Raw genomic sequence first — 72,089 nt, forward strand, 5'->3', positions numbered from 1 at the left:
TACTGGTTCTGTGAATTGAAACATCTCATTTGAAAAGCTAGATTGAGAGAACTCCAGTTTATCCTGGGTTGGCTGGATTTAAAATAAATATACCAGCTACAGTTAAAGTCGTTTCTGTTGTTTACTGTTTATTTTTAATATAAGCTGTGTTTTATTTTGTTAAATCTATTACAGAGTCACATATTGGACGGTTTTAAGTTTTATATACTAGTCACACAAGTTAAGTATAATTCTGGCAGAGGTTAGGTTTTACACATAGAGTTCAACGTGATAACATTTAGTAGTAATTAATTCCATACTATATAAACATAGTCTAACAGCTCATTAATTATATTATAGAGCACGTACCCACCTAACTCATATAGCATAGCCTAGAGTTTAGGGGCGCTACATATGTAAAGATATTATCCCAACATAAATGATCATAAAAACTCACTACACTGCACATTAAATCACAGAGCTGACGGACGGCCATTATAACATCTTAATTACCGTGTGTGCCTCATTAAAGGTTCATTAGGGGAATATGCATGCATGCTAATTCATGTGAGCCAATCAGATCTGTTTGTTGTTGGTAGGGAGGGTCTAATTAGACTGATTTGGATGGATGCCAGTATTTCAGTTTTGGACTGGAGGATTTAAATATATGTAATTTCAGCAGCCATTAATGGGCAAACGAATCAAGATATTTATAACATAACCAAACTGTTCTTAACCTAACCTAACTAATCTGATGCAATTAAAACAATACTGTTTATCCACCTACATAACTTCTAGCTGTTATTTTAGTATTTAAGTATTGATTTACAACATTAAAAATAAATAAATAACAACTTGTTATATCATTTGTAACATTGCAGTTGATTTGTTCTGCATTTTAAATGTACTAAAAGCATTGCCTCGGGCTGAAAGCGCTCCTGTCTATCCCACACTTTCCAGTCTCTAGACTTCGATACCCAGAATGCACCTCACACTGATATCACTCCTTCACACAGTCACCTGACACTGCACAAGGCACTTCCAGGACAACAATCACCTGAATATTGAATTCACCTGTTAACCTCAGTATATATATATATATATATATATATATATATATATATATATATATATATATATATATATATATATATATATACTTGTACTCCTTGTATAATAAAGTATTCATCCAGCCTCATCATTCATTTCTGTCCAGCCATGCAAAATAAACACATTTATTTCCATTACTGATATATTTTACGTTATTGAATTGTATTTTGTTAATTGTACTGTATTTACTGTTTCTTGAGTTGTATTTACAGTTGACTGTATTGAAATTATGAATTTTATACTGTTTTTTTTTTTACTTAATTCTGTGATATTAACTGTGGTTCTGCTGGATTTGCTGAAGAATGTATTCTATTCACTGTTTGTTGTATTATTGTTGATTATTGTTGATTATATTGCATTGCTGTCAATTACATTGTATTGCTGTTGACTATACGATATTTACTGTTTACTACATTGTATTTTCTGTTGATTACACTATATTTACTGTTGATTATATCATATTTACTGTTAATTATACTATGTGTATGTAGTGATGAGGCAAAGAGCACCATCTACCCACTCATAGAGAGCTTGGCCAGTTATGCTCTCTCGGGCCTCCGGCTGCTGTTGGCAAGCTGCATGACCGGGATTCAAACCATTGATCTCCCAGATAGACTGCTGAATGACTTGGAATCCCCTCATACTGCAGATTTGCTGGTGATTGTGCTATATTTAACTTATTTGTAATGTATTTACTGTTTATTGTACTGCATTTACAGGTGACTGTTGTATTTAGAGTATTTGTACTGTATTAACAGTTGATTATTGTTGAAAGTATTGTGTCTCATTGATCGTCGGTTGTACTGTACATACTGTACAATACATGGTTTCCCCCAAATAACTAAAACAAGCTTACCCAGGCTTTCTGGGAGATATTAGGAAGATGGCTTTTTCTGTAAAAGCTCAGCTATTGACAGGTTGTTTGTGAAAGCTCTGGTCCATAACAGCAAAAAATTGCACCGAAGCTGCAGACAGTGCTGTATTAATTATATTTGATGTGGCACAAAGAGAGAGCCCTGCGCTATGAAAGAGAAGATTTATTGTTTTAGCTATAGTTCAATAGCCCATTCTCATCAACCTACATCGAGTCTGGGCAAGCTCCTGCTCCAAATGGTCTAATTCATCATAATTAAGAAGATTTTACAAATCCAAGGAATACCATTTAAAGTTCTATTGAACATTACATTGAGCTATTGTGGGCTTCTGGGTCAAAGCTGAAGAAAAGAGAACAGCTTTAGTCCTTTATGTTCATTTTATTTTTGGGGGGGGTTCATGGACAGTAGTGGGGGGATTTGGGGGGGGATTGTGTACTTTTCTGAACACTATATACATAAGTGTAGAACCTTTACATTACGTGCAGGTCTGTAAACTTTTAAGTCTTTTTAAGACATTTTAAGTCTTTAGGATAACTTATCATGTTATAGAAGGTGTGCATTGTATAAATGTCATATATAATATGCATATTAAGAGAGAGTTGCTATCGCCTCCATTATTAGGAAATTAAGGAATGAATTTTGAAGATTTACAATTGTGCTGCAGGGAAATGCTAGATTATGATTTAGATATTAGAAATTCAAATAAAAAAAAAAGTCAGCACACAGTAAAACTACTGTTATTTTATTGCAGATGGCATGAACCCAATATATTCCATGCAAAGTTTAGCAAAGGGTCTCCAATTAATAATTCAAACTATTCTCTGCTGGTGTTGGTCCACTGCAGTGTTTTACAGAACTTTATGCTTCCCTCTGCTGAGAACTTTTATGGAGATGTGGATTTCATTTTCCAGCAGGACTTGGCACACTGCCCACACTGCCAAAAGTACCAATTGGTCTTATATAATATTCTCATTTCCTGAGACAATGATTTTTTTTCATTTTCATTTTTATGGAAGCCATAATTATCAATGATAAAATAAATTAATGTTTTTTTTTCCATTTTAAACTGAATTACTGAAATAAAGTAACTTTACAATGATATTCAATTTTTTCGAGATGAACTATTTTATTTAATTTTTAGTTTTTTATGTTTTATTTAACAACTGCTATTGTAAAAGAACCATACACCCCAGAGGTACAAGGCATTTTGTTATCTGCCCTTATAAGAGAATAATGCCCAAAGAAGTGTAAGCATTTCCATTTTTCTCCATCTGATGGGCTAAAGCTGGTGTTTTGTAAATGCTCCAGCGTCTGATTGGCTGATTTGAGACGCACTTACCAGAGTCTGCAGCAGATAACAAACCCAAAACAAGCCCCCGATCAGAAAGCATTGTTCTTGTTTCCAGCGTCTGAAAGCCTGTCTCTCTTCTAACAGTGTCGCGCTTTGAGCTGGCAGTCAAGCAGCAATTTCATTTCAATTGTGCCAACTTTACTGGCCACTCCTGGTCAGCTGGGCAATCTCCCGCGCTGGCGACGACGGCTTATTTTCAAAACCTTCTGAAATACCATCGAGCCCTGGCCACATGCCTTTCAGAAAATTGCTCTGAAATGAGTTGCTAATGGCTCTATACACCAGTTACGGTACACATCACTAGCGAAAGTCCGGGCCGTGAAAGAAAAGGCGGGAAAAAGGTGAATCTGCTTCAGCTTTGACCATACACCACTACAACAAATCAATGCTGTGCAGGAAAAACGGGCTCTTACCGTCCAAATTACACTCTGCATGTTCTGTGACTGAAGTGTGGGTGAACTGGGCAACAAACACATTTGGCTCCAGAATGTAGAATAACATAAATTAATATTTAAAAGGGCTTCAAAAGAGTTTGAAACCCAGATCACGGTGCCACTGCTTCGGCATCAGCAGCCGGAGTCAGAGAGAACACCACTGACCATGCTTTCTCTGAGTAGGTAAATGATTCACTCTCCCCACATTACTCCCATTGGCTATCGCTACCATGTGATTCACTGGTACATACTTATTTTTTAAACTCTTCTTGGGTTGCATCCTAATTAACTATGTTAATTAATTATATATTGAAATTGGATAATTTTAATTCCGTTTTTTCCCCATTTTTTTACCCAATTTACATAGCCAATTACCCAACCCACTCATTAGGACTCCCCTTCTATCACTTGTGATGCCCCAACACCAGGAGGGTGAAGGCTAGCTCATGCCTCTTCCGATACTTGTGAAGTCAGACTCCACCTCATGCCTCTTTTCGAACTGTTGCGGATGAAGCATTGCATCAGTAGCATCACAGTGCGATCGGAGGAAAGCGCAGCAACTCAGCGACTGATACATCAGCTCACAGATGCAACCTTGTGCTGATCGACATCACCCTAGGTGTGATGAGGAGAGGAAGAGCACCATCTACTGTACCAACCCAGAGAGAGAGCAAGGCCAATTGTGCTCTCTCATGGCTCTGGTAGCCGATGGCGAGCTGCATGAACAGGATTCGAACCGGCATTCTCCTGATCATAGTGGCAGCATAGCATAGCCGGAGCTGGAATTTAAGAACTCGATCAGAGAAATGTTCTGTTTTTCAATAGTCTTTTTGCCTCTTTTTCTCTCTTGTATGACTTTCCTGATTAAATATAAAATTAATTCATTAATTAATTGATAAATATATTGGTGGCTAAGGCTGGTGCCTTTCTTTATTCTATGTTGGCTATCTAAACATGGATTTGTAGAGGTTCCTAATGGCTTCGTGCAATTTCATCCATCCCATTCAGCTCAAATATTTACAGATGCTGCAGATTTTGTTTAGTGTTGATAGCTTGTCCGATAGCTTCTCAAGCATTTTCAATCAATTAAATAGGTCTGGCGTTACTGTTCACCACCAGGGCTTCTGAATCTGAATGTGTGATGAAGCATGACTAAAAAAGCTTTGATTTTGACCACAGTGCCTCCACACACAGATATGTATTCATATTCTCAGCCGACAATTTCTGATTAGAGAAAGATATAAATGATATAATGGTTACCCTGTAAAATAAATGTGATTTTTTATAGTTTAATGATAATTTGGTGTAAATGAATAAAGCATTTTTTTTAACACACACATACTGCTCGCACACAATTAGCACATTCAACAGTCTGTGAGATAAATGGTTATTCAGATATGTGTGGGTGTGTGGAAGTACCTGTGTAAAGAAAGTATAATGGCTTTTTGTGTTCTTGAAAAAAGGTAATTATCTCAATTTTATATATGTTATGTTTCCTATTTTAAATACAATATGGGTGTGTGAGATTTGCAAATCCTTTCAATCTGTTTTTATTGTTATTTGCTTGTATTTTACACAGGGTGCCAACATATTTGCAATTGAAGATTTTTTTTTTAATGATGAGTTTGGGCCTCCTGTTCATTTTTCACTACCACATACTGAGTTCAGAAGGTACATTTTATAAGGTAGACATATTTATATAAAAATTATGGATTAAAATCTAATAACTAACTGTGGTTTACCCTCTGCCCTCTTCTCATTCTGCTGTGCTCTCTCTCTCTCTCTCTCTCTCTCTCTCTCTCTCTCTCTCTCTCTCTCTCTCTCTTTCTCTCTATTTATATGTTTCTAATTATTTGCTTTTTAGGTTATTACAATTGTGAAAGTTACGGTAACTCTATTTTAAGTTTCCTTCGTAAATGTGTAATAAGTACTTAATAAGTACTAAGTATCAGAAAGTTGGGTTTGTGCTGCTGCATGTCCTTGTGTGTATAACGTCTGATAGTTGACTGTTGTCTAGGCTGTTTCAGTCAGTGGTGCACCTGTTTCTGTTTCTGTAGCCAAGATAGCAATATACCAGAAATTTACCTGAACACACCTCACTTCCAAACCATTACGTCTATCAGTGTAGATATATTCACAAGCACCATTGCTATTTAAAAGATGCAGTCGCGTAGAATAAAATCAGACTGTTGGCAGGGTGTAAGGTAGCAATGAGCATGGTGACACACCTTGGGCACGGTATTAGGCAGAGACCTGTGTGTAATGTATTCTGCAAATTTTCAGATTAAAATCTGCAGATATCGAATCCTGTTCATGTAGCTTGCCCTCGGCTACTGGAGCCCTGAGAGATTGGCGCAATCAGCTTTGCTCTCTCTGAGTGGGTACAGTAGATGTCGCTCTTTCCCCACATCACTCCAAAAGGGTGATGTCGATCAGCACAAGGCATCTGTGAGCTGATGTATCGGAACCGAGTCGCTGCGTTTTCCTCCGAGAGTGCAATGCTGCATCAGCAGCAGTAAAAAAAGAGATGGTGGCTGACTTCACATGTATCGGAGGAGGCATGTGCTAGTCTTCACTCTCCTGGTGTTGGGGTATCACTAGTGATAGGGGGAGTCCTAATGAGTGGGTTGGGTAATTGGCCATGTAAATTGGGGAGAAAAATGGGACAAAATAAATAGAAATAAAATGATAAAAAAATGCACAGATGTTAATTGAGTTCAATAGATGTCTTCAGTAAAAGACTGTTGAGAATCTACTGAATATTTAAAAACAGTAAAATCACTGATATGGTGTTGATAAGTTATTGAAAGCCATCAATCATTTTTAATTTAATTAAAAAAAAGACCACTTCCAATAAATTGGAATCAAAGTGACTTTAGATGTTTCCATAATGTAAGTTTTTTTTTTTTTTAATATAATTAGAAATGTTGTGACAAAAACAACAAGTTATAATGATATTGTTATAACAATGCAATATTATGTCCCATTTTTTTAGAATATCCCTGAATTAGTATTTCTGTAGCGTTACAGGCTAACCCTCCTGAAACCATTTGAACATTGCTAATTGTTCCTAGAACATCATGTGCTCTGCTAGGAATGCTTTAAGCTTTACCGTTTTGTGGAGAGAGAATATTTTAAATACAAGACAGTTTTTACCCTTCAGCAAATCAATTAACCGTGATTTAAGTTGCGACATGGCAGGATTTTCGTATGGCTGTGGGTAAAAGCAGCTCTATAAATTCCTGCTGTCTGTGTCTTCTAGCTGCGAGGAGACTGCTCTACCTTCAGCACTAAACTGACAGTTATTATCAGGGTCTGTGTTCCAGAGGCCAGCGGATTATTGCTGGAGTTCCTGCAGCTGTGATATTGCATAAAAATATTCATTTAATTGTGTCACATATTTCCATTCAGCATATAAACAGAGTGTCTTAACTTAACATAAAATACAGTTCTACAGAAAAGTCAGTACAGCCTGAGATCATTTGATTTATTGAAAGAGAGAGAAAAATTCACATTGGGAGCTTTTCCTCTCTTTCAGCTGATCTATCTAGCTATAGCCATAAAACATATTTTAGTCATTTTAGTGTGGGAGGTTTCATGGCTAAATTGGAGCAGCCTAGTGACAAATCTTCATTAATTGCACATTATTGCACCAGTAAGAGCAGAGTGTGAAGGTTCAATTAGCAGAGTAAGAGTAACAGTAACAGTTTTGCTCAAAATATTGCAATGCACACAACATTATGGGTGACATAACAGAGTTCAAAAGAGGACAAATTGTTGGTGCGCGTCTTGCTGGTGCATCTGTGACCAAGACAGCAAGACTTTGTGATGCATCAAGAGCCACGGTATCCAGGGTAATGTCAGCATAAATTGTAATTTTAACAGCGCAGCCCTTCTGCACTTCTCAGCAGAGGAAACGGATTTATTCTGCTTTATGTCTGACTGTTGTCTAGGTTCTAATCAGTCAGTGGTGCAACTGTGTTTTCTGTTTTTGATAATGGAGTTGTGCAATCAATCCACATTTTGGAATTAAATCTTCGGTGTAAAAACAAACCTTGAGTTGGCAGCTTGAGGCGTTTTACAAACATCCAAGAAGCAGGTAATTCTGCACAGAGTGAACAAGTGTGAAATGTTAGGATAGTGATAGTTATACACATAGTCATACTCATTGGTTACACTGTGATTTAGGCTATTCATTTCCCAACATCTAACCCCATTACTAATTATTCCATCAATATAAAGAGGTAATAGTTCAATTAGGATAATTCAATCATTTTTTAAAAACGTGGTTTTACTACTTCACTACTTTTGAAAGACACTATCATTTTGCATAACATTGAAACATAATATTATAGTTTTTACAAGTTTTAGTTTTTTTTTATATAATTTTATATAATATGTAGATTACAGTAATTAAGGGAAACAGAAGAAGTTTCATACTAAAAAAGATACAATACTTTTAAATATCTTCAAACTTTTAAAACAGGTCAATCTGACCCAGAACATAATAGAAGGGTTGATATTATTATTAAAATTATTATTATTTAATATTTTTTTCATATTATATTGAAACTTTTGCAGTTTTTCTGTGAGGTTAGGAACATGTACAGCTCAGTTTAAAGCGTATACCTACATGTGGGTCTATAGAGTCAAATATGACCTCAATATCACTGGAAACACACCCACCCACACACACACACACACACACACACACACACACACACAAAAACACACACACATATACACACACAAGCACTTTCTCTCTTCAGACAGACTGGGGGACATTCATTGTGATGAAAAATCTCATGGGACCCTCAGCCAATCACACTCACTCTTATGCCTTTACAATTCGGCATATATAATTTGATCCCTCAGAGCATGTCCTCTCCCACACACACACACACACACACACACACCTCAGCAGTGCACTGGCCCGTCCTGGCCTTCACTACGATACTAATGTTCGCTCTGCGGCTCCTCAGAGCCAAAAGCCATTCAGCACCTTCCTGCATTCAGTCATTCAGAGACACTTTAAAAGCAGAGAAATTGGCCAGCTTTTGCTTCTAGCCTCAGGAACTCTGTGAACAACCACACATTTCCTACAATTTCCTCCCAATATATAAAAGTACAGCTGAACGCCAACAATTTCCAACATGGAAGTAGGTCTCCCCTGTCACAAAACATCAACACCAATTATCAGCAGTAAACACAAATCCTCCAGCACCTCTCAAACCCAAAACTAGCTGACTACAGGCTGCAAAACTCCACTGACAAAATATTGACAATTCAAGCATCAGCATGACTGATGCTACCCTTTTTATGCATTTGTTGGGAAATTTGGAATTTTCCCCTTACTGAACTACTGCTTTATAACTCAGCTGGCTGTCAGCATTTATAGAGTTGAAATTGAATATGTTTGGGAATCTTTATTTATCCATTTCAACCTACTAAAAGGAAGGAAACATGGACGACCCTCATTTCTTCTAAATCTACGCACCGCAAAACGTGATTTAGGATGTGTTAGTGTGTCTTTGCTATCGTAACGATGGGAAAAGTACACCTCGCATGGCTCGAAACACGCAAAAGCATCTACTAATTCTCACAATTAATAATGGGTGTGTTGTGTAACATGAAATAAACCAATGACCAACCAAGTGTGTCACTTGCCATTCCCTTTAACCCTAGAACACTAACGTTAAAATTAGTTACACCATAACTAACATTGGGTATACAAATTTTGTAACCCTTTTTTGATTTTACAACATACAAGATAAATCACATAAAAAAAAACATCCATCATTCATTCTGTGCCCGTGTTGCTCTCTGTGTTTCTTTACCTTTCCCTTCCGTGCCTGTGTTACTGTATTTTCCACCTGTGTTTACTTCCGTGTCTCCACCCCAGTCCTGTGTTCCTCTGTGTGCCCTACATGTAGCTCCGCCCCTTTGTTACCTATCCCCAGGTGTTTCCTGTTTAGTCCATGTAGATAAATAATCCCAGTGGGGGTGCCTGCTTCATACCTGACAAGTATATTCACAAGCACTGTTGCTATTGCTATTTAAACAATGCAGGCGAAAGTCTAGAAAATAGACGGTTGGTAGGGTACCAGAGCAGTATGCAGTAAGAAGGAAACCCAAATGTTTTCAAACGATTTATTTATTTATTTTTTTTTAAGAACTTTTGAAGATGAACAGCCGCAAAACATATCAAGATGTAGGCATATTGCATGATTTTATCAATTCGAGCCTTTGGTGATTTGCCATTAATTCACCCGTACAGCAGAAATCCCTTCGACGTCATGAACCGCTTGGCGGCAGGTGTATAAAACTCCCTCCAGCCTCCGGTTCTTACTGCAGCTTTTCCTAGCAAACTTAATTCAGTCCCATGTCAGTGTTTGTAAGCTTTTAACTTCAGCCGCGCTCTGGAGAGAAAGGCGAGTGGGAGCTGTAAGAGGATAACAACTTTCAGCAAATTCGCCGTACACTCTTACCACAGGGCGCCGCGGCGCTGCTTAGCTACGTTAGGCCAGCAGGGAGACAAATATTGAGTGTTTTTTTTTTTTTTTTTATCCTGTGTGTGTGTGTGTGTGGAGCAGGGATGGAGCTAGGAGAGCTTGTGTGTATTTTTTAATTACCTATTTTTCTACACTATTTGAGTCAAAGCGGAGGCGCCATTAGTCCGGCTGCAGATGAATGGCTGCTTTCCACATTAGCTTATATGAGGAAGCGGCACAGAATAATTATATTTTCATATCATTTACTGCAGCGGGTTCAAGCAGATGCATTTGCACAGCGTCTCCCTCTCTCTATCTCTCTCTCTCTCTTTTTATTTTCTCTACTCTCTCTCTTTTCCTCTATCTCTACCTCTCTTGCTCAGTCCTTCAAGTTAAAGGGGGGTCATTCTCATTCCCTTGTTGTTCGTTTTTTCCGTCGTCTGCCCGTAATGTGCTTTGCATTTTCAGCAGGGAAACAGGCTTTCCAGCAAATCTGCATAACTTACAGAGGTAACTGTACTTTCCTTCCTCGGTGGGAAATAATTAGACATGAAACAGAATGCTACTTGACCCCGCCCGTTTGGCGGAGACGCCACGCATTTAAGTGCTAAAGTCCCCTTTGTGGGCGTGTAATTAAATTCATATTGTACGCCACTTTGATGGCAGAATAAGCAGGTGACCACCGGCTTTCTGTCCCTTTGTGAGCATTAGCATTTATATTACACAGAGACGTTATTTTTTTTTTTTAAAGGATTAAAACCACGTTTGATGATCCTCTCACAGGAAACACCTTCCTTTTTTCGTTACACATCGAAAAGTAACCTGCAAGCGCATGCCAGGCTTTGTCATGTAGGAAAAGTAGAGCAGCTCAGGGCCTTCAGTTCAACCTATGCACAATCTTTATTAACCCTTTTAATTCTAGGCTGTTTTGGTGTGTTTTTTCTCTGTTTTTTTTTTTTTTTTGGTAGTTCCTCTTTCAGGTCTTATAACATAGTAATTATATCAGACAACCACATGCCCTGATCTCTTTTACTCCAGAAGACCTATGGCTGCACAAAAAATATATATAATTTAAAATGTAAAAGGAAGCAGAATTGTTATATTTTCCTGGAACTGATGAAGTTTTGGTCAAAATTTTACCAATTTCTTTTTTATTTATTTTTGAAAGGTTTCCAATTTGGTAAAATTAAAGAAACTCATCGTTTTTAAGTGGTCGCTTATTTTTTTCTAGAGCTGTAGATTATAGGATTTCACATATTTGCTGAATTCTGCACTGTTAACAAGGCAAAAGTGAAAACCCTGATAAATCTTCTTCCGTTCAGGAAACTATTCAACTATTCATTTCCAGCGGTTCCATCTAACTGCACAGTCACTCCGCACGTCTCAGTGTGGCTCTTCTATTTTTCGCTAAGTGTTAAGTGCTAAAGGGCTTATGGGAAATGTCAGCAGTGTGACAGGACGTCCGTCCGTAATCCAGCGGCTGCCCCTGCATTCTCCACACCTCTAAAAAAAAAGAAAAATAATCCGCTGACAAATGACACAGTGACATTTTAAGTGCTTTAGTGGGATGTGTCAGGAACAGCACGTCTCTCTGATGGATATGTGATCTGATTTGCCATTTATTGTACAAGAGGCATAAATATTCAGAAAAACGCACCTGACTAAACTCATATTTCTCCCGTTCTGATAATCCGCTCTGTATGACTTCCTGCAGCACCTTTTTTTTGCATTATTAATTGACTGGAACATTCGTGTCCTCTGTTGGCATGTTCACTTTATCACAGGGAACATGGGGAGCCTGGGTAATGGTGAGGCAATACGCGGACAAACACACAAAGACACACACAGACAAAAACACACACACACGAGCGCACACACACTCACTCAAACAAACACACTTCCTATCATGCTGTCCAGGAGGAGCACAGAGACTGTCTGCCTCTGCAGTCTCTGTCAGTTCGAGGACATGTGGAGATGGGCGCTGCCCTCTGATGTCGCTGAATCTTTGTCAGGAACTTTCTGTCCCTTTCACAGTTCTGGAAGCTTTTATCCTCAACCATTTCTAAAAGTGTCTATTCCGACCCGGTCTCTGCTCCAAAAAGCTTTGGTTAAAGCCCATTCTGGGACCCTCTGTTCTTCTGACTTGATAACATCATCAGTGCTGCATTTATACAGTGTGATTTTAAACCAATGCAGAAGTTTAAGGTAAGATTATTACCTTTAAAAATATTGTGGTAACACTTTCTATGAATGTCATCTTTATCAGACGTTATAACCACATTTATAACATATTATAATGCATTCATAAGGCTTTATAAACAAAGCATAACCCATTATAGCCATGTTTGTTAAGCATTATGACCTGTGATCATAATACATTACAAGCTCTGCATCTGCTTTATATGTTAAAATAGTATATCTCTATCATTAATAATCTAGTCCTACAATGAAAGTCTGGCACTTTACTTAGAGCGCACAAAGACCTGTTATAAAACATTATAATTGACTATAACTAATATTATATTCAAGACAAGTATAATTCATGACTGGTAAAAATATATTTATAGGATTACTGAGGATGTGTTTATAAGTTGGAAGCTGTTTTAGTCATGATAAAGTCTACAAGCAGGGACTGAGTTTCTTGGTATTGATGTATAACATGTTATAAACACTACAGCTATTAATGCATTATAATCACAGTTCATGATGCATAATAAACCTGGCTATAATGAATTATACATTTTTATAAATATGTATAGCCATGTTTATAATGCCTTGTGAATGCTTTATAAAGTGTTATGAGTATGTTTATAGATTCTTATAGAGATGACATTTAAAGAAAGTGTTACCAGTATTGTTTCAATAATGTATCATTAAAAATTATAATCAGTTTTTTAAAAAAAGTATATGTTACATTGTGCTTTTCATTAAAACGAATTATTAAACGAGTAGAGATGGGAATTTTGGACACTGACACTTATTGCAAATGTTCTCTGTTTTCTTTGTTTCTCAACTCAACTCAACTCAACTTTATTTATAGAGCACTTTAAAAAAATCAACAGCTGCAACAAAGTGCTGTACATAGCAAATTATAGGATAAAAACAAAATACTAGAAACAATGAGTTAAATTAAAATTAAAATATAGTTATCAATAAAAATAGTTTTAGATATAATAAATAAATAAAATTCTCCAATTTATGTGGCCAATTGTCCTACCCATTTAGCTGTGTATTCCTCATCACCAGTGATGCCTCAACACGAGGAGGGTGAAGACCAGCACATGCCTCCTCCAACACCAACACATGTGAAGCCAATCACTGCCTCTTTTAGAACTGCTGCTAATAAGCATTGCCGAGTAGCATCACAGCGAGCTAGAAGGAAAGTGCAGCAATTCGGTTCTGATACATCAGCTCACAGATGCATTGTGCTGAGCGACATCACCTTTTGGAGTGATGAGGGGAAGGAGCGCCATCTATCCACCCAGAGAGAACAAGGCCAATTGTGCTCTCTCAGGGCTTTGGCAGCTGATGGCAAGCTGCATGGCATGGATTCGAACCAGTAAACTTACAATTATACTGTCCTCATTAGTCTCTCTCTCTTTTTCTGTCTGCTTATCAGCTATATTTCTCTTTGAAAGGCTTATGTCTGATTTATTTTTTATGAATTGTTCAGGCTGATAAAACCTATGCATTCTCACTGACATCTCTGCCTCTGTCTCAGGTACAAATGCGCCATGTCTCTGGATGTTCTCCGCATGTCTCTATCAGCCTGAAACCTCAGAACACACAGCTTCCCCCTCCGTTTCGCTCTCTCTCATTTGCTCAGCGTCAAACTCCAGCTGCAACTTTTATGGAAAGCCGACGTTCCGTACGCCGAAAGTGCTGCCTCCCGTTCTCTCTCACATTTTACATGCACAATGACTCCTCCGGGTTTTGCCACTAAAACCCATTACAGCTCTCAGCTCTGTAAAACTTGCATGATCTCATAAATCTTTCAGAGGAGCTGGTTTGAATTTGCGCTCGTGAAAATAAGGGGAAAAAAGAAAAAGGTCAGTCGCAGATGAGCGAGCATCACCTCTGCGGTTCGGGCGTGGAAGGACCCGGCGTTTAGTTTAGCGGTAGCTAGGAACAGCGTGTCCTCGGAGGCCTTGTTATTCTAATAGCGTCTCGCCGCGAAGCTCCCTGAATGAATCCATTTTTAACAGGTGCGTGAAATTATCTGATGTTCTCTTCAAATATTTAGCAGCGTTCGCCTCCTCGATTGCACAAACTAGAGTCCGATCTGCCCACAAGGACTGTCCACTAACATCGCTCTGAAGGATGGTTGGTCTTAACGGGTTCTTAACCTGTTGGTTCTCAAGTGGTTCTCAACTCTTGCCCTGTAGAATCACAAGCTACCTGCTTCAGATATTGATTCATCAGACCTGCATAACTCACCTGATTCCTCCTAATCTCATTAGTTTTAGTCATTAGTTGTATTATTTACACTGACTTTAACTGAGGTGAGTGAAACCTACAGTTCTTTAAATTAAGTTCTTTTGTGACCTCCTGGATGAGTTGTCCATGCCATTTTGGAATTATTTCCTTTGGCCGGCCACTCCTGGTAAGGTTCACCAGTGTTCTATGTTTTCTTCATTTGTGACTAATAGCTTTAACTGTGATTCACTGGAGTCCCAAAGTTTAAGAAAAACTTAAAAACCTTAAAAACCTTTTCCAGACTGACAGATTTCAATGACTTTTAAATTTCTTCAAATCAGGGCATGATGTGTTGCTTTTTGAGATAGTTTATCTGCTTCATGTTGTCAGACAGATTCTATCTATTTATGTGATTAAGTCTTGATTCTACAGTAAAACTGGTAGTAATCAGGTCTGGTTGTGGTTAGAAGTGAAATTAAACTCAGCTTTTCAAAAAGTGTGATAAATCACAGTTCATTTATGGGGGGAGGGCAAACACATTTTTCCACACAGGGCTAGATTGGTTTGTATATATATATGTTTTGCCTTAAATAAATTAAATCATAATTTAAAAAGTGTTTTTTATACAGTATTTTATCTTTGTCTGATATTAAAACATGCAAAACCTAAGAAATGTGTAGGGGCAAATACTTTTTCATGGCACTATACAAAGTTCCTGTATTTTATATTTGGATGTTTCTTAAAATGCGTTTATTATAAGGATTGTTCAAATGCTATGATGGACTTATATAGTTCATATCAGTACCTAGATTTCCGAGCTGCTGGGCTTTCTTTTCTCAGTTTCTTTCTCTTCTGTTTCTTCCAGTTTCACTGCTTAAATTATAATGCTTTTACACATCTGACCTTCAGCTGCAGTTGGGTGTGGGATTATAACTACAGAAGCAGTCTGCAGTCTAACAAAAGCCTCGGCGCTCTCTGTGCCCACCGCCACGCTAACAATGTTCATAAGGCCATGTCTGCCTTTCACTCACGACTGACTGCATAATGTTCTCTCCATTCTACTGAATGCAGCGTAAAAAAAAAAACTTTCCTCGGAGTATAATGTGGCCTACATCAACTTAAACCTTACTTACCTGTGAATCGCGGCCAAGGATATGAACATCTCGGAGATGTGGGCTGTTGCCAGTGGAAACAAACAACGTACGCAAGAAAAAGGCTTACGTGGACAAGAGACAATAGCAACAATAGCGAAGAGAGCGAGAGCGAGGAAGAGTGTGAGAGTTTACAGCGAGAGAGTTCAGCACTGTTCTCTGAAGGACGAGGACAAGGGGCGGGATCAAGTGGGGGAGAGAGAAAAAAAAACAACAACAACAACAACAACAGGAGCTTATCTGACCGAGCCGCGATGCATCAAGCCGCCGCAGCGCTAATTGATAAGAGTCTTCTATCTTTAACTCAGAGGACAAAAGCTCTGCTCTTGATGTCAAAACACTCTGGATTTGTTTTTCCTTAACCTTCCTGAACTAGACCCTCTCATCACAGCACTGCCATCAGGAATTCTATCTATTTTAAACTATTTATCTGCTTTCTTTGATACAGTATTTTTTTTATATAATATTAAACAATGGTATTTTTAAGTTTTTTTATTTTTTTATTTAGTAAATAAAAAAAAAAGTAATAGTTTTCGTGAGTGGACAGTAGACAAACACATACATATACGGCAAACTGTGCATCATATCCAATATGTCCAATAGAAGCTTTACAGCAGGGTCAGCAATTAAGTTTGGCCGTGGACCAGATATTTTCCAAGCCAAACAAATCAGTTTTGGAAAATGAAGTGTAATGGGATGGAGTGCTGCTACAGACTAGTAGCTCTCCAGCCCAGAGGGCTGTTGAACCCAATTGCAGAACAGATGAACTCAAAGCAGGTAAAACCAAGAAGAAAATACAAAATAAATAATAAACACACAGCTGTATTGGACAGGGTTGCGTTCCAATACACTACAGCTGCCCCGGCTAGTGAATGAAGACATGGTCAGGAAAAAACGCCCTTATAAGGGTACAACGAATCAGAGTCTGTTTAACCCGATCAAACCGGTGCTGGTGTGAAAACGCCCAGTGCATAATTGGCGTCGTTTCTCATCCCTTAGTTAGTTTAACGAAATAAAACCACCAGTCTGCTTCAAGATCACTAAGATCAGTTCAATCCCACTGTGCTAGTTGCAGATGCAATGGAGTAGAAATAACCATTTTAAGTACACATATTTCAGAAAGCATCATATTTATTTTAAATAGCTCTGACACAAACAGACAGACTCTCTGGATCTGCATTGCTCTGTACCGAACTATCTTTTTTTTTACCTAGTTCTTACTTCAAAGTTCTGTTTATTCACAGCCCAGCAGTGTGTCTGCCTCTGTGAGACAGATGTAATGAACTCCGGTCAGCTAGAGGTCAGATTACCCCTCCTGTCTCTTTTCCTGGTCTTCTCTCTCTCTGTGTTTAGTAACAGCTCAGTGCTGCCTCTTTTGTTGTGACATTCAGTTGTTAGGAACCTGAAACCTGAAAAAAAAAAAAAAACCCTCCCACATGACTCTCAAACTTTTATACACCACCTTATCCAGGTGTTGTATAAGACACATTTAAAATTAGTGCATTTAGTTATATTATATTGACAAATATAATATACATTGATTCCATGATAAAATACAAATTGATACACCTGCTCATTCCAGTCTGTCTGTCTGTATTATAAATATATTCCTAGTAAATTGAAATATCCATCCATCCATTCATCTCTCCATCCATCCAACCATTCATCCTTTCCTTATTCCACCCCTCCAACCGTTCTTTCATCCAACCATTGATGCATCTATCCATTCATCCATTCATGCATCCAAGAAATCAACCAAGCAAACCAACTGAGCATTAGTCCATCCTTCACTACTTATACCAACCATCCATTCCACCATTTATTTTTCCATCCATTCATCAATCCATCAGACCATCTGTCCATCCAAGTATATAATATTTCATCCATCCATCCATCCATCCCTATATGTCCTACTGAAAAACACTGAAGTATTTCTAGCCTAATATTTCTATCATGCTAAAAATGGTCATTTTATTCCTCTAACAATCTATACATCTTATCACTCCATCAAATCCATCAATCCATCCTTGCAGCCATCAATCTATCGATCCATTCAACCATCCAACCACCCATCATCCATTTATTCATTCTTTCATCTCAGTCTCTGCATTTCCTAAAAAACATTAATTAATTCCACCAACATTAACCAAACAACCATCCATACATCCAATCATCCGTCCATTCAACTATATCTCCAGCTATACATCCATTCACCATTCATTCATCCATGCATCCATCCATCCCAGTCTTCTGCTGTCTAAAAAACACTAAAGTATTTTTAATCTCTATCATGCTGAGAATCCTGTGTCCATTCATTCCTCCACCCACCTATACATCTAACCAATGACCCATCCATTCATCCATCCATCCATCCATCCATCCATCCATCTATCTATTATCCATCCATACATTTAACTCCATACAATTTAATACAGAATGTCCCTGTATCTCCTGCTGTCTGAACTTACGGTACATTTGACTTCTTTAGACTTCTTCTTGTCTTCCCTGGTTATGATGCGCTTTTTGACACTTTGCTGAAAAACACTGAAGTATTTTTAGCCTCTGTCGTGCTGAGAAGTGTGTGTGTGTGTGTGTTAGTGTGTATGTGTGTGTGAGAGAGAGGGAATGTGTGTACACACAAAGTCACCGGCACTCTTTACACACAGCGGCAGATTCCTGATGGAAACAGAAGACGGAGACGAGGCGGAGCCGCTGATCTGCTCCGCACTCAGACTCACTTGATTTCAGGCACTTTGTTGAACATGCATGTCCTCTAATGGAGTACCGTTTTGCAGGGCAGGATCCCGCTCGCTCGCTCGCTCACTTTTTGTCTGGCGGAGTGAGGTGAGCGTGTAATGCATTTGGTGTGTAAACCGTCAGCGCGATCCTTTAGAGCTGGAAATGCTTTCTGAGGTCATGTGACCGTGCACCGTTTCAGTTTGTGCCATGTGGTGTAAAGGACAAGTGGGGCGATGCATTAAACTCCGACAAACCCCGAAATAAAGCACACAAACGCAGCGCTAAACTTTAGCGGCATGCATGGACGAGCGCTAAAATGTCAGAGCATGTTTTCAGCCCACATGCTGAGCGGCTGACTCTGAAAACTGTTTGTGGTTCAACATTTAGCATTCTACACTGAGCTAAACTGAAATAGAAGCTTATAGGCCTTTACACCTATTAGCATTGAGCTAACAGTATGCCCACAATATCAAACAAAAGCATGTTTTAAAAGCTTTATATACATTTTATTTGTATGCTTTTGTTAGAATAATTACTGAACAAATGGACAAAATGAGTTGGACACTTTACTCAACATTTCAAGTCAACAATCAAGTGTATTAAAAATAGTTCTCTTCACAGGAAGTAGACAAGCTGTATATAGGTATGTGTGTGTATGTGTGTGAACATTTGTACATTTTAACATACAGTCTATATGGACACACCTGCCAAGGAACGGCCAATCAGTGCACATCCTTTCTCTAACACTAGCCTACATACAATGCAGGTACCAAACCAGATCATTTACTGACAAGTCTATTGAAGCAGTGGGATAAAGCAAACGGAGAGATACAGGCCGAGTCGCATTGATCGGGTGTGTTTTCTCATTTTAGAATCACAGAATAAAACAAACAAAACAATAAAAAGCAAAATTGCTTCCATGTAACCTATGTAGTGAATTTATTTTAAGCTCCTGCTTTAAAATAAATAAATGGGAAGGTGCGGCAAGATTTCACAGCGTGGTCTTGTTGTCTTTATATGAATCCGGATGAGTGGTGGGGAGCAGGTGTGGCGGCGGATGGAGAGATGGATATGTTTTTTATCTGTGCAGGATGTAGAAGTGAAGAACACATTTAATAAATGGGCCTCAGTGAAGGGCCTGCAGCAGCATCTCTCACTCCTACTCACACACACACACACACACACACACATATATACACACTCACACACACACACATACACAGACACACACTCTTATTTTGAGCCTCTCTTGGGAAGCATCTCCTGATTGGAGTCTCTGATGTTTGCTTTTCTTCATGTACCACCAAAATCCCCCTGACCCTCCGCTAACCCCCCACCAAACCCCCTCAGAGGCTTTCAGCCCTAAACACCAGTGCTGCAGCCGAGACCATTAGAGCCGAGACACAGCAAGTCCAAGCCAAGACCAAGACCAGGGGTGAGTGGACGAGACCAATATAAGACTGAGAACACTATATAACTATTTTTTATAATAGATAAAATTATACAGGTGCTGTAATTATACAGGTGCATCTCAAAAAAAGTTACTTTATTTCAGTAACTTCCATTAATATACCATTAACTAATGATTAATAACTGTTATTTTTCATTTTTTTAAGATATCAAAAAAGTTGCTATCACATTTGTGATTAATAATGAATGCGCTGGCAACATGAACTGCAATTGATAAACATTTGCCGGGTTTAAAACTTGTATTTAGTAGCGATTTATTATTAAGAGCTAATGATTTGCTAGCATTTTTAATATGAATATTGCTACTGAGCGTTAAATATATAAATGAGTTAAATATATAATAATGAAAGTTATTATAAAGTGTTACTGTCAAATTCATATACAGTATTATATAGATGCATTGGTACCACTTTAAAATAAGACTACCCTTATAAAGGGTTTATAAATAGTTTATAAGTTAGATTATTAATTATTTTTGATTAGGTTGTAAATGCCTTAAAATCTATTGATAAGCAGTTTGATGCAAAGCATAAATTAATAAGGCAACAGTGATCCATCGTTTGCTTGATCATTTAATTCAACATAGTCATTTATAGTAATTTATAGTAAATAGTTAAACATACAGTTTTGACAGTTTAGGTTTAAGTGTAAAATCAGTATTTTTGCCACAGAACTGAAAAAGTTTTATTTTTCATGTTATTATGTATTTATTAACTGCATATTAATGGGTTTTAAAGTATTTGCAACCTAAATGTTAATTATTAATAAACTCCTTTTATATATAAAACCATTCAAAACCCTTTATAAAGGTAGTCTTATTTTAAAGTGGTAACAATGTATTACACACACAGTGATCTATTGTATGTGTTTATTCTTTTAATTGTTGATATAATTATGGATTACAGCTAATAAAATAAAAAAATAAAATAAAAATGTTATATACTGTATGACCAACTGGTACTTCTGGCAATGTGGGTAGTGTGCCAAGGGAAGCATGAAGTGCTGTAAGATTCTCTGAGAAAAACACTGCACTGTCTTGATACTGGATTTGATACTGTATAACACAGTGGATCAACACCAACAGATGACATACATGTTTCTCTAAACCATCACTTGGCCATCAGTAGATTTTGTATTCATTTCATTTGTAAATCAAGGGAGCAGAGTCTGGAGGAAGAGTGGAGAGACACACAGTCCAAACTGCTTGAGGTCTAGTGTGAAGTTTCCACAATTTATGCCTTTAATAGACCTACAATTAAATGTTATTAGCATCATATATGAGGCATTTACAATGGACCATCCAACTTCTTCTGATTTGGGTAAACAACACCTTTTGGATAGCTGTATCCAAGTTATCTTCTTTTTTTGTCAGTATACCTGTAAGCCTTATTGAAACGTAAGATTTGGTTTTGATGACTTCCAGCCAGACTATGGATTTATTGTGAACTCTGGAACACTGAGGATCCTCTTCGGGTCAGAACGTCGATTTGAGGTCAGGCTGGAGCGACCAGCGGGAGACAGACTGACCCACTGACTGTTAAAAAAAAAAAACTGATCAATCCTGGAGCTCATTTACAAAACAACATCTCCATCACAGACACTACGTCTAATCCAGTCTAAACTCAGTTAAATGACCCAGAGTGACCTTCTATGACCTTGTGAGTGATCCCATCAGATCCCTTGTTGGTGCTGGTATTGGTTTTGTAGGTTAAAATAAATACAGCAGTCCTGGTACTTTCATGGTACTACCTATAGATTTCTATTTATTTAAATATAGACATTTAAATCTATACTCATCTTGAACAACAACAAAACAAAAAAACAAAATAAAATCAAAAATAATATTCAAGACAGGCAAGATTAACTAAGTTAGAAGTTCAAAATGTTTTATACATTTTCTATAAATTGCTCAACACTAAAAATATAGTTAAAAATGTTATGACATAGAATTTTAGCATTCGGAAGAACTTGAGAGAAGTCATATCGGAGTGTTAAACGCAGACATCAGGAAAAACAGAGACTGTGACCAAGATCAAGACAACATTAAGATTTAAGTATCTTATCTATTCATCAAAATTACGTTGCTAAGGTTAGCTAGCTCATTGCTAAGGTTAGCTAGCTTGTTGCTTGCATTAGTTCTCTCCCTGGTAACATTAGTGTGTTAGCTTGCTTGTCACTGAAGCTTAGATAGCTTATCACCTAGGTTAGCTGGCTAATTGCTAAAGTTAGCTAGCTCATTGATAAGGTTAGCTAGCTCATTGCTAAGGTTAGCTAGTTCATTGCTAAGCTTAGCTCGCACTTCTCTAAGGTTTGCTATCTTATCGCTAGGGTAAGCTAGCTCATTGATAGCATTAGTTCTCTCCACGGTAACATTAGTGTGTTAGCTAGCTCATCACTACGCTTAGCTAGCTCATCTCTAAGGTCAGCTAGCTTATTGCTAAGGTAAGCTAGCTTATTGCTAAGGTTAGCTAGCTCCTCATTAAGCTTAGCTCATAGACTGTATATAAAGATGGACGCCGTGTCGCCATTCCCATTCATTCAATGAAAATGAAGCCAAAATCTTCCGCCATTTTGGCGATTCAGAGACCAGAGTCTGCGCAGTAGAGACCAGAGGAGGGAGAAAGGCTGTGGAGAGACCGCCTACTCATTTAAATAACCTACGCCCCTGAGGGCTGCCTCGCGGTCACAGACTGCATAGCGGGGCGGAGCGGAGCTGACGGTCTGTTATTGGTCCCGCCCATAAGCAGCCCTTTTACCATAACCACACCTTTTTTGAATAGAGCCGAATAAAGTTTTAAAAACCGAATTCTGTGGGGATATAAAAATTTGACAATATAAGCAGAGGTTACACTAGCTGTCACATTTAAATAATGGAGGTAGAATTACAGTATATTAGAAAAAAAACGTGATTGAAAGTTGTCTGTTTTGCCATTGAAACCTATGGGGATGGGTGGAGTTACACAGCTTTCTGCAGCCGAACAGCAGGGGGCGCCCGACCTGTGGTGGCTTCACTTTTAAGAGACGATGCTCTGTCCAGTTATATACAGTCTATGGCTCAGCTAGATCATTGCTAAGGTTAGCTAGCTCATTGCTAAGTTTAGCTAGCTCATTGCTAAAGTTAGCTAGCTCATCTCTAAGTGAGCTTGCTCAATTCTAAGGTTAGCTAGCGTATTGCTAGCATTAGTTCTCTCCCCAGTAAAGTTAGTGCGTTAGCTAGTTCATTTCTAAGCTTAGCTAGCTGTTCTTTAAGGTTAGCTGGCTCATTGCTAAGGTTAGCTACCTCTTTGCTAAAGTTAGCTAGCTCATTGCTATGGTTAGCTAGCTCATTGCTAAGCTTAGCTCACTGTTCTCTAAGGTTTGCTAGATTATCACTAAGGTTAGCTAGCTTATTGCTAGCATTAGTTCTCTCCCCATTAAAGTTAGTGTGTTAGCTAGCTCATTTCTAAGCTTAGCTAGCTGTTCTTTAAGGTTAGCTAGCTCATTGCTTTGATTTGCTAGCTCATCTCTAAGGTTAGCTTGCTCAACACTAAGGTTAGCTAGCTTATTGCTAGCATTAATTCTCTCCCCAGTAAAATGAGTGTGTTAGCTAGCTCAGCACTTAGCTCAGCTAGCTTATCTCTAAGGTTAGCTAGCTCATTGCTTTGGTTTGCTAGCTCATCGTTAAGCTTAGCTAGCTCATCTCTATGGTTAGCTCTCATCATTTCTAGAAGAGTTTCTGAGCCCATGCAGTGATTTCCAATTTTAAATACAGTGCCACCTGAGGGCCTGAAAATCACCAGCATCCAACATCCATCTTTATGCACAGGGATGGTATTATAAGCTATAGCTGGTGGTATATTTGCAATTTTATGTTGAGAAACATTTTTTTTTTTGTAATTGTTTTACAATTTTTTTTTAGATTTAGTTTTTCACTAGTTGGTGAACCTCTGTCCATTTTCCTTCTTAGAGACTTAGAGAATTCTTAAAGCCATTCTAAAATGCTCTTTTTTATACACAACTTTTTTTTGAGATGGAGTGCTGCTTTCAAGTTATGAATGTCTATTTTATAAAATGCCAGTGGAAAAATATGGGTCTATTAGATCTGCAAATCATTATATTTAGTAAAACAAACAAAAACTGGGGTTGTACAATAAATAAGTCATTGAGTAATCATGCAAATGACTAAAATATTCATTTTAAAAGACTCGAGTGGTCCAACCTCAACACTGTTCAGCTTTATCTGCAACACCATTAATAGCTGACAAGTGTTTTGTTTCATTTCTGGGCTTCCTTTTGCCAAGAAAGGATCATGTTCGTATTTGTTAATGTCTCTCTGATGTAATTTGCACTTATGGAGTGGTGGATGGTCCAGGTGTTCGCGCGAAGGCAAGCGCGAGTGTGACAGCTTACCGCTCAATTCTCTCTCCAGTTTCAATCAGTCTCTGATGGGAGTAAACCTGCATCTGTGTGAAATTATCCTGCTTTGCCAGAAGCAAACCTTTCCTTCCCTCTTTATTTCCCTCTCCACACACACACACCCTCCCAGATTAAATCAGGATGCTAATAAGGATAATTGTTTTATGCATTAAATCGGATTGCTTCAGGTAGGGACCAGTTTTAAAGTGAGTCAAGCACCGGGGCGATCGATATTCAACCTGCTCCTCCTTCCTCCATATACAAGTCCTAATCTCTTTAAAGGGCTGCTGATGAGAATATACACTCAATTTCAAATCAAGCAGAAATAGTTGCATCCCGAAGAAAGTGCAAGAAAGTGTTGGATTGATGCAATGCTATTTTAAAGACTGATTAATGTTACCAGGACCAATAAATTGGAAAACAAAAATGCATTAGTATGTAATGCATGGAGTTCAAATTAAAATTTAGTTATATTTTATAACAAATGTTGTCACAATGCAACTTTACAGACATATGTGTCCAAGCCTTTCATGAGTAAGCATGAGTAATTGATAGGTTACACTTCAGCCTATGTTTTTGTGTTTCTTTTTTTCTTGGTCCATTTTGTTCCTTCATTGTGTTCTGGATTGTCTTCCCTAGTCATGACCTTCTTCTTCTTCTTCTTCTTCTTCTTCTTCTTCTTCTTCTTCTTCTTCTTCCCTAGTCATGACCTTCTTCTTCTTCTTCTTCTTCTTCTTCTTCTTCTTCTTCTTCTTCTTCTTCTTCTTCTTCTTCCCTAGTCATGACCCTTTAGGTATGAATCAAATTTTATTGAACAAGCCTCCCAGTAATCAAAGTATTAAATTTTTTTTATAAAACAACTCAAAACGCACTGTTCCACATAATTAAGCAGGCCACAGGTTTCAAGTAATATGGGAAAAGCGTGAAATAGTGCAATGCTTTGGGCAAGGTATGAAATACCTGATGTTTAGTATGTGATAATCGTGCTGTTAAGAGATTTGTGGCTGATTCAGAGCAGAAAAACTCATCAGATTAAGAGAACAGCTGCTGAAATGTCATCGCAAACAGGTATTTCAAGGTGTAAGATCCTCCAATGGCTTGCAGTTGTGCATAAACCTACTATTTGGCCACCCCTTACCAGTGCTCACAAGCAGAAACTGTCCAAAAACTCACAAGTTCAATGGATGCTAGAATTGTGAAGGTGCATAGTAGCAAGAGTGTCAACAGATTTTGGGGTAGGGGTGGCTGGGAAATGGTTGAAATATGCGGATGAGCATTGTCCTGCTGAAATGTAAACCCAGAAGATGTTTAAACTCAAATGATTTAAGTCTGTTTTATGTAAAATTTGATATTTCTCAAAAACACTCAACTATTTTGAGTTAGTTGAACATTTGTGGGCACATATACTGTACTATTCAAATTGAGATCTATGAGTTGAACCAACTTATAATAACTGAGTTTAGTCTGTTGCCATTAACAACTTCTTTCCCATTGGCTTCTGTCACAATCTATTTGCATACTGGGTGTGTCCAACAGTTTCTGTCTAACACACACCATCAGTGTGTAGTGATTCCCCCCTGGGCTACCTTACAAATAAATCAAGTTCCCCATCAGTTGTAACAACTTGATGTTTTAATTTATGCTAACTCAAGTTTTCATTCCCTATTATTTAAAAAAAAAATTAGCAAACCAGCTGCCTTAAAAAGTTAAGTAAACTCAACTTATCCGGTCTTACAGTATAACAAAAATCAAAAAGTTAAATCAACTTCTCCTTTAGTTGTAATAACTTGATGTTCTAAGTTATGCTATCTTAAGTTTTTTACTTCCCATTACTTAACTTTTTACGGCAACCGGTTTCCTCAATTTTTTAAAGTAAATTAAACTTATCCGGGCTTAGAGTGCAGTGTGTATTTAGTAAAAGTAGGGTCACTCTGACAATACATTGTTTCTCCCACTCTGTGGTTCAACATTTGCTAGCATAAAGTTGCTAAATAACACATTTATGGACTTGTGATCTTGGATACATCCATTAATTTAAGAACAATGAGTATGAGTGTATCTATATAAGTGATTCTTGATTCTTGAGTGCTGGTGTAACAGACTGTGTGAGTCAGTATTAAATCCTCAGAGCCGCTGATCTCCCAGAGGATTCTCCTCCACTTCACCCTCCACTTCAGGGAAGTATCTCCAGGTGGGTGGCATCAGAAGTCGGAGGTCTGAGGTCAGGATCAGCTGCTAGCAGAGCCAGTAAGTCCTGAGCCGGTGCAGCTGTGTGCTGGTAAATGGGGCTGGGGATGAATTGGGCTGCAGTTTAACACCTCATCCATTTCAGAGCAGAGCCAAATATCAGAAACCCCTCGACCTGTGACACTGACCGGTCTCCCCACTGACTGAGAGGGTCATCATCTCTGTTCCTCCAAACCAGAGCCAGAAGTATGTATATTTCTATACAGTATATCTGTTCATAACCCAATATACTGCAATGGAATGGGAACCAATATTTTTCACCACAGGTTAAGCCTTTTTATTTGTGCCACCACTGTAGGAATTGAGCAGTAACTATACTAAGTAAAGTATGTTTCAATTAAAATATCAATATTTGACACAACATATCGATTTAATATATATATATTATATATACTGTTTTTACTGTACAATACTGTAATACCTGTCAGGTATTAATGAGCAGTAAAACTACTCCACTAAAGTATAGCGTTAAAAGAATTAGCATGTTAAATAAGCTGTTAACCGCAGCGCTAGCTCTTTCTCAGGGTTCCTCAGTCTAGCACTATCGGGCAGCATTTATGTCCCGCTTGCACTGCAGTTAGCAGCTAATGCTAAAGCTGCTGCACCCAGCCTTAGTGCTGGAGAAACTTCACCCTTAGCAAAATTAATGGGAATCTAAGCTTACCGTAAATAAATGGACGCGTTTTACACCCAAACAAGCAGTTTACGGTGGATTAGCATCCAGCGCTCATTTGACTTTGAAAGAAAATGTTTTTTTATTTTTTTTAGAAATTACAGTTTGGTTTACTTAGCCACTTTCCAAGGCTTTCCCATTAGAAGGGAAACATGGCGACGCCTTTGCTCACTTCAATGTAGGCATCCTTACTAGTGTAGCTCAATGTGCTTTATAATCCAGTGCACCTTATGTATGAAAATAGAGCAGAAATACAGGGGTTGGACAGTGAAATAATTTATTGTCTCGACGGACAGTTCTGCTGGAAACAGGAGAGTTGAGGTGCACATTGAATTCTGCCGTGATTTGAGCAGCCATGGTTTTGTTTTTTAATACAAACTGGGTTAGCACCCGAACATCCCTTTCAGACAGCTTCCTCTTACAGCGTCCACAGTTAATCCTGTTGGATGTGGTTCATCCTTCTGGGTGGTATGCTAACATTACCCTGGATACTGTGGCTCTTGATACATCACAAAGACTTGTTGTCTTGGTCACAGATGCGCCAGCAAGACGTGCACCAACAATTTGTCCTCTTTTGAACTCTGGTATGTCACACATAATGTTGTGTGCATTGCAATATTTAGAGCAGAACTGTGCTCTTACCCTGCTAATTAAACCTTCACACTCTTACACACTCTGCTCTTACTGGTGCAATATGCAATTAATTAAGATTGAACACCAGGCTGCTCCAATTTAGCCATGAAACCTCCCACACTAAAATGACAGGTGTTTCAGTTTCATTGTCCAACCCCTGTAGATGATTCGTAAAGATACGCCTGAACATGAGCCAATTGGTAAATTCCAACACACTGACATCTTAAAACAACAATGCTGATTGGTGTGTAAACAGAAGCGCTGTGTTCTGCAAAGAGTCTGCTTATTTGTTTGGGGAGAAATCCTGAGGAAAGTTCAGCTCCATCATGGCTTTTTCCATAGAAGGGACGCATTAGTATTCAGGCCGAGCGTCCGCCACTGACGAGCCATACATCACCATCAGGATGAGGCTCCACAGCACTGCCCTGCAAACACACGCTCGTGCACACACACACACACATACACACACACACACTCTGCTGCTGCTCTGCTGTCTGCACGCCTCCCTCCGTCCCACAAACGTCCTCTAATCTGTGTCCGCAGACGCCGGACACACGCCGACCGCTTTACAACTCGCCCATTACGCAGGAACGTGCCGGCTGCTCGGAGAGAGGTGCATTGTGGGGATGATCGCACGCATGTTCGGGGGGGAAAGGGTCTGCGCTTTCCTTCGCCGAGTTAACCGGCCTGTCCTTGGCTAACCTTGTTCTTTTACGGAGTGTTTAAAAGGGCTGTAAATTACCCTGATGGCTCCCTCCAAAACAGGCTCCAGCTTTTTACAGGTTCCAGCCAGACTGACAGAGCCAGCGCAGGGGGCAGCAGCGCATTACTGCAGCCGTGTCCCTGGATACACCCTCTTCACTATATACTGCACTGTTTTGGCTCTGATGGCTACGTCTCCAGCACTGCACTGAACTGTTCACCATGAAGTGCATTATTGTGGTTATATTATCCTACTACTCAACAAATTCTGCTGTATGTTCATTTTATAACACACTATACTGACTCTACTGGCCTGACATGAGTCTAAACTTATATTATAATAATTGCAAAATGCATTATTTTTGCATTATTTTTGTATTGGCTGTCTTGTCCCAAATCTCTGCCTTGGTCACTATATAGTGCTGTAAACTGACTTTATCCTAAACTGTGTTAAACTGTACCATATTAACAATATATTGCAGTATCTAAATAAGCTATGTCCAAAAAAACTGCACTGCATTCTACCTATATAGAGCACTATATTGGCTATAGTTACTATGTGCTGTACTATATCAATTCTCTATTGTATTATTTTAACTATATTTTTTCCCTTAAGCTACCTGCTTATTATATATATATATATATATATATATATATATATATATATATATATATATATATATATATATATATATATATTATACGTGGACATATTTACACAATGTCTAATGTGTTGGATGGTGTTCCAAACTTTGTATTGTTCAATACAGTGCAGTTAAAAAAGTATTTGCGCCCCTACAGATTTCTCTCTTTTTATGTTTTCTCATCTGTTATTGAATTTATTGGAAAAACTGACTAAATTTCAGTATTTACCATAGCATAATATATTTCATTGTAAACATTTTACTGTAATTTAGTGTATGTTATTCATGTCCCTATATAGGGGCTGTATATTGAATATTTTGTCAATATCCTAATCTTACATGTATACTCCTTGAACTGGCATAAAACTACCACATAGAAATAAACGTAAATACAGTTTTGTTACAATTATACAGTTTGTATCGCTTGGAAAGTACAATACTGAGGAAGCAGTGTTTAGGGGGTAATTTAGTATTAAACCTCTGTATTGTCTTCCTTTATTTGCAGTGTGTTTATGTCTCTGTTTATGAAGTACGTTTTTATTGATTGATTGATTAATTTATTTATGTATTTATTTTCAAGACATGCAAAGCTCATGCGCTGTCATCTCTTGCCAGCAGAGCTTCAGCCAGTATTTTCTAACTATAACTATAAGAAAGGGGTGTGTGGTTTATCACAATCCATGACCCTGCCTGCTGCTCATTTCTAAACACTAATTCCAGAAGATTGCCTGGTTTAAAAACAGAGGTCAGGTTAAATTTCATCACAGGGTTTTTTTTTTTTTTTAAATCTCTCTTTGTGGATGGAAAACATTTAAAATATTGAAAAGGAGGAAGAAATAGGATAAACAAGTCTTTACACATATTCAAATACGCATGGACATAGTCAAAGAGTACTAATGATGTTCTTATGGGATTTATTTTTACTCTACTTTACTGCAATAACACATTTAACACTTTTCCGTTTTCCATATAATGATATTGTACATAATGCTGCAGTGCAGAGAACAGTGATCAGGGGACCCTGATTGTTCCCTTTAGTACCTTTCTAGATAGCACTCCAATGAAGGGAACGGTGATTAGGGGCCATTTCGAACACAGCGAGAGAAACACGAGCCCGGGAGAGCAAACAGTGATGGAGCGAATCTCATAATAGCAGCGATACACACTCTGATGCCACTTAGAACAGACAGATAATCAGGAAACACACCCAGTGGAAGCATTACGGCAAATAAGACAACACTTTTTTTGCATCAAACGTGTTTCTACGCGGATAAAGCTCACGCATTATCATATTTATTACTGGGGCCAGCTCTGTGGAGAGCCGTGTCATGTAATCCATAAAGTGTGGCCTGGAACAGTGGAGTTAATGATATTCAATGAAGCTTCGCTGTATCTTTCAATGGCCACAATTACACACTCACACTCATGCACACACACACATAAACAAATTGCATTCAGCATTTCGGTTTCCCCAGTGATTTCTGTTGTTTACCCATTCCCCAGCCAATGAATCTTTCCTTTATAGACGTTTACGACTTCACACGTCTGGAATACCTGCAAAGTTTCTCTACAAAGCTTTAATTTCCCTTCATCCCCTCAATCACTTGGAGAAAATTGGCACACACACACACACACACACATGGACTATACACTGGTGTTTGTGTGTGTGTGCTTTACTATGTCTAGTGAAGCCCATCATTGATTTTTGTGTTAGTGATAGTGAGTAATGCTACACCTACACCTATAAAACCAAACCTTAAAATTAACTACACTAATCCTAACCCTAACTTCACTAGCAGGCTGTTTAAATGGCATGGAATCCAAGACTCGTCTCAGAAGATGACCTCCTGTCATTGTGCTTCTGTCTTGGTGAAGACAACCGATGGATCCACGTGTGGAGGCAACTTTCCATGCAAAGCCGTCAGCTCTGTTTGAACCAGCTAGTTAACGTTAGCTATCTTGTGTAGGTAACTGTAGGTTTAAATTGGATCTCCGGTTGATTCTGGGTTTTACAGAGACCTTAAACATACACTAGGGAAGCACAATTTGACAAGGTAGCACAACTCGACAGAACTTTTGGGCTTCGGCATTGGTAAAACTGCTCAAACATCGAATCACAAAGTCTACACCTGCCTATAAAACCAAACCTTAAAATTAACTACACTAATCCTAACCCTAACTTCACTGGAAGACTGTTTAAATGGCGTGGAATGCAAGACTCGTCTCAGAAGATGACCTCCTGTCATTGTGCTTCTGTCTTGATGAAGACAGCCAATGAATCCATGTGTGAAGGCAACTTTCCTGCAATTATGCTCTTCAGCAGAGCTCTCAGCTCTGTTTACACCAGCTAGTTAACGTTAGCTATCTTGTGTAAGTAACTGTAGGTTTAAATTGGATCTCCGGTTGATTCTGGGTTTTACAGAGACCTTAAACATACACTAGGGAAGCACAATTTGACAAGGTAGCACAACTCGACAGAACACCGGTGAAAGCAGGCGCCGTTCACGTCGCATTTTATGCTTGGCTCCTCCTAAGGGAAAAGGGAATCATGGGGATTGTAGTTTATAAAAACAGTTATATCAACAGAGGCTGAAGCTATGATTTTAAAAGGGTGTTTTAAAAGGCATGTATAGCAAGGGACAGGGGAAAATCCTGCCCAGCACAGTCAGTGAATAAATTAGCCTAAGATAAAAAAGGGAAAGAGTAAATAAGAGTACAGCCAGCATTGCTTTGTTTGTCTGTTTGTTTGTTGTGTTTGTTAGATGTTCCATTTGTGTTTGTGCCACAGATTTGTCCCGTGCCCCGCATCTATCTGGGTTACATGTGCAGGTGTGTGTGTGTGTGTGTATCGGCCTGGTGAGTATGCTTTTGGAGGAAAACAGCAATGAAGGGAAGAAAGAGAGAAAAGAAAATTAGTGAAGCATCATCATGCAAAATGACCAGAATGTAAAACAGGAGTTTGGCATTCATCCACGTTTGCACAGTTATTTCAGTTTTGTCCAATGTGAACCTCCGAGTATTGATTTCAGTGTTTTCACAATTGGATTTTTCAGTCTGGTTAAAACAGACTCTGGGTTGTTACATGTTTCAGGTGTTTTTGTGAATCACACTTCCCAGCTGGCATTATTTGTGGTGAAAACATGATCTGACCTTGATTTGACCAAACTATCAGATGTATTCCTCATGTCTGAGCTGTTCTGGTATAGTTTAAGCTTGTAAATTATCCAGATCATTATCATAGCTGTGATCAAACACAGTTTCATAAAATGCAAGGATAAACACACACAAGACTCATTTTAAACAGATCCCAACAGAAGGGTGGAGCCTTTAAGAAAACATTTTTAGAAGAAACATGTTTCCTGAAGGTTCATTAAAGGTCTCCTTCCGTTAAAATCCACTTTTTCTTGGTCTTTGTGGAATACAATAGGTCTCTCTAAGTTCTGAAACTGTTCTTCAACATCCATTGTCTGCAGTAGCTAGAAAAAGAAAATCCTTAGAAATTAGAGAGAGTTGATTAGAGAGACGTTAGAGTGGGCCTTGCCCACCTCCCACCTCGGCTAAGGACCACCCACAGGCGGCTCTAAAGCTTGGCTGCAGCAGAGCCGCCACTGTCTCGTTAGCTAAGGAGGAGCTTACAGATACTTTTACACTAGCTGGTTAACGTTAGCTATCTTGTGTGAGTAACTGTAAGTTTAAATTGGATCTCCGGTTGATTTTGCATTTTACAGAGACCTTAAATGTAAACTAGGGTGGCACAGTTTGACAAGGTTTTACAATTTGATAGAACACCGGTCAAAGCAGGCGCTGTTTGCATCAGATTTTATGATACAGAGCGGACTCTGGGGCTTTGATGTGGTGAAGCTGCCCAAGCACTGAATTACCAAGTCTGAGGTAAGAGTCTAGTAGTGGGGGAGGGGGGGGGATAATCCACAGGTGCGGTAGGGAGAGGATCTGCTCGGCCACCTCGAGTCTCACGTTAAGCGTGTTAAGTTTAGGGGTTAACTTTACCTAGAACTCAGTGCTATATTTTTACAACTAAGGCTGTATCTCTGAAAACATTTTGTCCTTTGAGTTTTAGAGCTGTAAAATTGACTGTAGGCGCAAGGCAGGTAGGCGTTCTCTGCTGCAATGCTTTTAGCCAATCAGCGGCAATATGTTTGCATGTATGAATATTCATGAGCAAGAGCCCAAATCACGTCTTTCTTCAGAGACATTAATTCAGTGAAATAAAGCAGTGCTAAATAGAAACACCAAACCACAACTAGACATTTGAAAATACAGTAAATGAAAAAACGATGGAATGTGACCTTCAATGGGTTCCTTCATACTAAAGAAGTAAACACACACTACATACATTGACAAGCACTGCGCATAAAATACACTAACATAACATAACAATAAATATAAACAACACTAACACTAACACTGGTAGAAGCTACGGTAACACTTTACTTGGATGGTCCATTTTATGGCCTTGTTGATGCTCAACTGACATTCAACTAACAAAGAGTTGAATGTCCATTAAATTTAACTTAACCCTATGTTAAATGTAAATGATTTCAAATAGAACCTAACCGTACACCTAACCATAACCTTAACCCTTAATCAACCATAAAATCTAATCCTATACCTAACCCTTACCCTAACCTTAACCTAAGCTTAAAATCTAACCATAAACCCAATTCTAAAATATTAAGATAAGCGTTTGGATTAGAGTTGAATGTAGGGTTATATTCAATAGAGAATCATTTACTTTCACCTTTTAGTTCATTTGCATTTAACAGACATGTAGTTGAATGTTAGTTGAATGTCAGTTGAGCATCAAAGAGGCCATCAAATGGACCATCCAAGTAAAGTGTTACCGAAGCTACTAAAACAGGGTGAGGAAATCAGATATCTAGATGCAGTTGACAAATACTAGCAGATAGTAAACAGATGTGTGTTTTGAACATACTGTATATTACACTCCATTATGGAAAAGGTTCATAAAACTCTAAAGATTTTTAACTGCACACATTCAGAGCAATGCCAAAGTATGTAGTGAATATATATTTCTGTGTTATGCAGTGACTCTACATGTATCTTTGGCTTTTCAGAAAGCTTCCCAGAACTGATGCTCCTCACGTGCAGACATGCCTGCTATGATCCAGCAGTGTAGCAGAGTTTATACAGATCATAAAATGTTCTAGTGAACCCCTTACATCAGGTCTGAGAGAGAGAAACGAGAGAGAGAGAGAGAGAGAGAGAGAAGAGAGAGAGAGAGAGAGAGAGAGAGATAAAGAGAGAGAGGCAGAGTCATCCTTTCCAATCAAATGTTTCATCTATCTCTTGTTTGATTGACCCTTCTGGAATTTGTTTGACAAAGTCATGGGTCAGCCACAGCCTGGTGCACAGGGTCAAAGGTCAGTGATGAGATCAAACTGATTGATCTGGCGTTTGCTGCTGGACAGAAGACACGGCTGTCCTTCAGTAACCAGAACCCTCACCAAATCATCACTGTTAAACACATTTTTCATTTTTCCACAATATTTCTCTCACCTCAGCTGGAAAAAGTACCATTAAATAGTAAAATAGGATGTATTACCATCATTATCCTGTTATTACTGTTTTATAACAACCCTGTTATAACTGTGCACAACTGTTTTACTGCTATTACAACATTATTGCAACCTTATCACAATATTATTAGTTACTACCATGTTTTTTTTACAACTGTGTTGTTACAATTGTTATTACTCTTATTAAACTGTGCAATTACTTGTCTATGACAACTTTGTTATAACTGTGTCTTTACAACTGTTTAACTGCTATTAAAATGTTATTGCAATGCTATTACAACATTATTACTATGTTAATACCATGTTTGTACAAGTGTGTTTTTACAACTGTGTTTTACTGCTATTACAATGTTATTGCAATGTTACTACAATATTATAACAATCATATTATTACTATGTTGTTGCATTTTAACTGTGTATAAACTTTGTTAATACAATTGTTAATACAATTGTGTTTTTTTTTTCTATTTTATTGCTATGTTATTACCATGCTACCACAATTGTGTTATTACTGAATTGTTACTGTGTTAATGCAACTGCATATTTACTGTTATTACAATGTTATTACAACGTCATTACAATGCTGTTACAATTGCCTTATTACTGCGTTATAACTGTGATATTATTGTCTTTAATATTGTGTTATTACAGTTTTGTTGTTATTACGTTATTACAAAGGATATTACTAAGATGTAATTAGTATTTTTTTTCCAATCATGTTATTGCTGTGTTATTACAATCTTATAAAAATGTTAGACAGATAGATAGTCAGATTTCAATCGGATGTTACTTGAACATAAAGTGTTAATCTAGGGCATGGTTTGGGAATATCTCTAATAACTCTATATCATGAGGTTTTATCTTGTTAATAAGATTAAACACTAGCCACTGTACTCATGACAAGACAGCTTGAGTAACAGGAGTTGGAGTGAGGTTCGATAGAGGGTGCAGATTTATGGAATGTTTTATTTCTGAATACATAATAGAAGGCATTACCCACAGTGGACAGGGCTGTGGGTGGTAATGATGGTGACTGGCAGTGTCTGGTTAGAATTGTCCATGTGAACGACTCAGGCTGAAATCACATTCACGCACAATACAAGAGACCCCACACATACTGTATATCCTACAGGTCAGTAGAGCATTTTACAGCTTCTGTGGGACTGGGCAAAAGTCATGGGACACATTATTGATCAAATCTTATTACTTTTGGCTTATCAGTGTATATTAACTTTGACTATTACTGTTTAAATAATACACTTACTTGAAAAACTGGGTATCCGGTCTAATTTGAAACCAAAATTGACAATTTATTTCTTAACTTCCGAAAGCTATTTTAGACTTCATGTTATTTTACACCATATAAAAATGAGCTATCCTTTACAAACAGTAATGATATGAAAAAATACATAAATCATACATATATATATTTTGTTTGTTTAAAGTTGTTGTTTACACAGATGATCCTGCTGTGTTATCTCTCGGTGTTAAGATGGACACAGCCACAGTGCTCTGAACATGTTAAATAATTGGTTGGCAATAACAAAATTCTAAAAGAAAAACATGCATCATTATTTGCAGAGAAAAATAGATCAAGTGCAGGGAAAAATGGATTGAGTTCACAGAGAGAGAGAGAGAGAGAGAGACTAACAACTGCCTCATAACCTCATAACCTCTTTCCAGAACTAGTTCCAGCTCTGAGCTCGTTAGCATTGGTGGAAGGGACCATACATATTTACGAACAATAGAATTAACCAGGACCAAATGTAAAATGCCCTAAATACAGACAGCGGCCAATGAAAAAAGGGGACGACTGTTAGTTTTAAACAATTTTAGAGAGAGAGAGAGAGAGAGAGAGAGAGAGAGAGAGAGAGAGAGAGAGAGAGAGAGAGAGAGAGAGAGGGTACATTCCTCACTCTTAAGCTTAATTGTAAAGTACTATGTGTAGATGTAATTACGTACATAAAGTATATGTATACATTGTGTATTTATCCCTTTTAAGGATGTCACCTATTATTATATATATATTTGTTATGGTATGCTATATTGTTGTTATTATAATATGTAGTATTGTTGTCATTACAGTCATGCTAATAAAGCTACCTTGAATCTTGATGTCTTGAGACAAAGATAAAAAAGATAATATTTTATATTAATTCTCTTTTGAGGTTTGGAGTGGAGTGGTCAAGACAAATGGGAAAGACCATTAGTTTTAAACAAATTTAAAAAGAGAGAGAGAGAGGGAAGAGAGAGAATGAAAGAGAGAGAGAGTAAATTCTTCCCTCTTAAGCTCAATTGTGAAGTACTATTTATAGATACAAGTATGTGTACGTATATGTGCATATAAGTATACATTGTGTAAGTTTAGGTTTATCCTTATTCACCAGTGTCACTTATTATTATTGATTTGTTATATATTAATAGTATTCTATTTTGCTGTAATTATAATAAAATTGTAAAATGGTTTTCATTACAGTCATGACAATGAAGCTACTTTAAATCTTAAAGTCTTGAGACAAAGAGAAACAAGATTTTGTATTTCTCTTTTGAGGATTGGAAAAGGCATTTATATGCATATTTGTGAACATATAGATAGATAGATAGATAGATAGATAGATAGATAGATAGATAGATAGATAGATAGATAGATAGATAGATAGATAGATAGATAGATAGATAGATAGATAGATAGACAGACAGAGAGAGAGAGATGTATGTATATATACTTGGTGTAAGTTTAAGTTAATTCTAAGTATATCCTTTTGTCACGTATTATTATTGCTTTGTTGTCATAATACTTTTGTAAAATCGATGTCATTACAGTCATGCCAATAAAGCTACTTTGAATATTGAGAGAAAAATAATTCTAGTGCTGAGAGAAAAAAAAAACAAAATAATATTTATTTTTTGTATTTCTCTTTTGAGGATTGGAAAAGGCATTTATATGCATCTTTGTGAACAGATAGATAGATAGATAGATAGATAGATAGATAGATAGATAGATAGATAGATAGATAGATAGATAGATAGATAGATAGATAGATAGATAGATAGATAGATAGATAGATAGATATACACTGTGCAAACACGAGACAATGAAGAGAAAAAGAGAGAAAGATATACAATATATGTCCTCTCCATTCCATTATCCTCCACTAGTGGGTGCTGTCAGTCTGCTGACCGCTCCGAGCTGCCGCCTCTGCAGAACGGGATGGAGGGATGGTGGGATGGTGGAGAATGTCAGATTGAAGGGCTTAAGGGTGGAGGGCTGGTTGGGGGCGCGTCGGTGGGGGTGGTGAAGTTTGAAACGTAATTAATGAATGTTTTGATTCGGTCGCGTTTAGCTTTGGCACTGAGGAGGAGAATGGCATTTAAACAGGACCAGTATTAATGAATGCACTACTGTCGTTAAAGTCATCATACTGTGTATTAACGAAGAGAGAGAGAGAGAGAGAGAGAGAAAGAGAGAAGAGATAAAGGAACTTATTAAAGAGAGAAGATTTAAAGATATGAACAGTGTTGCATGTATTTACACTATATGGTTTTCTCTGAAATCAAGGGTATTAAAAGTAGTTTATCCTGCTTTTGTTGAAGTATCTGTCTCTACTGTCCAAGGAAGACGTTTTAACTAGATTTCACTTGAGCTTTGGTGTGAGGATTTGATTGCATTCAGCTCCAAGATCATTAGTACATCCAGGACATTGAATAATCACCACCTTAAAGGAGAACTCTGTTGGAAAATGGACTTTTGGTGTAGTAAAACATGATAAAAAGTACTTACCTTTGTTGAGTAGCCAACGGCCACTCTCCTACAGCTTCCTGAGATTTGGTGCCCAGCACTCTGTACAACGGGCATATTTTGCCCCAGTAAACCGCTTTTTCCACTGGTATCCAGGCTCAAAGTAGCTCATAAGGCTAGCTTTCAGCTTCGGGTGCCACCATCACTGTACTGATAATGACAGACATTAGATATATATTTAGACTCCGTGTAGAAGTCAGGCTATGAGTAGTCTATGTATCCATTTCTATGTTATTATCAGTACAGTGATGGTGGCTTCTGGAGCTGAAAGCTAGCGAAATGAGATGTAAACAGTGTTTTTAAATAAGCTTCTTGTGCAAGTTTTAAGTTAGTAATGCCTCGATTTAAATGTCAGGGCTCTCCAGATTCTCCCAAGAAGGTGTGGAGCTACTTTGAGCCTGGATAACGGTGTAAAAAGCGATTTATCAGGGCAAATTATGCCCAGATACAGCTGTTGTACAGAGTGCTGGGCAAAAAGCACAAAATTACTGTATCTCAAAAAGCTATAGGAGAGTGGAGGTGGTCTATTCAACAAAGGTAAGTACTTTTTATTATGTTTACAAATTGTTGGTGCACGTCTTGCTGGCGCATCTGTGACCAAGACAGCAAGTCTTTGTGATGCATCAAGAGCCACGGTATCCAGGGTTATGTCAACATACCACCAAGAAGGACCAACCACATCCAACAGGATTAACTGTGGACGCTGTAAGAGGAAGCTGTCTGAAAGGGATGTTCGGGTGTTAACCTGGATTGTATCCAAAAAACATAAACCTACGGCTGAACAAATCACTGCAGAATTCAATGTGCACCTCAACTCTCCTGTTTCCACCAGAACTGTCCATCGGGACACTAAATTATTGTGGTCTAAATCCAGGTGTTTCAGTTTCTTTGTCCAACCCCTGTAGATCCCTAAAATAGGGCTCATGGACATAGTATTGTAGAATATATGCTGAGCTCAACTTTGCTGAAGAGGACACGCAACACTGGGAAACAGAAGACAGGTGTCTAACACCAGCAGGAACAAGCTGGACGGCTCACATTTCTGCATGCGTACACTGTATATGTCTGTATATGTGTGTGTGTATATTTGTGTACGTGTGTGTATGTGCGAAAGATGAAATATAAGTGTGTGTGTGTGTGTGTGTGTGTATAGGCTATATGCCAACCCAGCAGCACTGAGTGAAATGCTTCAGCTAAGCAGGTTGTCGGGACTGAGTGAAAGTTGCCAGGGGCAAGTCTCATCTTACACCGAGAATAAACTCTACAGGACCATCAGAAACCCCAGCAGAACCTCAGCCTCACCTTTTTACTAAAATATCATCATCAGTGAGGATGGCTGGAGGTCGGGGATGGTCTCAAGCTGTTGTGGTCGGGCAATTTCAACCATGTTTCTGCAGAACAAGAATGAAAATAAACTGTCTGCTGGGGTGTTAACAATAACATAATAGTCTGACAAGAAAAAAAAATAAATAAATACGTAAAATTTTAAGTTTTCATCATGGCCTCATACATATGCAGCTAATAAACCAAGGCATGTTTGGTATCTAAAGAATAGCTCTTTAGATTTGTAATAGATATGGGTAACACTTTACTTGGATGGTCCATTTTATGGCCTTGTTGATGCTCAACTGACACTCAACTAACACTGAATTGAATGTCCATTAAATTTAACTTAACCCTATGTTGAATGTAAATAATTCAAAATAGAACCTAACCGTACACATAACCCTAACCTTAACCCTTAATCAACCATAAAATCTAACCCTACACCTAACTCTAACCTTAACCATTAATCAACCATAAAATCTAACCCTACACCTAACCCTAACCTTAACCCTTAATCAACCATAAAAACTAACCCTACACCTAACTCTAACCTTAACCATTAATCAACCATAAAATCTAACCCTACACCTAACCCTAACCTTAACCCTTAATCAACCATAAAATCTAACCCTACACCTAACCCTAACCTTAACCCTTAATCAACCATAAAAACTAACCCTACACCTAACTCTAACCTTAACCATTAATCAACCATAAAATCTAACCCTACACCTAACCCCAACCTTAACCCTTAATCAACCATAAAATCTAACCCTACACCTAACTCTAACCTTAACCATTAATCAACCATAAAATCTAACCCTAAACCCAATCCTAAAATATTAAGATTTGGCATTTTAAGCATTTGGATTAGAGTTGAATGCAGGGTTATATTCTATAGAGAATCATTTAATTTCACCTTTTAGTTCATTTGCATTTAATAGACTAATAATGTAGTTGAATGTTAGTTGAATGTCAGTTGAGCATCAAAGAGGCTGTCAAATGGACCATCCAAGTTAAGTGTTACCTAGACATGTATATCAGGTTAATGTAACTTCACAAACAAGCAACAGAAGCTAATACCCTGCTGATCATCTCTCACTTCCATCAAACTGTGGTAGTTAATGTTTCCTTTGAGACAAAGACTGCAGATCCAGCAGTTCATAGACATCAACAGTTATTAGTAAACTGGTAAACTGAGATGTTAAAGCTGTTCATTCGTCCATCAGTGCCTCAGAAAATTAGACTTTATACTTGATAATAAAACACAGTGGATCAACACCAGCAGATGACATGTCTCTCCAAACCATCACTGATTGGTGAAACTTCACACTAGACCTCAAGCAGTTTGGACTGTGTGTCTCTTCACTCTTCCTCCAGAATCTGCTCTCTTGAATTACAAATAAAAATGCTAAATTTACTGATGATCAGTGATGGTTTGGAGAGACATGTCATCTGCTGGTGTTGATCCGCTGTGTTTTATTATCAAGTCTAAAGTCAGTGCAGTTTTTTTTTTTTTTTTTTTCCCAGAAAATCCTTCAGCACTTCATGCTTCATGTGGATTTTATTTTCCAGCAGGAATTGAAACACTGCACCAACTGCCAATATTATTAAAACATTTTAGGAGACACTAATGTTTGGGTTTTCATTGGCTGTAAGCCATAATTATCAACAATAAAAGAAATACGCTTAAAACGCTTAAAATAGATCACGCTGTGTGTGATATATCAAAATAATACTGTATGTAATTATTTGAGATGCACTAGGAGGTAGCGACCTTATAATCAGGATCCACAGCAGTATTTACTTTCGACTGCATTCACGTTATGATCATATAAAATGACCATAAACCCTTTTAGATATTAATACTGTTTAAAGCCAAGCAATTTACAATAGTTTTGTCCATTTTAATGGATACCAGACTCAAACAATTCAGGGGGAAACTGAGTAGATGAGATTTTCCAGGATGTTCTTTTGTAAAGAATGTGTAAAGAATCACGACGAAATAGAGGGCAAAACACTCCTTCCACAAGCCGACACCTGTCTGCATCCTGTTACGGACCCCAAATGCCCTCGACGTAATTGGGGTGGTGACCCAATCAGTCAGTACATGGATTAAAATAGAATATTTATGCGCTGATTCACCTTCATAGAGCTTTATTTTGGATGCACTTCATGATGCTAAAGGATGATTCCCCTGTGATAGTCTGAAATCTGTAAACATACTCATCATCAGGGAAAAGGTTGCAAAAAATGATGCACCAGAAGAAACTGTTGGATTGCAATGCTAATTGGAAGGAAGATAAATGATTCAAAAGTTAAATAGGTTTGGCCAATATTTATTGAGCAACAAATGCAGAAGTAGTAGTGTGTATTACATATGTAATGTATGAGTATGAGTAATGCATGTGTAACATAACATGCTAACATTATAAATGTTCCTGATGGAGTCCTGTGATAATGCATCGCATGCAGCTATAATAATAATACATTTCCATGCAGTTTTGATAGCACATAGCAAATAGCATCCAACATTTATAGCTCTGAAAAAAATGAGAGCATTTGAGAGATTTTTCTTTGATTTTACCAAATTGAAAAACTCTGGAATATAATCAAAAGGAAGATGGATGATCACAAGCCATCAAACTAAACTGAACTGCTTGAATTTATGCACCACCAGTAAAGGCATAAAGTTATCCAAAAGCAGTGTGTAAGACTGGTGGAGGAGAACATGATGCCAAGATGCATGAAAACTGTGATTTAAAACCAGGGTTATTCCACCAAATATTCATTCCTGAACTCTTAAAACCTTATGAATATGAACTTGTTTTTCTTTTTTTGCATTATTTGAGGTCTGAAAGCTCTGCATCTTTTTTTTTGTTATTTCAGCCATTTCTCATTTCCTGCAAATAAATGCTCTAAATGGCAATATTTTTATTTGGAATTTGGGAGAAATTTTTTATTTTTTTCTAGAGCTGTAATGTATTTCGTCAGGCAAGTGGCCTGCTATGGTATAGCATATCGTCGTTATCCAATAAAATAAAACAGCAATTTTACAGGAGAAAGAAAAAAACTTCTAAACTTTCAATGGAAGTCAATGTAAAAAGATTTTATTTATTTTAAGGTCATTTTGAAGAATTTCTATTGGTCCATTCTTCAAGAAATTTAGGCACCGTGTAAAAAAATGGACGACAAAAATGGAGATTCTTGTTTTTGATTGGACAGCGACGATATGTGCCTTCAAGGCAAGCTCTTTGAGACTTCAGCAGCATTTGGATGAGCATAGTCTTGTTGGAATGAAGCACCAGAGTGTCTACTGGTTGCAGGACCTCAGTTCTATTATTACGACTCTGGAATAAATGTTGTTAATTGAACAATTTAATGTTTTAACATTTTTTAGCAAAACAAAGATACATATTATAAAGAGGATATAAAGAACAGTCTCTTCTAGTAGAGTCTTTGGCGTAGGCCCCGTCATCGGCCCAGGACTTGATACATCTGGACTCTGCAGATCCTGTCGTACGTTGGAGAAAGGGGCGGGGCCAACCCCCGGGCAACCAAATGGGACCAACCTGGAGGCGGTGGGGAAGGAGGAGGGTAAGAACGACCATCAGCGTTTGAAAGGCAGCAAAGGTACGGAATGAGTGATCTTATTTGAAGGCAGAAGGGAACAGCTGATTGGATAGATAATTAGGTGACGAATTTAGTAGAACTTTCGCTGCACTTTCGTTTATGTAACGTTAAGCTTTCAAAGTGCCTGTAGTGAAAAAACAAAGGTGGTTCACAAGTATTAATTTGCAGATGAGTGTGTAATACTCTATGTATGATAACTGAATTCATCTCCTTTTCTGTAGGAGCTCAGCACAGTGATGGATCATTTTTCCTCCTCTATTAGATGAAGAAATAGCTGAAGAAGCGCACAGATGTCCACATTACCCAAAGACATTCCTCCCGTGCTCTCAGACGACGCTCCTAATTTCATCTGCCGCCGTTTCCCCCGCAGTCTGGCTTCGGGAGGCTCTGGGAGTGTTTTTCCTTTCTCAGGATTCCTGAAAAACATTTCACCATTACAGCTTTAGGGCCTTGTTGCAGGCGCAGTGCGATCAATACCATTTCTCCAAGCAGCGCTGCTCCAGCGGCCCAAAATGAAATCCAGTGATCTTATTAGACTAAAACAAAGTTATGCATTTAGACCCGCGCTCTAACGATCTCCAGCTGCACCAAACACGCGCAGATTGAAGCTGGAAAACGGGGCCTGCATAGAAAAGGCTCAATGCTAACGGCACATGCAGCCAATATTAGCATCGTCTCAGAGTCACTGAATCTTCGTGAAACTAACACGCAGTCACATTAAGCTGCAGATCCTGCTGAAAGCTTTTTTAGAGGCATGAATTGAACGCGCAGCTTGGGAAATCAAGAAAGCATACTGGGACACTGTAGAGAGGCTGTGCGGATAATAATTCCAATATGAAGCACTGCAGAATGTTATTCCTCCCGTAATCAGGATTAAATGAAGTGCTCAATCAATAATGCTAATGCCGCTAACAATGGATATAAAGGAGTAATCACCAATTAGCATTATTCAGAGAACATGATATTATTAGGTGGTTATTGGCTCAATGATTAAAGGGCCTGCGAACTCAATTGGAAATCTAAAATATCGTTGAATCTCATTCATTAAATCTCAATGTGAAAAAACGAGTTTAATAGACTGACCTTTCAACTAGATACATAAATGCTGCATATAATACCAGATTTATTAGTACTGTGTGTGTGTGTGTGTGTGTGTGTGTGTTAATGCACTAGATACAGTCTCAATCTTTAAATCCACACTGAAAACGTTGAGTTTTTTTTTTTTTTTTTTTTTTTTTTACACCAGCACTACTTAGTTCGGTTAAAATGGAATCTGGTTTGTTTGTACCCTTAATGCAGTTCAATTAAACAGGTGTGAAAACACTAATTGCATTTCTAATTGCATAATTGAAAACCAACTCTGGAATGGTTCCCTTGTGGTGAGAATGTGATCTTGTCTCGGTCGGATTCCAGCTGTCAAATATACTCCTTTTATTTGAGCTTAACCCTTGTGTGGTGTTCATATTTTTGTTACTCGTTTACTTTATTACTTGTATTTAATTCAGCGAAATTAAGCAATTCTACATTAAAATGCTTTACACATGCTCGCTTCACCTAAATTGCAAGCAATATAAACAGCTTACATGGTTAATATTTACCCTTTACCTTTCTTATGTTACATTTCTTTCAAAAAGTGCTACTCTTTTTTTTATTAGTTTTTCAATAAAATGTAAAAGAAAAAGAAAATGAATTAAACTCAAGATATGAGTAGAAAATATGTTTAGTTTCAAATTCACAAATGAAGCAATGTGTATTAACCCCTGGCCAAACAGACTGTATGTAATATAAATGTGTGTGTGTGTGTGGGCGGGGGGGGGGGGGGGGGGGGTGTACAGTGTGTGTTTATCGAAAATGTGTTTTGATATATGTTTTTCACCAAAAAGGGTTAACTGCTGATAAAGCGCAGTTTAATCTGATATATTAGCCAGATAACCCTATAATTATAATAATTACCATAGTTATGAACAAAGACAGTCTCTGCTGCTCCATGCTGTTTAAACATGCAGCCTGTGCTGCGTTCACTGATCTGGACCTTAGAAACTTTCACAACTACAGGCATGAAATGCCTTTGCTTGTTCAGTTTAGTTCTTGGCAATAAAATAAAGTTCTCTCTTATATAAAGGCTACAGGTCCAGGAATTCACGGACATAGGGAATTAAAAGCATACAAAGAGATGTTGATGTTGTCCACCAGCATCCAGCACTGTGATCAAATCAGGTTTGTGGATGGTGTAGCAGATGGGTGCCATTGTTTCTGGTTGACCTCATGTCTAAGTTACCTTCTGGCACTCTTCTTTTAACTATGCTAACTATGTTATAGTCAAATCTTCCAGAGTCGCACTCTAATAATCTGTTCACATTCTCTATATTCCACATATACAATATGAACTAATTCCATTTTTTTTACCTTTTTTTCAGGTTCACTACTATAAAACTGCAAACTTTGGGACTATACATTTCAGTTCATACTAATGCTGCAATTAAACGGTATATAGGGCACTTGTGAGCACATCTGTAAACACCAAAATGAGAAATTGGACACCGTCCAGCATAGTGACCCTCACATAAACACCAAAAATGTGAAATAAAGGACTACAATTGTGCCATTTAGTCACTGTCTTCCACTGTAGTCCTGCTGAACATGAATCCATTAGAGGATTTTATTGGGCCAAGTGTGTCTGTAATATAATTAGACTAGAAGCTAATAAAAATGCTTTATTCCGTGAACATATTGTGACTTATGATCAAAGAAATTGTGAAAATATTGGGTAATAACCATTTTAAATCATTTGCCTCTCCAGACTTCAGTGTTGCCAGCTATTGGCAGCAATTCTGAGTGTTTGGTTTGATTAATAGAGCCTTTAACGCCAGCTTCTTTTGCCTAAAGACAAATCTCAGCCTCTTTTATGTATTTTTTGTGCCTTAAACAATGGCAAATACACAAAGATAAACAGATCTGATTGGGTATTTCTGGGTGGTGGAGGAGTCTGAACCTAGCTGTAACACTGACGTGTAGAAATTCCAGGAAAAACGTCAACTATGACCACTACCACCACAGTAGAAAATGCACCAGTGCCACTGCTGCAGAGGATAATCGATCTTTCCAGTAATATCTGGTCAGTGGAGACCATGGGGTTGTCCTTTTACATGGATGAACAGAGTAAAGGTTGGTTGATAACTTCTGCTGATAACAGAAGGTCATTGAAGAGGCCTAGTGCATTAGTAACACTGTATACACTGCATTTGCAAATTTTGTGGGTATAAAATGTAATGCAAAAATATGATTATTCATGTCTTCTTAGAGAACAACCATGAAAGACGCCATAGAGCTAATGTTAATGACCTTAAATAGCTCATTTGAGCCAATTATTTGCATACCTGGAGTCTTATTTGTTTGGAGGTGTGGACTAAATATAATTAGACTAATGAAAAACGCTTTATTTTTTTTTTTACTTTGATCCACACAAGAAGGATACATGTATGTTAGCTATGCCATGTTAAAAACAGCTTTCAGAGGATCTCCAATCAAAAAATCTTGATTTACATAAAGCTAAAAGTGTTACAAAATGATTTCAAAGACTTTAGAAACTCAATAGTCTAAAGTAAAGCAAACAGTCTACAAATAGAGACAATTTGGGGCTGTGGCAACTCTGCCAAGAAGTGGACGCCCAGACAAAATTACTCCAAGAGCACAGTGGAGACTCATCCATGAGGTAAATTGATTGACAGAGAAAAATCTAAAGGCATCATTGGTACATCTTAACATCTGTATTCATGAGTATTTACACCCAGCTGGCACACAACTGACCTTCAGTATTGAAATGTAGTTGAAATATGATTGAAGTAATGTCTGTTGTTGTTTCAACGTTGAAACAATGTTGAAGCAACATTTACTATTAAATTGTTGTTCATTGAATCAACATAATGTCCTCAAACGTTTGCCTTTCGAATAAGCATTTTACATTGAATCACCATACATAAAAATTAAAAATAATTGGATGTAGGGATGTGATTGGTGATTTTACTTTCATTTGCAGTAATTGCTTTTTAATCTGGTGCCAATTCTTAACCATACCTGCAGGTATGTTCATACCATATGCTATGGTTTATTAAAGGTTGAACGTATGACGTTGGACATTGCCATATCAATGTTGAGCCATTTAAAAAAAAAAATAAAATCAACACTAAATCCAACGTTGATTCAACCACAACATCAGTGTTGAATTAACATTGAATTAACGTTTATTCAACATTGATTCAGCTGGGATGGACACCAAATGGGGTGTTTGGTTTCATGCATGCCCAAAATTGCTACATGCCTACAATTTCCAAAATATCACATTCCACACTCCACAATGGTCCTAGCAAAATGTTTTGTGGACAGATGACACCATTAATGCATCATCAAAACTGTGAAGTACGGTGGAGGCAACATCATGATTCGGGCCTGAGTTGTTGCATTAGGGTCTGGACAGCCTATAATCCTTGAGGGGAAGATGAATTGCCAGGTGCATCAAAAAAGTCTACCAGAGAATTTAAGAGTGTCTGTATGTCAGCTGAAACTCTCTAGAAGTTGGGTAATGCAACAGGACAATGACCTAAAACACCACAAATAAAATAGCTTAAGGAAAACAAACGAAAAAAAGCTTTTGCAGTGTCCAAGTCAAGAGTTTGGGAGATGCTATGAATTGACTTAAAAAAGAAACATACAGGTACACTTGAGGCATCCAAGGAATAAGACAGAGATGAGAAAGGATTGGCTACAATTCCTCCTGAACTATGTGCAGGTCTGATCTAAAGCTACATTAAGTGCCAGGTTGAGGACATTGCTGCCACCAGCGATTGATTCCAATGGTTCACTGACTTACCATGACATTCCAAAAGATTCACACTTTCTTTTTTTGCCACTGTAGATGCCCTATTGGTCAGTAATGGTATTCTGTATTTTCCTGACAGTGTGGATCTTAATGGTCTAACAGATGACCTGTGATTGATTCGAAATGCTTTTGTTGGGTTTCTAATTAAAACCATAAACCAAACTCTCATTAAAAAGGAACATCATTAGCCTTTAATTCTAATGGATCTAATCATTCTTTTTAACAGGAAGCTAGATGAGGGCAGTGGACGATTCAGAACTCTAAAAATAACCCTTTAGAATGTTGTCACTATACAATGAGGGTTTTGAGTTTAAGAAATGCCATATTGGAGCCATTTTCTGTGGTTTTCCAAAGATGAAAACCAACAATAAAAAATCTCCAATGGTGGAAAAAAAATGATGAACCATGGCTCTCATCCTGGTTCCCATGATGAAAATATGTTATGCTGTGTTTTCATATCAGAGATGTGTTACAAGGATATATTACATATACATGTTCTTTACCAATTGATAGATCCATCCATCATCTTTACATCATGTGGTACTTGAACAATAAAAATTCTCCTTTTATTAATAAATTAGAGTGTTTTCACACATAACAAATAATTGACTCTGCTCAGAATTAGTCATTGTGTTTTGTAGTTTGGGGAATTTAAAGTTTCCCCTTGGTTTGCATTGTTTGGGTTTGGTTTGGTTTGTTTTCACACAGGGAAAGGTCTAAGCGACATTAAATTATGTTACAACAAACTATGTTAAAAACTATGTTAAATTATGTTACAACAAACTAAAAATATGTTTTGGATTAGTGTATATTGTATAATAGTGTATGATTACAGTTGTAATGATTATCTCTGAAATATACCCACTTAAACTAAACACCTGATATTGAGGTTGGGTTGAATGAATACTGCATATAGTTTTCCTCACTTGTTTGGATCCACATTCAAGTGTGATTACTGTATTTACTCCTGACCAGACAATCCAAGGGTGTGAAGGAATCAAAGTGTAATTTAATACAACTATAAAATTAAATGAAAGCTTTAGCAGATCGTCTGCCTGATGGTTTTGGATACATACTGCAGTTTATACATTGAATGAACTAAAAAACTTCCTGTCGTCATCACTTAAATGGGTTGTATTTCATCATACCTCACCATTGAAACACCATCAAAAACTGTAAACTTACCAAAAAAAATCATACTAGATCATTTGAGAGTGTCTGTATGTGGGTGATGCAACAGGACAATGGACCCACTGGTCCACAACCAAGTGGCTTAAGGAAAACAAAATCCACCTTTTGGAGTGACCAAGTCAAAGTCTACATCTCAGGTGCTATGCCTGGTTGAGGTAGCTGAGGCTGCCAGGGGGCTCAACCAGTGATTGATTCCAAAGGTTCAAAAAATCCAAAGGATTGGCTTGGAGAGAGACATACTGTACCTGTACACTTGAGGCATCTAAGGAATAAGACATATGCAAAGGGAAGTCAACAACACCAGTTCTTTTTCTTTCTCTAATGGATGATGATATGCCTGCCTGAAGTCATATCGTCAATACCAAACCAAGTTTGAACCATCCAAGTAGTCTTTTTTTAGCTGCAAACTAACTATACTGTGGTTCAGTTGATCTGGAATCTGGAAGAGACCACCACTTTTGTTTAGACCCATATATGGTTTGGACCATAATTCACATCACCCTATGTATAGCTAGAGGATTTTTAGTTCACGCTCTCTGGGTCTTTCCTATTAGTCCATTTTCTTCAATTGTTCTCACAAGGTTACAAGATTTTCTTATGTCAGTGAGAAAAGGAAAACACACAACAGACAAAATAAGCTTAATTTGAAGCTCTTTCCTCAGATGCTATGAAAGTGAGCCAGAGAGATAAAAAGAGAAAGAGAATGAAAAAGAGAGAGGGAAGGAGGTTGTGAGCGAACGATAGAAAGGCCCCGGAGTGTGTTGCTAAGTGTGTGCGCATAAGGGCCACTCGAGATCAGAACAACATCAACAATCACTCCGGCAACAAAAAGCCCACACAAAGCAAAATCAAAAGAGGATTATCAAAAGGCTGATAATCAGCCGGCACACTGAGACGCATCCGAATTCATCCCAACGCCTCGGCGGAAACCAGTGACCAGAATGACAAAATCCGCACCCGGCCACCAAATAAATAAATAAGTAAACACGAAGGCCCGATCTAGCGAGCTTAATGAATAAAAGTCTATTTCCTTCCCCCTACAGCGCACGGCGGATGAGCAGGAGCGGATGTGGAGCCAAGCGGACCATGAAAGGAGATTATCTGAAAGAATGTGTGAGAAAACGCTTCAGTTACTGAAGAGCACTTCCCCAAACAATGACAATAAAGACTTAACCAAACAAACACCGCCAGCGAAGCCACGGATATGAAAGGGAAACGCTCCGGTGACAGGTCAGGCTTTTCTCTGCCGCGGTCTTGTTTTATCGCTTTGGTGACCATTCCCTTCACACTTTTGTGGCCGCACGAGTTCGGAATAACAACATCGCGGTAAAACAGCCTGCTTTTCACTCCATAAAATAAAGAGAGCAAAAAGGATTATTCAGAGCCGTGCTGTACAAGAACCACTTGTGGTTTCATTAAGACCCTTTCAATGGGCATTGCTTTAAAAAGACATTTGTCACCTTTTAGTCTTGAAAAAAAAAAGTGGGTTTAAATGTGGCACTTTGGTGTAAAGTGTAAATGTAAAGTTTTAGGTTTGGGTGGTGGTGGTGGTGGTGGTGGGGGGTGGGGGGGTACCTGACAGAACACTACTGTGACCTTAACATTGGCCACATTTGGCATTTCCTAGTGGTCATATACTGTATAACTTGGAATGGGGATATCTGCTAAAGGAAAATGATGAATACTGTAACTTGTAGGCTGCTAAAGCTCATGTCTTATCTTGCCCACAAATGCTTGACATTCCTGGAAATCTCTTCGTATGTGTGGATGAACATCAACCTGCTGAAAAATACAAAAAAAAATTGTCCTACACAATTCACTGAGTAGTAAGTGGCCCTCACATCACTACTAGTGGTGACTGACTGTTGTATGCAATGGATCCCCAGATAATCACACCAGAAGTTGGGGAAGTGTATCAATGTCCACCTTGTGTCCTCGGACTTTTCTCAAACCTGACTGTTTGAGTCGGATCACAAACAGAATCGGAATTTATCACTACAGACGATATGGTTCCAGTCCATGGAAATCCATGGTTTTCCTTAACAACAATACAGCAAATGAAGGCAATGGTGGCTGGTTGATAGACAGCCTAGATGTTGGGAAATTTCCTGAAAGACCATACTGATTTTCTTTTTTTCTAATGATGCACCCCCTCGCTAAGTCTGTTAACTGGGCAAAATGTATTTGAGTGTATCATAGAGCCATGTATAGCAGTCCATGATCTCTCACCAAGAGGTTCACTACTAAAAGTCTGCCAAAAAGACTCTGAGAGCCTTTTATAGGGCACAGGGGAAACAATTGTATACCTTTTTGTGGCATGGTCCAATGTCAGTATCCAGTAATTAGAGCAATTCTTTAGTTGTTCACATTTCTCCTATATGTACCTTGATTCGACATTGCTCACCAGAGGTTCTATGTTGTATGTTGTATGTCCTGCTACCACATCTCTTGGAAGCTGCTTTATGACACTAATTGTAAAAAAGCACTTAATAAATAAATACATTTAATTTGATTTCAACTGCCACACCTGTTTTCAGTCAGAAAATCACTTAATTAGGACCTGCCTGACAAAGTGAAGTAGGCCAAAAGATACTTGAAAGCTCTTCATCAGGCCAATATCCAAAAAAATTCAGGAACAAATAAATGACAAAGAAAGCAATTGAGACACATCAGTCTAGAAAAGGCTATAAATCCATTTCTAAAGTTTCTGGACTCCAGCAAATCACAGTGAAAGCCACTGTCCAGAATCTTCCCAGGAGTGACCGCGAAATTAGCAAAATTACTCCAAGAGCGCAGTGATGGCTCATCCAAGAGGTCACAAAAGACCACAAAACAACATCCAAAGAACTGCAGGCCTCACTTGCCTCAGTTAAGGTCAGCGTTCACGACTCCACCATAGGAAAGAGACTTCTTTCATAGCAAAGTGCCAAGATAAAAAAAACTCACTGTTGAGTAAAAAGAACATTAAAACGTATCTCAATTTTGCCAGAAAACATCTTGATAATCCCTGTGATAATACTCTGACTGATGAAACAAAAGTTGAACATTTTCACAATACAACACACTCAGCTAACTAACTGGTGACTTTGTATCTCTTTGCATAGGAGTTTGGTGGAGCATCGTCAGAAAACCCTTCCATTTAAGTAAGTATTTCAGGGTAAACAGATGTATTGTATCTCTTTAATCAACGCTTTCTTGCACTTTTACTCATGTAAAAGTGCAAGATCTGGAGATCTCTCTGCGTTTTGAAGATAATGCAGATTGTGTGATTAAACCAGTTGACCAATTTTCCCTGGAAATGAAATTAATGTCAGCGTGCATGTGACACTTGTTTTTGTTCTCCACCGAAGCGTGAAATGTACATCTCCGTACCGTCAGCACTTTCTTCTGAATTCTAATTCCAGATTAAAGATGTTAGACAGTGAAATGACATCGGCGCGGGATCGGTACCTTTGCGGCAGGTAGCGTTGACACTCTTTATTCCCGAGCCTTTGAAGTGTAATGAAGGCCTGACTTGCATAAACATTTTTGGCTCTCCAATCCCTGCCATTCTTTCTAGTGCTAATTAGGTGTTAAACATTACAAAATGATGATGATATTCATCTCTGCTCGCTTCATGAACGAGCTGGTGGGGGGATTTCGCCTTCGCTTAATTGAGAAACACGCCCAGAGCATGCGGCTTTATTATTAACGCAGCTGTCGGTCAGCGGGACAATTTCATTAAAAGCTCTTATAATCATATTTAAACACATTTACATCTAAAAATACAGCCGAGAACAATGAGGCTACCTTTTGGCCTAATGTGTGTCATTGTATGTATGATTTTAATTCATTTATGTAGCTTTGTTTGGATATTCCACTGTCAAAATATGAAATAAGTGAATGGGATAGCAGTAGGTAAACTGATAGTAAAATGTTACCTCAGCGTGTGCCTTGGGAACACCTACATCTGTATAAGTTGTGAGGTATTATCTTGTGAGTGAGGCTGTACTCTGGCCAGTGTGCTCATGGCAAGGTGACGAGAATTATGGGACATGAGGTGAGGTCTAATAGTGGGTGCAAGATGGATTGGAAATTCCATTTAAGAAGTTTAAACTGTGGACATTAATATTTGTACATAATTCTTTTCATCATACAGTCACTATATGAACCAAAGTAATATATGAACCTGTTCCTTCTTTGCTTCTTCTCAGATCAGGGGTATGGAAGAGATTTTAAACTTCCTTTTCTTTGAGTAACTGTATTATCTGTCCAGGGAAGGCTTTTCTGCTAAATTCAGAATTCACAACTCTGTTCATAACAAGGGTTAATCTACAATTACACTGTAAACCCAGCTCAAATGATTTAAGTCTGTTTTACATAAAATTGGATATTTTTAAACAACACTCAACTATTTTGAGTTAGTTGAACATTTGTGGGCACATATACTGTACTATTCAAACTGAGATCTTTGAGTTGAACCAACTTATAATAACTGAGTTTAGTCTGTTGCCATTAGCAGCTTCTTTTCCATTGGCTTCTGTCACAATCTATTTGCATACTGGGTGTGTCCAACAGTTTCTGACTAACACTCACCATCAGTGTGTAGTGATTCCTACCTTAGAAATAAATCAACTTCCCCTTTAGTTGTAATAACTTGATGTTTTAATTTATGCTAACTCATGTTTTTATTCCCCATTACTTAAAAAATCTGAGCAAACCAGCTGCCTTAAAAAAAGTTAAGTAAACTCAACTTATCTGGTCTTAAAATATATAAAAAATGAAGTTTTCATTATCCATTATTTAACTTTATTAAGGCAACTGGTTTCCTTAAGTTTTTTAAGTAAATTCAACTTATCCGGGCTTACAGTGTACAGGAGATACAGAATCACCAACATAATTGGTTGTACCCAATGATGTGTAACACACCTGCACACCAAGGGGAGTTAGACTTTGGAACAACACCTCTTCTTTTTCTTCTTCCATTGTTTAATGGATGATACCTCAAAAGTCTGAACCATTTAGAAAATTGTTTTACGCTGCAAACAACCTGGATCATGGTTTAGTTGATCCAAACCAAGACCAGCTGTTTTGGTTGGACCTGATTTTGGTCCTTCGGTCTGGTGAACTAGGGTCTGTAGCACCTTTCACGCCTGCTACTGTATTTTTATTTAAATCAAACTAAAAAGTCTGAAACTAAACTAAAGTAACTAAAACTAAACTCATTTTTTTTGTTTAATTCACATTCTGAGAACTCTCCTCAGAGCTGCTGGCTAGACACTAATGACCATTAATAGTGAATTGAGCCTACCAGATGATGCAATACAGTACTTCATCTTTTATTAGATGATGCACATGATCATGTATGTTAGAAGACTCTGATACTCATAAATATTAATGATAAGGATCTCATTACAGATGATAATGATAATTATCATAGCGAAAGGCATAACAGTGTAACATTATACTCTGGAGAGAGGAGTCGAGTCATGATGAACGTGAAACATGATTGCTCTGTACAGCACATGTGTGTGTGTGTGTGTGTGTGTGTGTGTGTGTGTGTGAGTGTGTGATTGTGTGTAGGCGGCCTGTAGGTGTGTATGTGTGCATATACAGTAGAGCTTAGATTCTCTGACCAAACCTGACCCTGACCCGAAGCCCAACCCGAACACGAATTTCCCCCCACGTTTCCTCGAGCCGGATCAGGTCGGGCTCCAGAAAATAGTCTGAGATGTTGGCATCTGTTTTTTTTTTTTTATTTTAATTTTATATAAAGCTCTGGGGTGATAATCACAATATAGCTAAGTAACCCATTATTACCGTTAACAATAGCGAACGGCATGACGAAAAATGAAAGTGAAAAAATATTTATGTTAACGGAAACTAATAAAAACGGTAATTAAAAGGAAAAAAAAAACACGTTACTGTTAATTAAAACTTATTGAAATTACTGATAGAATACCCGTTGCTTTTGTGTTTGGCAATTTATTTATAAGCACTGTTTCCACTCCAGCAGTTTTACAGTTGCGGTGTTGTGCCGATTCTGCTCGCGAAGCGGAGTCAGATTCGGCGGGGAGTCAGATTCGGCACAACAGCAGTGCTAGCCACAAAATAACGACAGAAAACATATAGGAATCTGCACAATTCTGTATGAGATTAGAATATGAGCGCAAGGGAGATAAAAGCATGTGTTTTATAGTAAAACAGGAGATACAGTAACTGATAAATCTCTCTCTCTCTCTCTCTCTCTCTCTATCTCTCTCTCTCTTTCGTCATTTTGGTGAAAATTAGTGAAACCTGTAGAGTTTATTGAGTTTAAAATAAAATTAAAATAAAATTAACTAAATAAAAAATTATTATATACTTGTAAGTTACAAATTAAACTGTCTAAAAAGAATGTTTGTATAATCACGCAGCTCTGGTCGCACGCAAGCTCCTCCAATTGTCCACGTTTGACCCTCAGCGCTGTGTGCAACTGTTTTTTAAACATTTTTATTAAATAATAGGTCTATGCTTCTTCAGTGTTGCAGTGTTAATTAACATCAATCTGAACAGATTCCTCTCATTTAAACAGCCCGAAAATAGACAGTTTTTGGTGCGGGTCAGGGCCCAAGCAGAACGTGCACGGGCTTGGGTCGGATTGGATTTTTTTGGGCCCGATCTAAGCTGTAGTATACAGTACAGTGCATGTGTGTACATCGATTTGTTTTCTGCTGTGATTTCTGCATTTGGAGCAGAATGTAAGAGCGTAGAGCTGCAGGTTGGGCCCTGTGGGAGTGTGTATGGAAAGTGTGTGCGCTTGTGTGTGACCGCTCGGTGGATGTGAGCCGCGGTCGGCCGGCTCCGGCTTCACACTCCCAGAGGAACTCTTAAAGAACAAAGAGGAACGCTCTGCTTTCTTGTTTGTCTTGAGAAGGCAGCATATGTGGCCTGTTGATAAGCATATGCACCAGACAGAATGTGTTACAGCAGGAGTGTCCATATAGCTCACTGAGGTGCTTGTGTGTGCATGTGTGTGTGTGTGTGTGTGTGTGTGTGTGTGTGCCCTGTTATGCTCTGAGGTTCATGTTCTGAGCTTCTGTTCTGCTTTAGATGAGTTTACCATGCAGAAATTATAAAAATATCAATTCTATACTTGATAGTTAAGCAAAACATTTTACAGGAAAAGGTTACAGGAAGGTTAGATTGCAACGTTGCAGCAACATATGTTTCAGGAACCTTCTAAAAAAACAAGTGTCATAATAAGCTAAGTGCTGCCACTATGTTCAGGAGATTACTCGTTCGAATCCAGTTCATGCAGCTTGCCATCAGCTGCCGGAACCCTGAGAGAGCACAGTTGGTCTTGCTCTCTCTAGGTGGATACAGTAGATGGCGTTCTTTCCTCTTTCCTCTCATCACTCCTAGGGTGATGTGGATCAGCACAAGGCTGCATCTGTGAGCTGATGTATCAGAGCCGACTCCCTGCACTTTCCTCCGAGAGCACTGTGAATGTACTCGGCAATGCTACAGTACATCAGCACCAGTAAAAAAAAAAAAAGGTAGTGTTTGACTTTGCATGTGTTGGAAGAGGCGTGTGTCCCTTGGTAAAACAAATCATCATTTCATCAGATTATCTGAAATTCCCTCTGAAATTAAAATATTTTATAGTGTGTTAATCTGACAAAATGTAAGTATGATTAAAAAAAAGCAAAAACAGTAGAAATCCGTAGAGGGAGGGTGGGTCAAATATTGTTTCATAGCACTGGACATCCAATCTTGCATATCCGCAGTGCAAAAAAAAAAAAAATTATATATATATATATATATATATATATATATATATATATATATATATATATATATATATATATATATATATATATATATATATATATATATATAATGGGACTGGGCAATATAGAGTAGTAATGAATTTGAACGAATTATGCAATTTCAAATAGAAGATGTGAAATCTGATTATAATTATAATTTTTTTACTGACTTTTTGAGCAGCAAATCAGGGCAGAAGATCTCTATTTTATTACAAATAAATGAGAAAATGATTAAACGATCTTCCTCAAATGTTCCACCCACAGTGGACAGTGCAGTGGGTGGGAATGATTGTGACCGGCAGCTTCTGGCTAGAATTGTCCAGACATTACATCCACATTCAGTATAGTATAGTATAGTATAGAATAGATCCCCCACAGGTCAGTTCAGGGCTCTTTAGCTTCTATAGAGACCTGGCAAAAGTCACGGGACACAAATTTTGCAAAGTGGAGTACAAATAATATATGAGAAAAATATCGAATATCGGCTTTACACTCTTTCTACGATTCTATATCCCAAACTGAATGATTCTAGAGTGCTTCTTTTTTCTGATGCTCCAGTCTAAATGAGAATAAATGTCCCAATTTGGTGTAAATCAGTCTTTTCCTCATCGTTGCCTGGCTTTCTCTTCTGATTGACAGATGATACTCCTGTTTTTTTTTTTTCCTTATCTGTTTTATCCCTGTAAAGATGATACATGCAGCACCTGTCACAGTCCCTCGCACACACACTTACACACACACACACACACCGGGTCTGCCTCCCCAACATTTCCCCAATGAGATATCAAACGCCTGCCACTTTCATGTTGCAGCAAAACGAGCGTTTATCAGAAGCAGCGTTTAGCGTTAGCGTCTCCCCTGATGTCTGAGACACGCCCCTCCCTCCACATCACAGGAAGCAGCCCAGAACACCTTGCTTTCATTTATTAATTACCCAAGGTGGGCTCTGCATTTGTCAACGCCGTCATCGATTAGCCCCCACGGACGACGTTGACGGATGAGGCGGTGATAAAGACGGAAAAATCAAGGAGCCGCCGTCCTCCACCGAGGAGCGGGCCGATGACAGCCATTGTTCTGCGCTCACACGACTTGAAACGCTTGCCAGGGGCGATACACCTCTCATCAGTTCCTCACACGGATCAGGCTGAGCGGAGGGGACGGATCAGACTCTGAGTGGGAAAAAGATACCAGCGCTAAACTTCACGCCGCCTGCAGACAGGAAGCCGCTGTAGCACTGAGGGCGAAGTAAATCGCGCCCTTACAAGAGCCCACTGTGAAATTTAGCTTATTAAAGAAGGAGTTTATGCTGATTTTGTTGGAGTAACTGTCTCTACTCTCCAGGAAAAGCGTTCTATTAGATTTTGGAGCATGTTTGCTGTCAATCAAGATCATTAATAAAGATCATTAATGAGGTCAGGATGGCAGGGACTAGGGAAGCACTCTGGTTGTATTTGCACAATTGTGTAATGGACAGCAGTGGATGCAATTGAATGCATTGATTAGAAGTGGTATCCACAAACATTTGTGGGAATGTAGTGTAAATGTTGCTGTGACTAGTAAAGAAAGCACAAGCGGAACCTAACATTAACAATAACACATTTATGTAATGTTTAACTGTCATTTAACCCTTGTGTGGTGTTCGGGTCTGTGGGACCCGTTTTCATTTTTCATCAAATGATACTAAAAAAATATTTTTTCTAACTCAAACTCATTGGCTCAGTTTTTGTGAAAAACATATATCAAAACACATTTTCGATAAACACACACTGTACACCCCCCCCCCCCCAACCAAACATTTATATTACATACAGTATGTTTGGCCAAAGGCTAATAAACATGTCTTCATTTGTAAATTTGAAAGTAAACAAATTGTCTACTCATATCTTGAGTTTAATTCATTTTCTTTTACACTTTATTAAAAACCTAATAAAAACGGAGTAGCACTTTTTGAAAGAAATGTACCATAATAAAAGGTAAAGAGCAAATATTAACCATGTAAGCTGTTTATATTTGCTTGCAATTTAGGTGAAGCGAGCATGTGTAAAGCATTTTAATGTAAAATTGCTTAATTTTGCTGAATTAAACACAAGTACACCACACAAGGGTTACACAAAATAACTGTTGGAATTAGACACTGGAGATGGAAAGGGAACTTTCCAGAGATGCGTTTTTAAACCTTTAGTCTGTATCTCTGGTCTGAATTAGTTGGTTAGTTTATTGCATTTGTTGCAGTACTTGGAGCTTTTTTTCCCACTCGGTTTGATGGATAAAATGCAATGCAACCAGTCACTAAACTAAAGATGTGTCTGAAACATAACGTAAATATTTCTCCTCTGTGACACCAACAGAATTGTTGACCTGACTCACTCTGTCTGGAGTGTATGTGATTATATATGTGTTTTATGTTCTGGGCTGTCTATCTATCTATCTATCTATCTATCTATCTATCTATCTATCTATCTATCTATCTATCTACAGTATCTATCTATCTATCTATCTATCTATCTATCTATCTATCTATCTATCTATCTATCTATCTATCTATCTATCTATCTATCTATCTATCTATCTATCTATCTATCTATCTAAGATCAAACGTAACATTGCATCTTTTCAAAACATTCAGGCACAATATTAACAAACATAAGATAGAAAATGAAGATAGTATGTTAGACCTAGACCTATACCATTTTTAAGATGCAATATGTTACATTGTCTACAGTCTAATGCTTTCCACAGTCATTGGTGCATGTCCAGGGAGGCTCCGCCCACACATGTGTTTGTATATGGATACTGTGATGAGGTTGAACAAACTGTAAAACTAAAATATGAGCACTGAGAAAAATCCCACATATCTAAACTGTAGCTTACAATTGAGTTTCTCTAAAAACACTCCAAAAATCGAAAGAGCTATTATTATATTTTTCTTTTCTTTTTTTTTTCAATTCATAGCATGAAAGGTCACACTGTTTATGGTGTACGTTTTACTTGTTCTTTTTACTCTTTTAACATCTCTTCATTCTCTCTCTATGTGTGTTATATATTTGCTTCTCATCATACTGCGGTTTATGCATTTTAACCAAACGTATAAAAGGCGATGTTATTTCGTGTCATATCCGTGCTCTGTGATTCACACGGCCGCGAGTATTTTGGGTGCACGCGGTGAGAAATGGCTGAAGACGAGCAGAGACGGGGTTGGTCACTTGGCGGGACACACGTTTTCAGAATAATTAGTTGTCATGTTGAGGAAGGGAATTAAAAATGCTGCAGTGGGGAAGCGATGATGGAGGCTAACAAGGTCACGGCCTAATCATGCTAATAGGACACGAGTGAATCTGTTTAACACGCAGAATATTCAGGGCGTTCAGGAAAGGGTTTCGGCTCCTTCCAGCAGTCGGTAAAAGAGAGAGAAACAGAGAAAGAGAGAGAAAATGTCCAAATAATTGTCCTTCCAGCATCATTCTTGTGACTTTGCCAATGTGACTGGAATTCCACCATTTCATCCAAATGCTCAGGGTGTAGAACGTAAAATGTTTTATTCTATGAACAACGGACAACATTTCTCCCAAATTCCCAATAAAAATATTGTCATTTAGAGCATTTATTTGCAGAAAATGAGAAATGGCTGAAATATCAAAAAAAATAAATAAAAAAATGCAAAGAACACAAGTTCATATCCGTAAAATTTGAAGAGTTCAGAAATCAATATTTGGTGGAATAACCCTGCTTTTTATTCACAGTTTTCATGCATCTTGGCATCATGTTCTCCTCCGCCTGTCTTACACACTGCTTTTGGATGACTTTATGCTTTTACTCCTGATGCAAAAATGTAAGCAGTTCAGCTTGGTTCAGTTCAGTTTGATGGCTTGTGATCATTGATCTTCCTCTTGATTTTATTCCAGAAGTTTTCAATTTAGTAAAATCAAAGAAGCTAATCTTTTTTTAAGTGGTCTCTTAGAGAAAATGTCCAAAAAATTGTCCTTACAGCATCATTCTTGTGACTTTGCCAATGTGACTGGAATTCCACCATTACATCCAAATGCTCAGGGTGTAGAACGTAAAATGAACATTGTTGTTTCATCCTAAGATCAACGGACAACATTTCTCCCAAATTCCCAATAAAAATTTTGTCATTTAGAGCATTTATTTGCAGAAAATGAGAAATGGCTGAAATAATAGAAAATAAAAATAAGAAAATGCAAAGAACACAAGTTCATATCCATAAAGTTTTAAGAGTTTAGAAATCAACCCTGTTTTTTAATCACAGTTTTCATGCATCTTGGCATGTTCTCCTCCACCAGTCTTACACACTGCTTTTGGATGACTTTATGCTGCTTTACTCCTGATGCAAAAATTTAAGCAGTTCAGCTTGGTTCAGTTCAGTTTGACGGCTTGTGATCATTGATCTTCCTCTTGATTTTATTCCAGAAGTTTTCAATTTGGTAAAATCAAAGAAGCTCATCTTTTTTTAAGTGGTCTCTTCGAGAAAATGTCCAAAAAATTGTCCTTCCAGCATCATTCTTGTGACTTTGCCAATGTGACTGGAATTCTACCATTACATCCAAATGCTCAGGGTGTGACACGTACCTCTGGACGATTATTTATGCGAGGCAGGGATCAAGAGAGGAAAAGAGAGAGAGAGAGGTGGTGAAAGAAGTAGAAGGAGAACGTGCTGTTTTCTTTAGATCGGCATGTCGGCCCCAGCCAGTGGGACTATAACTCAAACTCGCTGATTATTCAGAGGATGTTGCTCAGCAGTGTCCAAGGACGAGGTCCTGCTGCTGCGCCTCAGGAAAGAGCGCGAGGAGTGGGGCCGCGAATTAATGAAGGAATCAAAAAGCCCAGCTACTTTCAGCCCGGAGAGAAAGATCCCGAGCCAGGGGAACTGGGCCACACAGAGAGCGCCCTCTGGTGGCGGCTTTAGTGGACATGAAAGGCCGTGGAGGACTGATCTCATCTTGTCGCTAAATCTCTTCGCTAAGAAACTTCACAGGGGTAAATGTTGTAGCTTTGCCAATAATACGTTTTTTTTTAACTTATTTTTGAATGTATAGACTTTAAATATATTCACACCTAAGATATATTTTTAAAAATGGTTAGACTAGAGTGTTTATGAGTTGAAAGCATAAGAATGTTGATGATTTGACTTCATTATATGGCTTATTAATTATTACTTTCACAAAATACACGGAGAAACAGCATCAGGCGGACTTATTTTCCTTGATAATCACACCTCTAGGATAGATGTAGATTATTAAAAACCTGACACGCAGCCTATGCCTTTCAGTATTTTAATCAGGACACACAAAGAAAACTATATACAAAAATGTAAAGTTTTTAGTCTAAATAAAAAAAAATCTTTAGTTCAAAATAACTTCTTAGTAAAAATGTGCAGGTAAAATAAAAACTATATAAAGTAGTGCGCACACCATACCTAGCTTTAGTTTGAGTAAAGCAGGTAGTTTAGTCACACTGTTTTTTTCTGTGGACACTTTTGAGTCTTTCTTTACTGATATTATTTGGTTTGAAACATCATATAAATATGTTTGAAGCACTAAAGGTAAATAATATTGGTTGGGGAAGGAGATCTCACTTTTTAGGTGTTTCTCTCAATGGGTTTCTTGTAGATTTAGCTTTACCGCACTGGGATGTCATCACTATTTTTAGAAAGAGTAAGTTTCGCCCTTTCTAAACATATATGGATTATGTTTACATAATTAATAGGCTGAAATACCTACTGTTTTTTGCTAAACTCCGTGGTCCTCGGGTAATTTTAGTCCCATCCAGATCCACATCTCTGAGTTTTGTCACCTTACATTTAAAAAAAAAAAAGAAGCTATTTGTCCACTGCCACGCACCGTAGTTACACTTTGGGTGCTTGGGTGTTTCCACAGAGATCCACATGAAAACACAACAGCGAGTGGAAACGGAGGAGCTACTGAACGAGATGTCATGTGACTGAGAAAATAAAAATAAAAAAATCACTGGTGCTCCTGTTTTTTCAATTGCACTGACTAGAAGTGTGATTTTTTTTTTTTTTTTTTCAAACAGGCATTTGGTAAAATTTTGACTAAAACTAAGAGTTTTTTTCTTCTTTTTTTTTTTTACTTTTAAGACGTGGCCTCAATCAAGATCATCACGTTGGGAGGCAGAACACTTAAGGTGAAGTCTCATCAGCTCTCTCAGCAACACACTATGGGTTTAAATGTCCCTTTTAATCAAATGAATAACGTCCAGACGTCCTGGACACGCCGGTTTGCTGAGAGATGCAGACAGAGGAACTGGAGACTTTCAGGATTGATCGTCTAATTGCATTTCTCTCTCTCTTTCTCTCTCTTACTCTCTCTCTCTCTCTCTCTCTCTCTCTCTTTCAGTGTTAGCTGCTCTCGTATGAAGGTCAGTCATGTCCTCAGTAGTGATTTGTGTATATCTGTAGAGGCACAAGTACACAGTGCACCTCGAAGCATCAATCCAAAACTGACCCATCCTCAGTCCCTAAAAACTGGACTGATGTCAATTTGTACATACACGGCTCATATATATGTGTATATATATATGCGTGTGTGTGTGTGTGTATATGGTTGTCAACAGCAGAATTAGCCTATAGATTTATATATTTGACAGTGAAAGTGACTTTCATGCACTGGCTGATATTAATATAATGTACACACACACATTTGATTTATTATCATGTATCAACATGAAGAGATGATGAGATCATCATGTTACTCTTCCAGGAAACTGACAGTCGTGACAATTCCAGTTTATACCTGATTCAAATGATGAAAAGGATGATCTAACACATAGTTGAACTATTCAATAGTGTCTGAATAAAGCATGGATGATGCAATTTCACTCAAAAGCCAAAACATCTTATTTTTAAAATAAGATGTAAAACAAATAAGATCAAAAATAAGAATTTAGTAGGAATCATAAAAAAATATGGGTAAGAAAATCAAAGTTAATAAAAAAGATTAGTAATATACTGTATTTTTTGTACTATAAGGTGCACCTAAAATCCTTTAATTGTCCCAAAAATCATCAGTGGGCCTTATAATCTGGTGCGCCTTACGTATAAATTTTACCAGTCAGGTATTAAGGAGCAGTGAAGCCACTCTGCTGAAGAACAGCTTTATACAGGAGTTTCAGTAAAGTTTCTCCAGCACTGAGGCTGGAGCAGTATAAGCATTAGCCACTAACCAGGCTAAACGCTAGCTCTTTCAACGTTTCAACGTGATTTTTTGGTCTGTAGTCTGCTGCTAACCCCGCTAGCACTGCTGGAGCCGCATTAGCACTAGGCTCTAACCAGGCTAAGCACTAGCTATCTCTTTCACGGCTCAGAGGTGAGTATATCGGACTGTTAAAATAAGGTACGTGGAACAAACCGCAAGCTAATATCACCCTGGCTGACCAGAACAATCAGGGTTTCTCAATGGAAATCTAAATCTTTGGAAATCTAAGCTTACTGCAAATAAACAAAAAAGCACTTTACTCACCCAAATAAACAGTTTTTAGAAGATTTATATCCATTGCTTGTTTGACTTTTTGACTTTTTTTTTTTATTACAGTTTCGTTTACTTAGCTTAGCTTTACTTAACTTAGTTATCCACCCAACACCACCACTCAGTGGCAAGACCTGCAAGTAAGAAACAGTAACATAAAATAAATAAAAAAATAAAAAAGAAGAAAAAAAAAACGTAAAAGAAACTATGAAAGAAAGATAAAAAAAAGACAGCTAAAACTAACCAAAATAAAAAAAAGTTAACTAAAAATCGAACTAAAATCAATAAAAAAACTACAAAAAAAATAAAATCAACTATAGCACTGGCAAGCTGTCTGAAGGTGGTTAGAAACGAGGAGTTAAAAATTATTTTGCGACACCAGCAAGCTGGTTTGCAGTATGTTGAGTCACAACATGAAAAGACCATTTTCTATATCATTTTGCCTATAAATTATCTTTTAATATTTAGTGTGTAATTCAAACAGATACTTTCCCTGTGTTAATACTGCCACATTTTTATTTTCTCACAGAAATTAGGTTGGAACTGCAACTGTAACTGATATATCAACAAAATATGCATTCCAAATTTAGCTCTCACATTGTATCTAGTTGCTACAGACTTTTTTTTACATTTTAAATACTCAAATTAATGTATGAATCAGATCTTATTTCACATAATAAGGCTGCTAATGTGAGCAGACTAAAGGATCAGGTGAAAGCAGGGAGCGATGTGCTGAGTGAGTCATTACTGTAGTCACAATTCTTTAAAAAAAGAACCTGTTATTAACCTGTTAACCTCATTTAAAAAGCAAAGTTTCATTCTGGATCAGCTGGGTGTTATCTCACTATAATTTAATGAGGCTGAAGCTTCAAAAAAAAACAAAAAACAAATCAAGACCTCTTTAAAGGTACCTTAGTATTGTAGCTTGTATATTAATATATTGTGCATTAATGTTGGGTTTAAAGCAGGCTTATCATGTGAAATATGATCTGATTCATACATTAATCTGTCTACTTAATGTCTAATAGCAACTCTGTCTAGTAGCAACTCAATACAGTGTGATAACCTTGATAACTTGACTATATTAGTTGATACTAGCATTGATATATTAGTTCTAGCGACAGTGGCATCATGAATAAAGAGTTGGAAAGATTTTTATTTTATGTTTGTTTTTTCTTTTTTTTTATATATATATATTTTTGGTAAAAGTGTGCAAAATTAAGGTACAAACAGTAGAGAAAAAATACTCTAATAAAAGCAGGATAAACAGATTTAATACCCTTGATTTTTTTAAAGATTTGTTCAGGGTATCCCAATACTTTTGACAATATAAATTAATTGACTCAATCATTAAAATAACATAATCCAATCTGAGCAAAAAGAAAAAAAATCCTCAACCCAATGCTGGAGGGCTTCATACACCTCTATAGCCCACACCTGGCATTAGGAATGGTTCCAATAGGCTCGTGTTTGTCTTGTTATCCTCTACAGAGTGTCCTATTCTATAGGGAATACAGTGGTATGAAAAGGTTTGATCATTTTGTTGATTTTTCTTTATAAATCATTGGTTGTTCGGATCAGAAAATTCAGTTAAATATATCATATAGCAGATGAACACTAATTTTGTTTAAAGAATTATTGCACACTTTCTGTGAATCCTATAAACTTCATTTCACTTCTTTTAAATATCACTGTGTTCATCTGCTACATGATATATTTAACTAAAATTGCTGATCTGAACAACCAATGATTTATAACGGAAAATCATGAACATTTTCAGGGGTGCCCAAACTTTGTCATACCACTGTACACTCTGTAATATACAGTACAGGCCAAAAGTTTGGACACACCTTCTCTTTTTCCATGTCTTTTTCTTTATTTTTATGACTTTTTACATTGTAGATTCTCACTGAAGGCATCAAAACTATGAATGAACTCATGTGGAGTTTTATGTACTTAAAAAAAAAAAATGAGCTGTCCTCAACAGTCACCGGAACTGAACCCAATCCAGATGGTTTGGGGTGAGCTGGAGCACAGAGTGAAGAAGGCAAAGGAGCAAACAAGTGCTAATAAACACCTCTGGGAACTCCTTCCTTCCTTCAAGACTGTTGGAAAACCATAATTTCAGGTGGCCACTTCTTGAAGCTCATTGAGAGAATGATGCCAAGAGTGTGCAAAGCAGTAATCAGAGCAAAGGGTGGATATTTTGAAGAAACTAGAATATAATTTTTTTTTTTTGTAGTTATTTCACCTTTTTTTGTTAAGTACATAAATGTTCATTCATAGTTTCGATGCCTTCAATGAGAATCTACAATGTAAATAGTCATGAAAATAAAGAAAACTAGCAGGATTAGCAATGTGAGCACTGGGTGTAACTTAAGTAAGTTGTGAGTTAAGTTTTCAGGCGATTCTGAGGCACAGCATCTCTCACACACTTCTCCCTGGTCTTGATCTGTATGCACTCTGTGTAAATGTGTAAATGCAGAGCAGCGCTGGAGTTTGATCAGCCTGAATCAAGGCTACAGCAGATCCTTGAGAAGTCATGATCATCATCTTCCCTCGATGAATTCTCTGATGCAGCGCTCGCCTGAGTGTTCATGGCAGTTCAGTGTTCTTCTGTATGTGCGCCGCATTTTAGCTGTGAGCAAACAGCAGGTCTGAGACTTTCAGGAATTCTCAAGTCGTGCTGTAAAGAAATTAATCAAACCTGTTTATTGTTCAGGATGCTGCTGCTGCTTGAGAAGGTTGTGGATCTGCACTCTGTAAAGTGACCAGAAGGTGGTAAAGAGTAGCCAAAAACAGAACACAAGTAAAATAACTGTTAGTTTTAATTATGACACCAAGTTTAACCTCAACTTCCGCTGTAATTTGCCCTGCCACCACCCAACGAGTGGATTTATTTTTTTTTTTTTTTTTTTTTTTTTTCCGGCTAATTGACTGAAAACTCCAACATGGACAACACACTGCTAGAGGAGACATCCCGACTATCAAATATACTCCTTTTTAAAGTGGAACTCCGGTGTAAAATGGACTTTTGGTGTATTAAAACATGATAAAAAGTATCCAGAAATTTTAACAGTTTGTCCAAACACCCTTCAGACTGGGTGACAAGGGGCTTAATTTGCCCTGATTAATCACTTTTTCCAACGTTATCCAGCTCAAAGTAGCTCCACACCTTCTTGCTAGAATCTGGAGAGCGCTGACATTTAAAACACGGCATTAATAACTTATAAAACACACAAGAAGCTTCTTAAAAAAACACTGTTTACATTCTATAATGCTAGCTTCAGCTCCGAGCGCCGCCATCACTGCACTGATAATGACATATATATATATATATATATATAAGTGTAAGAAGTGGAAGTGAAACATCATCTGGAAAATAATAACTATACACTAAAGTATAGATAACCAAAATTCCTACTTAAGTAAGGAAACCTTTACTATCGTTTACTATCAACTTTACTAATATATTACAGCTAGCTTTTAACAACCGCATCATACCTGATACACTCTGTTCACTAGTTATACACCACAATTTCTGCCACTGTTTACCTTCAAACTTCACCAATCCATTAGCCAAGATGTTTTCTCAGTTCTTAAACGCTGAAAGGTCCAGTTTTTAAGGCTAGCAGAGAAGACATCGCATGATAAAACTGCTTGTTTTTGGCTTGGAGTGAAACATTGCCTCAATATGAGGTCAGGGCTGCACTCTTCCTTCAACTTCACTCATTTTTACCATCTTTATCTCTGATCCCTCAGATGTACTGCAACAAGAACCATCCTTCAACAACATCTGATAGAACCACATGAACAAGAGATTACAGAGTTACTATATTCACTAATACCAATTACAACTTTACTACTGTACACAACACAAGCCTTATGTTCACCATGTCCATAAGCTCCGCCCACTTCTCTATTACAATACAGAGTTACTTTACTCACTATAATACAACTTACAACTTTACTACTGTACACAACACAAGCCTTATATTCACCATGTCCAGAAGCTCCGCCCACTTCTCTACTACAATACAGAGTAACTATATTCACTAATACCACCTATAAATGTAATTTATTTATACTACTACTACTACTACTACTACTACTACTAATAATAATAATAATAATAATAATAATAATAATAATAATAAAACAGAACAATGGCCAAAATAACAATTCCATCATTAGTAAGTCATTACCCAGTTTTATAGAGTAGACTCCATGCTGTGAATAGCCTTAAAAGCCAATTTGAAAAAGTCTCATAAATGTTTTCTTTTTTTTTTTTTTTTATTGTCCAGGAAAGATGATAATTGCCCAAAAAACATCTCTTTTCCTGGAAATAAACGAAAGCAATAAATGCTAGTTGTTTATTCGCCAGCATGGCTGTACAATAGATGCGTTTGTCCTTGTCCCTCATGTGCAGTTTAAGATTTTAATAGTGTGGGTGTAATAATATCCAGTCTATTAAGCCTGCCCATGTTTTTAAAAGGTCCTTTAATTAATGCACACTGTCTGGCTTAATCGGCCCATTTCATTTCTTTTTTTTTTTTTTCTTTTTTTTTTAGCGCTCCCTGGAACGTTACAAAGGCTATTTTTGGACAGAAATGGTCGGACACCTCCTGCTCCGTTTTCTGGGCCTCTTAAGGAGGGGTAAGGTTTTTGCTTTCTCTGCACTGCTTGACCAAAAAGCTCGGCTGGGCCACTGTGCCACTCCCTCATCTGGCTAAAATTACAGCAGCCGCGTGGAGACAAATGAGGAGACTGGAGAAGACTAAATGGGTTCAAGAGCCCGTCACTGTCAGCCAGTACAAGGTCAGAGAGGCATTTAAATAGTGGGGAGGAGAGAGAGAGAGAGAGAGAGAGAGAGAGAGAGAGAGAGAGAGAGAGAAAGGCAAGAAATAGAGAGGGGACAATAGAAGGAGGCAGAGGAAAAAGAAAAATAGGAAACAAAACTGTATTTTAGCCTCCTGTCCACAAGAAAAGCATTTTTTTTTGTTTTATTAAATGTTAAAAAATATAAAATCTGAGTTTTCCAATGTGGAAATCCAGACATTCCACCTCTTCCATGACCACCGGGATTCACACACATATATACACCAGCTCCGGAACACCTGCAGATCATATACAATCACTCTGAATGATAGTGTGACATGAAGAGCATGCTGATTGGTCTGTCTTTGTACTCAGTAGACGTATCTGTGTGCTCTATTGATGGGATTTTTCATTGGATGTCTCTCTCTTCATAGTGTATCAGCTACAGTACTTTAGTCCAAACACAGGAAACCGCCCACAGTGGGCAAATGACTGAAAGAGTTTTTGCACTGTGGGATGTTTGTGAATTTCACAAACCTTCTTTCTCCTTGTTTAGTGAACTAAATAAAACTGTTCTTTTTATAACTTAAGCAGTATTGTGTAAGTTGTAATGAAACATCCTTGTTTATGGGGTGCGGATAAAATATTTCATAGATACCATCACCCCCATAGGGGGCTAGTATGCTCATGTAAAGGTTTTAATCTTTGTGTGGAAAGAAATATTTAGATTAGAAAAAAAAGAGTAGCTGAAACATTAGAAAAATAAAGGAATGGGTGGGAAGGAGAGGTAAAGAGAGAGAGAGAGAGAGAGAGAGGGAGAAAGGTGGAAAAGAGGGGGGGTGGAAGAGAAGGGCAAGAAATAAAGAGGGGACAATAGTAAGAGGAAGAGAAAGAAGAAATTAGGAAACAAACCCGAGGAACAAAAAAGGTTTGTGTCTGTATTTTGGCCTCCTGTTCACACGAAAAAGAGCATTTTTACTTTGTTTTATTAAATGTTATTTTATTAAAAACTGAGTTTTTCAATGTGGATATTTCGAAATCTCTGATGGGGAAAACTGAGCTGTATAAAAAACATTGAATCCAGACATCCCAACTCTTCCATGACCACCGGGATTCACACACAAATCTACAGATCATATACAATCTCTTCTGAATGATAGTACGAGAACATGGAGAGCATCCTGATTGGTCTGTCTTTGTACAAAGTAGACATATCTGTGTGCTCTATTGGTGGGATTTTTTAATTTGATGTTTCTCTTCATAGTGTATCAGCTACAGTACATCACTTCAAACACAGGGAATCGCCCACAATGGGCAAATGACTGAAAGACATGTCAAGACACTTATACAGGAGTCACTATTAACAGAATTTTTCCAGGATTGTCTGTGAATCCCATTTCTCCTTTTGTGGTAAACTACATCATTTATAAAACTACAGCATTTAAATTAATGCAAATACTGTTATATTACAAATATACAGTATAATGCTTTGTTTAGATTGACAATCCGTGATTTCCTGACTTATGTAGTGAAGTCTTTCATAGATACTATCGCCCCCTAGAGGGCTGGCATGCTCAATTAAAGGTTTTAATCTCTGTCTGGACAAAAAAATATTTTGATATTTAAAAAAAAGAGGGAAACAGGAACATTAGACAAATAAAGGAATGAGAGAGAGAGGGAGAGGGAAACAGAGAGAGAGAGAGAGAGAAAGAGAGAGAGAGAAAGAGAGAGAGAGAGAGAGAGAGAGAGAGAGAGAGAGAGAGAGAGAGAGAGAGAGAGAGAGAGAGAAATTGATTGAACAGATCCAGTGTCCCGGTCTCCTCATTAGACTCATTTCTCAACAGCCTGGGGTTAATCACCACACACACACACACACACACACACACACACACACCTTACACTGTTGTTCCAGTTACATCATAATTAGTGCAGTGGGTAAAGCAATCTGCAGTTTATGAGATGATAGCACCATTTCCCTTTTATACACCGTCATGCACACGGACACACACACACATGCATACACACACTTATATTTTAAACAAACATGGAAGAAACAGCCTTAAAGACATAAGTCACACGCATGAACACATGAGCCACAACAAATATCCAATAATATTTGAGAACTGTAATAAATAATATGTGACAAAACAGTAAAGCCATAAAGATAACATTCAAAAATATAATAAATATAATGTGCGACCAAATAGATCCATATAGTATTATGTGCTGTAGTTACTGTATGCACACATGCACATCTATGTTCGTGCATATGCCACATGTATAGTT

The sequence above is a fragment of the Astyanax mexicanus genome, chromosome 5, assembly GCF_023375975.1.
Source record: "Astyanax mexicanus isolate ESR-SI-001 chromosome 5, AstMex3_surface, whole genome shotgun sequence".
Lineage (NCBI taxonomy): Eukaryota > Metazoa > Chordata > Actinopteri > Characiformes > Acestrorhamphidae > Astyanax > Astyanax mexicanus.